The sequence below is a fragment of the Trachemys scripta genome, chromosome 1 (assembly GCF_013100865.1).
Source record: "Trachemys scripta elegans isolate TJP31775 chromosome 1, CAS_Tse_1.0, whole genome shotgun sequence".
Classification (NCBI taxonomy): Eukaryota; Metazoa; Chordata; order Testudines; family Emydidae; genus Trachemys; species Trachemys scripta.
In genome coordinates, this window is record NC_048298.1 from 61,507,556 (window position 1) to 61,579,644 (window position 72,089).

Consider the following 72,089-nt stretch of genomic DNA (forward strand, 5'->3'; position numbering starts at 1 on the left):
TAAAAGAATTGATATGAACTGAATTTTTCTGGGTTTTATACTTGTGTAGTCTTTTAATAAGTCAGTGAAATCTAAATTTTTTGCAATAGTACTTTCAATTGTCCAGACAAATGATTTTGAGAAATGGTGGTCCTCAAATAATTTTTTAGTAATTTCAGTTTTGAGAAACTGCACTCACCAGAAACCACTGATACTGGTAATATTAAAAGAATGCGTAATGCTATAAAAGTGTTTGGAGTGAAAAAATCATTTCTTGCTATAAATTCTAATACTTTTAGAGGAGAAGTTTTAGGACTTATTAGCTCAGATAAAGCTATTAATTCATCATGCAATTCTACTGCATCAATGTCAGCAGAGTTATCAGTACTGAGCGCTAAATGTAGGTCTTGGCAGAGCTTCATGAGATCTTCTTTGGAAAACTGATTTTTAATATTTCCAATATCATATAAAGATTCAAAAGTTTCACAATGATCATGCAACTGACAAAATCTTTCTTCAGTGGAAGTTATAGCTACATCCAAAATACAATAGAAACATTCAACTTTAAACCTTTCGTTTGGATCGAGAATAGGATCATCATGACCTCATAACAAAACTGTCTTGTTTTTTCCCGAGGACGAATGAATTGTTGAGGTGCAAACGTCGGTTCAAAATCAAGATTCTCTGCTTTTGTTGTTGCTTCTTTGACAGTTTCTTCAAATCCTTCATCTGAACGGTATTTTTTTAAATATTCCAACGTTTTATTCAAAATCGTCTTTGCCTCGGATATGTCTATGGCTATATTCTGCATAACTTTGCTGGTCAAATTAATTTGATTTAGAATATTATGCCAAATAACCGTGCAACATGAAAATTAAAACTGCATCATTTTCTGAGCCAATGTTTCAGCTTCATGTTGAAATGAAGGATCATACCACAAGACCTGGCTTATTTTGAATAGTGCATTGTAAATCTCTCCTGATGAATATCAGAATGGTCTAATAGCGTCTATCCTGCTTTCCCATCTAGTTTGACTTAGAGGTTTAAGTGTGAGTTTTTGTTCAAGATGCTTTTTCAAGACTGATTTGGCGGCATCACTAACAACCAGATTGAGCGAATGCGCATGGCAAGGAATGAAAAAAGCTCGATTGTTTAAATTCAATATTCTTTGCTGTACACCCTCATGTCGTCCTCGCATGTTTGAGCCATTATCGAACCCTTGGCCATGCATATTTTCTAAAGGTATTCCATAGTGTTCCAATCTCTGTAGAATTACATCTGTGAGGGCTTTCCCAGTAGTTTCGTTCACTGGTATAAATTCTAGAAAGTGTTCACAAATTTTCACTTCTGCATTTTCATCAATTTTCAGAAATCGTAAAACTATTGACATTTGCTCAGTTTTGCTCAGATCTTGAGTACAATCAATTATAATTGAGTAATATTTGGCATATTTCAAATTCGATAAAATTTCATTACGCACTCCATTAGAAATTAATTCTATTATCTCATTTTGTGTATTTTTACCCAAATAATGGGTGTGAATCTCTCCATCTTTCACTCTTCATACATGCTCAGACATAACATTATCAAATTTTGCCAATAACTCAACCAATTTTAAGAAATTTCCATTGTTAGTCTCATATAAAATATCTGAGGATCCACCGAATGCGAGGCACCATTTGGCTAGGAAATTAATGATTGCCAGTAAACGTTCCAACACAGCTTGCCAACGTAGAATTTCCAAATTTAGTTGACATTGCTGTACCGCATCGATTGTTGTACCGGAATGTAATCTGTTTGACAGCTCAATCCAATTTGTCAATGAGCGTAAATGATTTTTTAATATTTCATGTTCTTTCAAATGCTGATGCAAATTTCGCCAGTCATTAAAACCTGCAGTTGCCAGAAGAATGTCCGAGTTACAGAACAGTTTGCAGCAAAAACAAAAAACTACATCTTTGGTCTGTGAATACACTAACCAAGATCTATTAATTTGTTCCCCATTTTTCATAAATCGACGATCCAACTCATTAAATGGATATTCAAATGTAGGATCTAGTTTTGAAGGACTTTTTTTCACAATAATCATTTGCATTGCATCAGTAATTATTGTCGGCCATGTACTTGGATCCGATCCTATGTCAGTCTCTCCACCTTCCAATAATTGTTCTTCAGTTTTAGATTTGGATAACAGTTCTTCGTTTCTGGACTCTTCAGCTGAAGTAGTAAATCTTTGGATGGATTGTGATTGTTCGTCTTTATCAGTTAGCAAAGATAATCTTTGGTCAGATTGTTGTTCATCTTTATCAATTGATAAAGGTAATCTTTGGTTCGACTGGTCTTCATCAGTTGATGAATAATCACCTTCAATGCATTGCTTAGAGCTTTCTCCTTGATTGTCGACTTTTTTAAAATACTTTTTTGAAGTACGAGAGTTTTTCTAATTCTTTTTGCTGTTTCTCTATTTGTTGCCGGTAGGCAGCACCAAAAAGTCGCTTTCGTTTTTGTCCCAGCATTTTAGCCCTATAACCACTGGCACCAACATGAAACGGAAATTAGCGAGAATGGCGCCGATAGGGCAGCACAGTACACACATGTAATCGTGATTTGAGTGACCGTGTCACAACATGACCCGATATTTTTCAGGTCACGCTCCTATTGCACTACTATACTTGCCATAGGTAAGGCGCTAGTCATTGGGGCGAAAGAGCTTCCCACGAGCTCAGATACACACTGGACCCAGCCCTGCTGGCGTTTTCCCAGTGCTGATGCCGCCCAGCTGGGATCCCAAGGGGCATGCAATGGAGAGAGCTCTGGGGCTGGAGGAGCCAAGGAAGAGGTGCTGGGCTTGCTGGACAGATGCTGCCCCTCTCTGCCAGGTCACTCACCCCCTGCAGGAGGGGAGGCAGAAGGAGACTCCAGGCACCGGCGTGCTGTGCGGGGCTGGGGAGGGAGGCGACAGCCTCTAGGGCTCCAGCAAGCAGAAGCTTCCCAGGGGTCCCGGGGACCCTCCCGCCCAGCCCGACTCTTACCTTGATGCGGATCTGTCCCGAGGTGGATTCATCTCCCATCGCCGCTGCTCCCGCAGCCGGGGGTTGGGGCTGCTGCTGGATCCCAGCCCCACTCATCCTCAGTCTTTGCCTTGGCCCCAGCACGAGTTCGGTTTAGCCCGGGCTGCCGCTCCGCTCCCTTCTCCCCTCCCCTGGCAGGAGGTGGAGCAGAGGGGAAGAGGAGGAGGAGGCAAAGGCGGGGACAAGCTGAGGAGGAGTGGCCCGCCTGGGCCCCATGTTCCGCCCGTCCTCTGCAGCCAGGGCAGAGCCGCGCTACCGGCTCCCGCAGCAGCCACCCCTCCCGCCCTCCCCCCCCAGGTGGGAGCCGGTAGCGTGGCCCTGCCCCGGCTGCAGAGGACGGGCGGAACATGGGGCCCAGGTGGGCCGCTCCTCCTCAGCTTGTCCCTGCTGCCCCCCCGGCAGCGGCCCACCCGGGCCCCATGTTCCACCCGTCCTCTGCAGCTGGGGCAGGGCCGTGCTACCGGCTCCAGCCTTGGGGGCGGGGGAGTGCCTGCTGCCCGCGGGAGAGCGGCAGAGACACGCTCCCCACTTAGCCAGGACCCAAGCCCCGGGCTAGGGACTGGAGGACTGGGCGCTGCAGCACCCTTCACACCCCTAGTTCCCATGCTATGACATATATTAATAGTTATATCAACCAATGAAAATGCACCTTTCTTTAGAAACTAACTGAAGTAAAAATAGAAAAGTTGATTAAAATCGATGATTTAAACCAGGCTTTCCTCTTGGTGAGCTAAACCATGATTTAAATTGCCTTGCTTTAAAAATCAGTCCACCCTGATTCCAAGCTACCAGTGGCAAGCCAGCCCTGTGTGCTTCAGAGGTTTTCAAGCTTATGGTGACAGAGCAACACATCTATGAGTGGAGTGAGCTGGTGTCCCACAGAAGAGGGCCCAAAGAATACATCCTTTCCTGAAATGTGACTACCTATCTGGAATTCCTACCACCAGAAAAGTTTGCTGCTATCAGAGTCAAAATTTATGGTGGAATCAACAGGATGCTGCGTTAGTGACCACCTGGATTACTGACTCTCTACAGCTTACAATACAGCGTGCTCTGACTACACCTACCTACAAACTATATGCAAATGCACACGATAATAGAGATTCTCAAAGAACTGCACAGCCAGCCCCCATTCATCCAGCACATTTCTAGACTGCATACAAACCTCAGCCATATTTTGGACATTGATTTTGTTGCCCATACACAACACTGAAACTAGCCGAGAGGTTAAGCAGCCTAGTAGCCATGAGAAAACCCTCAAGTAAACTGAGGATCTGCATTGATCCAAAATCACTGACTAGAGCATTGGACAACCTACCTTATGAGAGTACACTCAAAGAGCTTGGCTTCTTTAGCCTAACCAAAAGAAGGCTGAGGGGAGAAATGATTGCTCTCTATCAATACATCAGAGGGATAAATATCAGAGAGGGAGAGGAATTATTTAAGTGCCAATGTGGACACGAGAACAAATGGCTATAAACTGGCCATGAACAAGTTTAGGCTTGAAATTAGATGAAGGTTTCTAACCATCAGAAGAGTGAAGTTCTGGAACAGCTTTCCAAGGGGAACAGGAGCAAAATACCTAACTGGCTTCAAGACTGATTTTGATAAATTTATGGAAGGGGTGGTACAATGCGACTGCCTACAATGGCATATAGCTGATCTGTGACTGTAAGCAGCAAATATCTCCAACGGTGATGGGACACTAGGTGGGGAGAACTCTGAGTTACTACAGATAATTTTTTCCCAGGTATCTGGCTGGTGGGTCTTGCTCACATGCTCAGGGTCTAACTGATATTTGGGTCAGGAAGAAATTTTCTTCGTGTCAGATTGGCAGAGACCTGCGGGGGTTTTTGTCTTCCTCTGCAGCATGGTGCATGATTCACTTGCAGATTTAAACTAGTGTAAATGGTGGATTCTCTGTAACTTGAAGGCTTTAAATCCTGATTTAAGGACTTCAGTAACTCACCAGAGGTTAGGGGTCTATTACAGGAGTGGCTGGGTGAGGTTCTGTGGCCTACAGTGTGCAGGCAGCCAGACTAGATCATCATGACAGTCCAGTCTATGAGTCTAAGTCACTCCCCAATACCAGTGATTGAGGCCCTACTACCTGATTTATGCAGAACAAAAGTATTCCTTGTTTGTGATGTCAAGAATAAGTTCTGGCATATTGAGCTAGATGAGCCATCCAGTCACCTGACAATATTTGCCACACCTTCTGGCAGGTATCGCTGGGTACAAATACCTAAGGGCATCTGCCCAGCCCCAGAGGTGCTCTGGTGCAAACGGAATCAGGCACTAGAGAAACTCCCAGGCAACAAGACTGTAGCTGATGACATTATTATTGTAGGAGAAGGCAAGATTAAGGAAGTTGCAATCCAGAACCATGATACCAAACTGTGACAACTATTCCACAGGTGCCAGGAGTGAATCTTAGGCTGAATGCAGAAAAGCAGAAGATTGTAAGGGAACTGAGATCCCCTATGCGACGCTGTAGAAAAAGAAAGATTACCATGTTTTCACTAATGTATCACCACGGATGTATCACCACTGCTGCACAATTGAGATAAATCTTATACAATGTATGCCTTGTAAGGTATCACTGGAAAAGTTATAATCTGCTAAATATTATTATCCTGTTTAAATGTGTGTATCATCTTTGTATATGAAGTTGTGACACTTTGCTGTATGCTTTTTACTAAACATATTATGTTCCTGGGTAACACCCACAAGATATATTTACATCAAGACTAGCCAGCTATATGTCAATGGGCCATTAAGAAGAATCAACTTATCCAATGGGCCTCTCCTGAGGATGCCTCAGAAAGCATTTGGTCAATGGAGGCCCAGTGACTCAGCAGGGCACGTAGAGCATGTGATCCCTGACTCCATGTTTGAGACAGTAACTTTCCATGCACATGGACAGGGAGGTATAAATTGGAGACTGTGATATCATCTCCCGGCCTCTTTCCTGCTCCACATCTCTGGACTGTGATTTCTAACAAAGGTAGCTTTGAACAATGGACTGAGGACTCCAATCTTTTGGATGTACTGAGAGACTTGTTACAAACTAGCAGATTTAACATCACTGCTATTATCCTGATCGGCTGACTCTGAAATCAACTGTAATGTATATGATTTGCTTTAATCATTTAACAACTCTCTTCTTTTCTTTTTTTTTTTAACTAATAAATCTTTAGTTAGTTTATTAAAGATTGGCTACAGCATGGTATTTGGTGAGAGCTGGAAGTACATATTGACCCGAGGTGAGTGTCTGGTTCTTTGGAACTGAAAGAACCAAATATATGTGATTTCTGCTTTTAATAGTCATTTATCACAGAAGTCTGGTTTGTCTGAGTGGTGTGTGAGGGACTAGGGGGCCTGAAGGGGACTGTCTGTGGCTACATAATAACTAGTATAGTATTTTGGAAGCACACATTTGTTACTGGTTTGGTGAAATATTGTGATAGAATATACCACCAGTTTGGGGCACATGCCCTGTATTTTGGCAATCTGACCTGAGATTGGCGCTCTTAGCTGTGTCCCACAGTAGGCAGCATCACACTCGACATTGGATGTCTTTTGACTTCTGAAGGATTCCAGTCAAACTCTGACAAACTGAGAGGCAATAAAGAAATGGCCAGACCGTAGGTGGGGTGATCTAATGGTCAGAACAGGAGTTTGATATAGTGGTCGGAGCAGAATCAGAGGGCAGACCCAGAGTCATAGTCAGGAGACAAGCTAATGGTCAGAGTCAGGAGTCAGGAGTTCAGAGGAAGGTACGGACTAGGGCTGGAGAGGGTGAAGGCATGGATTGGAGCAAAGCCAGTACAGGAGGCAGGCCTGGTGCAGCTGTGGGCATGGAATGCATTGAGCAGCTACAAGGCTTAAATGGTGATCTCTTGGGCCTTCCGTCCAATCAGGAAACACAGTCACTTAGTGAGGGTTTATTCGCCCCCGCTGAGCTCATTGGGTTGCTAGCCCACAGTTAGCTGAGGTCCTGACACAGACCAAAGGATGTGAAGGGAGTCCAGCAATCTCCAGGGACGCCCAATCATCTTCCCAAAATCTGCACACGTATCAGAAACCTCTGAACCCTGGAGACTGTTAACACACAATGAGGCATTTTAAAAGTAAAGAAAATAATAAGTGAAGCACCAGGCCTAAAGTACCACAGAGCATCTAGAGCTACAGGGCAATGCCTCAGAAGAAGGCTTAGCAGCAGCACTGATACACCTAGCATTCTCTAGTAGCGCCCTGACAGACACAGAAAGAGGATATGCTCAAATAGAAGAGGAGCTACTGACTATGCTCTTTGAATGGAAAGATTCCATCAATTCACCTCTGGGCATGCGGTGGACGTGCAGGCCGACCATGAGCCAATAGAAAGCACCCTGAAGAAGCCACTGCTGACTGCACCCAAAAAAACACAATGCATGTTATTGAGACTGTTACTGATGGGACAACAATGGAACAGGGAATGCAGATGTGGGGAGTTAGGTTGGAAGCAATTCAGCTACAAGGATAGAGCCGTGCACAGAATTTAAGAATGTTCTATTTGTTCAACTCAACCTGCAGTCAGCTTTACTCCTTGCTGATGAAACATGCTGGTAGCGTCTGAGGAGTAAGTTCTGTGAAGTACAGCAGCTGGCAACGTGAGCCACAGAACTCAGTCTGAAGGCCCCAGAAGTCTTGCATTTTGCGGACCCTAAGCTAGCCCAGCAATGGCCCTATGGAAGGAAGCATTTGAGCTGTACACAGACCAGGCCATGCAGGAGGATGTCAGCCAGCAGGAAAGTAAAACTATTATTTTACCTTACTGGGAAACAAGGCACAGAGGCCTGCATCTCTCGGAAGCTCACCACTGCCTCAAGCCTCCCAGCATCCTTAGGAGCCATGGGGACCCACAGCTCCCAAAAGCAGAACACAACTGTGGAATGACACAGAATTTTCACTGGAGACCAATCCGAAGGGGAGGGGACAGACCCCTATGCTACTGCCTTACTCACATTGGATGCTACTTGCTATTTTAGGGACTTGACATACTCCCTAATTCAGGATAGGAGAGTCTGCAGCACTTGGGATCACTACCTCAGGGAGTGGCTGCCTCAGGAAGGTGATCTGACACTGGATATTTAGACATGGGGCGTGCAGCAGAAGCCTGAAGAGAAAGGATGAAAGCTCTAGGAGGCACAGCAACCCTAGTAGTACATGCAGTGAGACAACATCAAAGGTCAATAAGTGGCCAGGATTCCACACCCATGGTGAGATACATTTACTATGGGAGATACCATGAGTCGGTAAAGAAGAAGTGCCCCGCAGTAGGACTTGCAAGAGGGGGATGGCACATCACACAGTGGGGAGACATCATAACTCTCTCCTTGAGTTTGAAAGCTTATCAGGCTCAGGCTCTCAGGACAGGAAAGCAACTAGGAACAATACCAACCTCAGTGCAAGCAACAATGTTAATAGGGAAATGCCCTGTGTGATTTCAGCTGGGTAGTGGGGTCTCCTGCAATTTGATTCTTTGGGTTAAATTGGACTGGAACACACGCATTACAAACATCAGGTACAATCTACCAATATACAATGACAGCATAATGCAGCCTGTAGGAAAATGTGATCTCATAGTAACTAACCTGAAAAATAACAGATGTTACCAACGGAAGTTTGTAATAGTGGATGGTGACCACCAAATAACTCTCTGGGGGAATTCAGCCACAGAAGCCACGGATCTGATCAGGGTGCAGTGTCAGAATTTTATAGCTGCAGCACAAGAAGCAAAAGGGGAACAGTGGAGACAATTTTAAAAGCATAGGGGGATGTTTTCAAAGGTAACAAGTGCTTCAAAGGAAAGCTTCAAAACTTCCACTCCCGCAGTGGAACTATGTGCTTCCCTCAAAAGAAAATTCCAGTGGTGCTACATAATCCAGCATGCAAGGAGCTCAAAAGTCTGTTGAGTAGGAGAATCATGCCACCTGTAGAGGCCAGTACAACCTGGGTAAACAGCATGGTGGTGGTAAAGAAGCTATCAGCTAAATTGTGCATCTGCATAGATCCAAAGCCACTGAACCAGGCATTGAAAAAATGCCACTAACCACTTCCCACAAGTGATGATATCTTGCCAGAACTTTCCAAAGCCAGAATTGTAGTTTGTGATCTGAGGAAATGAGTTTTGGCACATAAGCCCTGGATAAAGAGTCCAACGTGCTGACAACTATTGCAGCATCATTTGTTCTACACGGATGTCTGCACATGCCGATGGGCATAAGCCCAGTGCCAGAGGTCTTCCAAAGAAGACTCACCCAAGTACTGGAGAGACTCCTTGGGATGAAAATAATTGTAGATGATATCTTCATTATAGGTGAAGAGAGCAATGATACAGAAGCTGAACGAGATTGTGATAGAAAACTACAAGCTTTTCTACAGCAATACAGGAACAAGAATATAAAACTCAATGCAGAAAAAAATGTGACTCAAACAGCATGAGGTGACATACATTGGGCATCTGCACACAGCTCAGGTCCCAACAAGACCCCCAACAAGATCAAGGCAGTCAGAGAAATGCCAGCTCCACTGGATGTGAAAGGGGTACAGTGTTTCAGAGGACTGATACTTTTTCTGTCCAAGTTCTGCCCACAGCTACCTGCAATAGCAGAACCCATACATCAGCTCACAAGGCAGGATGTTGAGTGGGACTGGGCAGGTCCCCAACAGCAAGCATTTGACATGCTGAAACAAAAGATAACAGATGCCCCTATCCTGAAGTGCTACCAACCAAAGGAGCCACAGACACTCTAGTGTGATGTATCGGAGAAAGGACTGGGTGTAACTCCTTTCCAGGAGTAGTTGGTTACTGATGCCAGTAGAGCCCTGCCACAGACTGAACAGGGATACACTCAAATAGAAAAAGGTCTTCTGGCTGTGGTATTTGGAGTGGATTGATTCCATCAGTACACCAATAGCCACCCGGTAATAGTGCAATCAGACCTAGACACAATCACAGCAAAACCCCTTCTTAGTGCTCCAAAGAGATTGAAGTGCATGTTGATGTGCCTCCAGCGCTACCCAGCAGAGATCATATATTGTCCAAGATGATTATTGGTGTTAGCTGATAGCCCGAGCAGGGCATATAAACTCAGCATTAGCAATTTGGGGGATGGGGATCAGGACACTGAATTCATTAACATGCCACACTATCTCCCAGTTTCCACAGTGAAGCTGATGGAAATCAAAGAAGCTATAGAAAAATACTGTGACAGTGTACCCCATAAGGCTTTATGGGGAGGGGGTGCTTATAAATGTATGTATGACATAACTGGAATATGTTTTGTGCTGCCTGTGCCATGTAACATATCTCCGTAAGGGTTATGATCTACTATATCGATTCATCCTATTTGTACATATATATCATTTTCTACTCGAGGTTAAGAATATGGGCTGTATGCTTGCCTGATTTCTAAGTAAGCTTTGTGAGGCATTTGGTCAGCTTCTTTAGGAAGGAATTCGCCAGGTTAAGTACCTGATCAGGAGACTCTTGAGGAACAATGCATCTTGGAATGCTCCAATCCACATGAGAAGTCTTCCTGGAGACATGCAAGATGCCATGTGGACAATGGCGTCGGCCTGCAAAGACTGAGTCATGCAGGGGCATGTGACTTGCCCAGGTGACTCCAAAACTCCATCTTGGAGCTGGACTTTGCATAGCAGGGAGGAGGGGGGTCTCCACCCACAAGAGAGAGTCTATTTAAACCCAGGGGAGACCCCTCCATTTTGGTCTTCAGCTGGCTAAAGAAGGAGCCTCTCCACCGCCCCTCCCCCCCCCAGGATACTTGAAGGAGACTGAAACAAAGGACAGTAACTACAGGGGGTGTGAGTGATTGCTGGACCCAGGCTAAAAGGAGATTAGCCTGTAAAAGGGAGCACTCTGGAACTGGTGAGGAAATTATCTGTATTCAGTTTGATTAGGCATAGATTTGCGCATTTTATTTTATTTTGCTTGGTGACTTACTTTGTTCTGTCTGTTACTACTTTGAACCACTTAAATCCTACTGTCTGTATTTAATAAAATCACTTTCTATTTAGTAATTCACTCAGAGTATGTATTAATACCTGGGGGAGCAAACAACTGTGCATATCTCTCTATCAGTGTTATAGAGGGCGAACAATTTATGAGTTTGCCCTGCATAAGCTTTATGCAGGGTAAAACGGATTTATCTGGGTTTAGACCCCATTGGGAGTTGGGCATCTGAGTGCTAAAGACAAGCACACTACTGTGAGTTGTTTTCAGGTAAACTTGCAGCTTTGGGACAGGTAATTCAGACCCTGGATCTGTGTCTGGAGCCAGACAGGAGTGTCTGGCTCAGCAAGACAGGGTGCTGGAGTCCTGAGCTGGCAGGGAAAACAGAAGCAGGGGTAGTCTTTGCACATCGGGTGGCAGCTCCCAAGGGGGTTTCTGTGATCCAACCCGTCACAAATACATCCAACTACAGGCAATCAAGAAAGCAGTACTAACGGAGTGGCCAAAAGAGTCTGCTTCCTATAAAGGGTAGTTTGTTGTAGCCCATTGAGGAATGATGGATAGGACACAGAAGCAGTTAAGAGACTATCAAGCTAAGCAGGCAGTTCGCTACAACAGAGGAACAAGGATCTGAGGCTACTTCACATAGGTGAGCAGATTTGAATCCAAGCATCAAATAGCCACATAAAGCAATGGCAAAAGGCAACAGTCCAAAATGTAGTGGGAAAGAGGGCATATGAAACCAAAGACAACTGCATAGTCATGGCAGATAGCCGGCACACCCAGACAAGCAGCGCTAATGCCAGGACCAGGAGAACATTGAAAGATCCTCAGCTATCAGCCGTTCTGATGTAGGAGAATCAGAAGAAATGAGGCATATGAGCAACAGAAGACCAACAGAACATCACCCAGCAGAATGAAGACAGCAACAGGATAGAAGCAAATCCCTCACCAACAGTGAAAATCAAAACAAGACATGGGAGTCTAGTTTGAAGATCAGCACACTTGAAGGACTATGAGGCCTAACAGGAGACAATGGGATGGCCGCAATGGCTATGACCTTACGGTAGGCTGGCACAAAAGACGCAACAACAACAAAAAGCATTAAAAGGAAAGATGTGTGTAACCTGCATGAAACTTAGAGAGAGAAGCACAGGTTGCAGGAGGGAAGAGTTTGGAGGAGGCACCAAGAAGCCAGTCTGCAAGCACAGGGATTGAAACCGTAGCATTTCAGTAAATAGTTGTCTTAATAAAGAGCCAGTTTAGTTTTAGAAATATGGACCCTCTCATGTTATTACCCAGCATGTGGTACATGAAACGGGGACTGTGGTGGTTTAGCACATCAAGGAGGAGTGTCCTCCATACACACCCCTCTTTCTCACCACAGGCCTTACATTTCTAAACCACAATGATGCTATCAGAAGCAAAGTCAATAAAGACTAAAGAAGTCCTGAGGTCAGGCAACTTCTGAAGCTGTGAATGCAAGTTCACTTTTTTCCCTGTTGCTCATATAACTACCCAAACTGCAATACACTTGTCTTATATTTTATCTGACAAATTTTAAAATATTTTTGAATTGTATATCTTCTTTTTCTTTGAGTAACTGACATCAAACTCAGTTAAGAGCAGTATATAGACACTTCCAGATGCATGGCATGCTGGCTTGTTGGGTGGCAGAAGATGTGTTAGGGACAGCCTGAATAGCCTCCGTAAATGGAGTCTTCTGATGATAGTGCCAGTCCTTGTGAGAAGAAAGAAGCAAACTTCAAATAACCTCAATGTGGAGAAGATTTTACTTCTGAAGAACACCAAGACTATCCTGGTGAAATACTGGCTCCACCGAAGTCAATCGTAAAACTTCCACTGACTTCACTGTGACCAGGATTTCACCCTGTGAGTCTACTGCAAACACTTTTTATAAAAATCAGTTTAGATAAGGTGCAGTAAGTGTCTTTGTGTAGTAAGGGTTATTTCAGGTTGCTTTTCCTGTATAGGAAAATGATTTTCCTTCTGTAAAATGTATATGTAAGTTTCTCACCTCTTTTTGTATCCTCTGTTGTTATTCATAGAATCTACAGAAGGAAAGGACCTATTAGGTCATCTAGTTTTTCCTGCCAGCACAGAATTGTTCTCTATCAAACATTTATTAGGGTCTTGTTTAGACTAGTTTTACTTGTTCCAAGCAACAAGGCTTTTGCCACTTCCCATGGGAGATCATTCCACAACTTAATAGAGCTTTCTAGCAGGAAGTTTTTTCTTGATTTTCAGACTACATTTTCCTTCTTAATTTCATTCTCTGAGTTATACACCCAAATACCTATTTTTTTAGGCTATTCTATAGCGCCCATGTCATTACAGTATTCTCTCCCTCCTTGGTGCATATACCCTGCAGATCTCTGTGCACAGTTATCATGACCCTATAACCATATTTTACATATCGGACTCACTTTTTTATAGATCAGTTCCTGCAACCCTGTTACCATTTTGTCGCTGTTCTTTGAACACTCTCTAATTTGTTAATATCTTTCTGGTAATGAATCACCCAGAATAGAAATCAACATTCCCATGTGTGATCATACTAGAAAACGACTATTACCCACTTTGTCCCATTATGTGATGCTTCCTTGGATGCAGTCCAAAATTACAGTGGCCTGTTTTGCTGTCATAACTCACGCAGATTCATGTCTAATTTGCTGTCCACTATCTCCACTCTTTTGATGATCCTGCTTCTATATTTCTGCATTCCATTGAATGTGTTTCAGATTATTTCTCCCTACATATACTGACTTGTTTTTTTCCAGTTCATATTTCAATTATAATTTTAAATGTTAGAAGAAATTTGCCTTTTAATTTTCTTCAGTCTTTATAATGAACAGTCAGCTGAGAAACAAAGGATCCAAACACAACCAAACTCATAACAACATGCTATTGTGACAGCTGGGGATTGAAACAGAGCTAAATGCAACAATTTGAACCAAAGTTCTGTAGCTTGCCCCATAACAGACTCATATCCTCTGTGGATTAGGCCACAGAGAGGGTAGGGTGACCAGACAGCAAGTGTGGAAAATCAGGACGGGGGGCGGGGGGAATAATAGGAGCCTATATAAGAAAAAGACCCCAAAATTGGGACTGTCCCTATAAAACCGGGACATCTGGTAACCCTATGGGCTGGTCTACACTGGGGGCGGGGATCGATCTAAGATACGCAACTTCAGCTATGAGAATAGCGTAGCTGAAGTGAACGTATCTTAGATCGATTTACTTCACGTTCTCACAGCGCGGGATCGATGGCCACAGCTCCCGCGTCGACTCTGTTTCCGCCTCTCGCTCTGGTGGAGTTCCGGAGTCGACGGGAGCATGTTCGGGGATTGATTTATCGTGTCTAGATGAGAGGCGATAAATCGATCCCCAATAGATCGATTACTACCCGCCGATCCGGCAGGTAGTGAAGACGTACCCTAAGAGGGGGATATGTAACACACACTACTAGCAGTAGTAGCAACTTTTGAACCCAGTCCTGCTGATCTTGCTCATTTGAGTAATCTCAACTTCTTGCATGGGTAAGGACTACATATTTGCACGCATAAATTATAGGCTTGGGACGTTATTCTTAGTACATAGAAGGAACAAGGAGACAACCCTGAGCACCAAGAATTTTATACAAATAGAACAATTAGGTGTAAGTATTAAGAAAAACAACACCGTTTTAACCTCTCAAAGTAACTTTCTCTCTTGTCATGGTTAAATGGTTTTTTTGCCAGGAGTAGGCAGATAGGACAGGTATTATAAGAAACCTTTCTGAAGGTTACATTTTATGAAGTATTGTTTTGTAGTTATAGAGTGGAGAGCAATTTCTGCTGCTCCAAGTGAAAATAAAACATGAAATAAGGGTGGGAGGAAAATGAAGTATAGCTGTATCAAATTAAAATACAATTACTGAGTGACTTTGAAATAGCACTTCACAACAGTGCTCTATGAAACACAGTGGATATTTTCACTCAAGAAAAATACATAGAAGAAAGATGTAAAGAAATTATTTTCTTCGTCCATTTTACAATTAATCATTCAGAACCCCAAAATTCACTACAGCTGTTTACAATAAAAAGAAATGCAAAGTCAAATTTGGCAAATTGAAAGTACATGGGAATTGAGACAAAAGTTAGACCAACAACAACAAAAGGAAGGGAATCATTTCATCAACTGAGAAGACAGATGAGGAATGTGAATACCAGAATTTTCCCTAACTCCTGAATGTTGATGGCTCCATCATGCTTTAATAATTTTCTCCCCCTGTACATGCCCTCTTCTGAAAACTTCCCACATAGTTTAACTTCATATCAAAATGTGGTCCTTCTCTGAAATATGACTGAAAACATTTCATTGTGGGGTTCTATGTTTCATGTTTATCAATGATTTCCAAACAAAACTGTTCAGTTACCAAGTAAAAAGCAGGATTTTTAAAATTTGTTTCTTAAACATCCAGCTCAGGAAATCCAGTCTGCAATCTGAAAAGCAAGCTGGGTTCTTTCTGCTTCACCTGTTTCCAACAACAGAGATTCTGCCATTGGGATTTGGTTAACAATGATGTTGATGAAGCAAAAGCCAGAATTGCAGCCAGCTCACACTGTGTGCAAAGCCAACACAGCTAAAAGGAGTCAAGTGTAATAAGAACTTATTTTTAATCAATAAAGAAAATTGATATGACTCTGAATAAACAGTTGAGTAAGAAGGTGCCATTTATATACAACTGCTTTTCAAATAGATCCTCACATTGTCCCCAGTTCAGGAAAGCACTTAAGGTGATTAACATTAAGTTGCTTATGTCCCATTGAAGTACAATTTGATTTTCTTGAATGAGGACAAACTTAAGTGTATGCTTAGGTGCTTTCCTCATCTGGGACTATTGCTATTAAAATATTCATATTGCTGCATGATTATTTTTAATTTTTATATATTTAATACACATATACACAGACAGTGAGAGTATTTCATGGCTTCTCAACCCTGTATTTCCTAAAGGCAAACCTTAATACCACAACAATTAGCACAATATTGATATTTGTTAAAGGTACTTAAAAGACAAAAATGACTTATTAAAAGCTCCAGTTTAACAAAGCACATAAGTATATACTCAAATAGCTTTAATGGAATTTAAGAATATACTTAAGTTCTTTGCTGAATAAGGCACCAGTCCTGCAAACACTTATGGCACTGTTAAAGATAGTAAAATTAAGCTCATGCATAAGTGTTTTCAGGATTAGGACCTTGGGAAAGACTTCACATGATTAAAGTTGCATGTGCTTAAGTGCTTTTTCTGAATCAGAAGGATAATTGGGTTGCATTTTAATAACATTTAGTGGCAAGATATTTAACTTTATGAAGCATAACTGAAAATTATTTAGGAACAGAAAAACTTACTTCACTAATGAGTTGTGCAACTAGTTATTAAGGTATATGCTTCCACCTAGTGACGCATAGCAATAGCTTATACATTTTAGAAGACTGCAGAAGCAGCAAATAAATGTATAGAAAAACAACATTCATCATCTATTAATGGAAAGGACCACAGTACTTAACTACATTTTGTTACTGCCACAGTATCTACTTTGAAAATAGGGTGAAAATGTACACTCTTAATTTGTCAGCAATTATTCAAAGCATTCGTTCTGCAAACACCGTGACATCAGTGCTCAGCACTGGTATTGTGGGAATACTGAGATTTTAGTCACCTTTTTGTATCAATCACTGCACCACTAGTCTCTAGCTGTGCTGCTGCTGATCCTGCCCCTACAGTGGAGCTAACACGTGGCAGAGCAGGAGCCGCTCTATTACTATGGGAAGAGGCATTTCTGATGCCAGGCTAGTAAGAGGAGCGCTAGTGGTGACACCAGGATAACAGATACTACTAAAAATATCAGAGGCAATTTTTGTTTTTAAAGGAGAAAGCTTTAGCTTTTTATTTCTCAGTAATGCAAACACATGCGTATCTGCTCCAGCCTGCCCTGTACTAGAAACAACAGCAGTTTTAGAGCCCAATCCTCCTCCCCTTACTCTGGTAAGCAATCCCACCAAAGCCAACATGACTTCTTATATGAGTAAGAACTACACACTTGCACATGAAAAAGTTACCAACAAGAGTCCTTAGTCTCTATGGTAATTAAAGGCTGTGAGGTGCTGAGCATTCTGCCCTGATCCAGCCAAGCACTTAAGTACTTGCTTAATTTTAAGCACGATTAGTCCCATTGAAGTAAAAAAACTTAAAGTCAAGGAAGTACTTAAGTACTTTGCTGAATTGGGGACCAAAATATTCCTTATACTCACTTATGGTTTACTGAGCCAAAATGATCACCTATAGTAACCTCCCATTATTGTTAGATCATTGGTCCGAATCCAGCCACAGTTGGAAATGAGTGAAACGTCATTACCATCTGACAGCTCTTTGGTGTCCCATGTAATTTAGTTGGTTGTACTGGCAGCAGTGTTGGCAATCCCAGGAGAGCCCAAGGAAATGAAGGGAGCGTCAAAATGAACTGCACTATCATCTCTACAGCTGACCTCTCCAAGTATACTGTAGAGCAATGTGAGGAAAGCTTGCATTGCTGGCTTTGTGGGTAAACAGAGGGCTCCAGTCTTTAGCAGCTCCATCCAGCATCTTTCAGGATCACAAATGACATGAAGGTGCAGAACTACTCCTCAGTATCAGAGCCAAGGGTCATTATAAGATCCTGGATCTACAGAAACAAACAATTCATATCAGTTAATCAACTATCTCTTGTAGAAAATAAAAACTATTTTCCAATTCCTTTTTCGTTTCTTAGGTTTTATTATGCTCTAATTTTGCCTACATAAATTAAAACACAGTTTTAAAAAATGATTTGTGTAATGGTAAAATATGTGAATTTTTAGATTACAGTTCTTTTAATATAAATAATAAATCATAATATAATATGCACTGAGAGACATTATGGTTTTACACAAATTAAAATTATAATCTAAAACTGAAATATTTTATCATACATTAAAAATCATAAAACATATTTTCTTCCTTTCCTATTCCTGTTAATTTCTCTCTTCCCCTGCTTATGTATTATTTTATGCTGGGACTTGGTTTGTATAAATGACACTATATATAACAGAATTATTTTGTACTGATTTAGCTTCCTTTAGTGAAGTTACTGCTGTTCATCAGCGGGAGAACTCAGAACTCAGACTGAATTTTAAAATGATTCAATTGATCAAAAGTACAGTCACCTTCCACTGAATAATAAACATTTTGTCATGAAAAGAATTAATACAATAGAAAAATATCTATTTGCAAAAGAAAATTAATTCTTCATGTGTATAGTTAATACTGTACAGTATTGACACTCAGAGCATATAAATTGTAGCCTACCTATTTTAAAATGTTTCATAGTATTTCCTCAGAATTTTCAAGCTTTTGAAAACTGTGGACAAAAATTCCTCTTAGTTGAAACTCTCTATATAAATTCCTGCTCTAGCACTGATTTGGCAATCAAGGTTGTTACCATATGACAGATGGCTAGAGTCAAATACAAAATTGGTTTTAATAGTTTCGTTTGCTTTTGCTTTCTTGATATTAGATTTGTAAATCACAATAGTGATTTATGCAGAGTGGTACCTTTTTGATATTAAAACAGAAAAAACAATTGTAATAGAACCAATACATTAATTAAAAGCTTACATCACATGACCATATTCTTTTTGCCTCTAGTTTTAAGGAAGATTCAACTTCACTGAAGTGTATGAATGAATCCTAAAGCAATTGCAGTCTCCTTGATTTACACTGTAATCCAATACAAACCCTTTTTCAAAATGTATCCAGATTTATTAGCAATGACCAGATGGGATCATAATATAACCTCAGGGAAGAAAACTAATGGGTTTCCCATCAAGTCATATTTGGATATGATCCAATCACCATTAACATATCCAGATTCATTAGGAGCCTCTGAATCCAAGCACAATTTAACTGAGAAGTTACTGAGAAAGATAATTTTGGAAATTATTTAATTTCTTTCCCATAGCAAATTCACATTGCATCTAAAGTTGACGTAGCTCACCATATGAACATCTGAGTGTTCTTTGTTTGCCATGCAACAATCACTGGGGTTAGCAAGGCTGGCCAGAAGCTGTATTCCTTAGTTTGCTTCTTGCACTTGTGAGGTCTTCAACAGAAACAAGGAAAACCCAAAACTCAAGTCTTCAAAGGAAATGTAGGGAAAAGAGGAAATCATCTCAAATACTTTGTTTCAAATATATTTGCACGTTTTAAATCATCCTATGTACTCAAATCTGCAAAAGTTTTGGGTCTAAAAAAGATTTTGCATGTGTTTTATTTACATCTTTTCATGAAATCTTTAAACAAATCTGGGGTTGCATTTAGGGTTTAATCCTTGCACTTATAAAAGCCAGTGGCAAAATTCCTGTTGATTTAAATGGTACAGGATCAGACCCTGAAGTGGATACCTGTCCCACAGTGCCTATATGTCCAATTACTTTGTAACTGTACATATGCATGTAAATGAATTGTGTGTGCCTGTTATTATTTTATCTTTCTGTGTGTAAGTATATTTCTCCATGTTAAACAAAATTAGTTTTCTTTTATTAAAGTTAGAAAACAGTTCCTCCGTTCTGAACACTAGTTCATAAATTAATAGAACTGTACAATGGTGTAATTGTTTTGTGGATTGTTACTATTTTTAGAAGTAAAATCTTGTTCTTGAAGATTTGAATGAAAGGGACATATTTTTGTACATTTAAAATAGTTTTTATCTTTACCTTTATATTCCCTTATGTATAATACATTCGTGGGAAATTAAAAATGAAATTACTTTTCCCAATTAGCATCAATAATAGAGTAAGGAATGTGTGCAGCTGTAGCAACAGTGTTTGCTAGATTCCTGCTATTTCAATAATAGTCCTGGAAGCACAAAAGTTTTGTTTTCTGTGGGTTCTTGAAAAATGTGTTTTTACTATAGAATTAGTAGTCTGGTTAGAATTCATTTTTAAACAACAAATGTCCTTTCCTAATGACTAATGATACCTTAAGAATTTTAAAAATCCAATTTACTTTTCATCATCTATGCTGCTGATTTAAGTTATTGCATATATCTACATTTGGACAATGAAAACAGCCCAGATATTTTTACTTACGTTTCTGGTCAGTTTCACTTTCTGGTTTTCCTGCCAGAATATCTGAGCTGCAATCACCACATGGGACTTTTAAAATCCAAACAAGACAAGCAAACAAAACAACCCTCTTTTCAGTGATTTTTTTTTTTTTTTTTTCATTTCATGGGAACATTTGAAATGATTGATATTAGAGTCTGGCAAAAACTTTTCTTTAAAAAACAGAATACTACATTTTGGGACATGCTTCTTTTACATTCTTCAGTGATGGAATGATATGTTTTTTTAAAAAAGGCAGTGTGGGAAAATCTTAAGAATTTGGAAGGCATTCCTAATAAATAATAATTTTAAGATATTTTAAAATTTGAGCATGAAATACCAATGACTAGTGTGATTTAAGTGTGTTCTGCTATAGTTATAATTATGAAAATAGTAGCAAAGCTAAACAAACAAAACAAATATTGTAAAACTTTTTATTCTTTTAGATAAGTGACTTTTATAAAGTTAAAAAATGTTGATTGAAAATTAGTGGTATATTTAAACTAAAAAAGTTTAATTTTCTTTAATATTAGAAATGTGATTTTTTCCCTTGAAACAAAATTATTTTAAAAGAATTTGACTAGTTCATTTTTGCAGCATATTAAGAAAGTCGGATCAGAATTTTCCTCTGTTCCCAAAACTGTATCTGATACTCATGGTGCCATCTACTGGACAATATCATTAAAGCAAACAGTGCTCACCAAAATAAGGATCAGTGTTTTTATTTACTCACAGGACTGGTACAACACAGGGTACAGCAGTCCAGACTTTCTTAGACTGGCTCCTGATTAAATCATTTTTTGGAGTGAGAATGTAGTTCATTCTTCATGGCGTCTTTACTCAGAATGTCAATAAATATTCTAACTGGTGCCAATTGTGACATGTTTTCTAGGAACTAAACTGAGACGAGACCACCTACTCATTCTACTTAGGCCACTGAGCAGCCATCAGACACTAATGATTGTCACTAGGATGAATTTGAATCAGTCTCCTAGAGATGAAAAAAAACACCATCTCTCATTACCAATCACTCAGGCCGTCCAGTCCCTTTCTCTAGACAGTTTGTTTTTGTTTTTGTTTGTGTTTTTAGTGGTGGGAGGATAACAGGAAGACAGATTAGAGGGAATCTCTCATTTCCTCTCCCTCCCACAACCCCGGGGGTTGCAACTCAACTTCCAGCCACGGAGGGATTGACCCCATTTCCTCAGGAGCATGTCAGTGCTGTATGGAGTATTGGTCAGGGAAGCTTGCTCAGGAGTTACACAAGGCTGATAAATGTACTACCTCCAAACAGCCTTCAAAGGGGAGCAATGGGGGCAAAAGACATATCTGGCTTCAAGACTAAGCTTGATAAGTTTATGGAGGGGATGGTATGATGGGATAGCCTAATTTTGGCAATTAATTGATCTTTGACTATTAGCGGTAAATATGCCCAATGGCCTGTGATGGGATGTTAGATGGGGTGGGATCTGAGTTACTACAGAGAATTCTTTCCTGGGTGTCTGGCTGGTGAGTCTTGCCCACATGCTCAGGGTTTAGCTGATCACCATATCTGGGGTCGGGAAGGAATTTTCCTCCAGGGCAGATTGGCAGACGCCCTAGGGGTTTTTCGCCTTCCTCTGCAGCGTGGGGCATGGGTCACTTGCTGGAGGATTCTCTGCACCTTGAAGTCTTTAAACCAAGATTTGAGGACTTCAATAGCTCAGACATAGGTTAGGGGTTTGATACAGGAGTGGGTGGGTGAGATTCTGTGGCCTGCATTGTGCAGGAGGTCAGACTAGACGCTCATAATGGCCCCTTCTGACCTTGAAGTCTATGATTCTACCTTCCAGGTAGCAAGGGACATGCAAAGGAGATGAACTCTGATCCCCTGCATTTCAGCAACATGCACAGATTGTCAGCCTGGCCCTAATGTCTAGTTCTTCAGTTTGTCTACACAAAATTCCAGACAGTCTGCCAAATAATTTTTAAAAAGTGATGCAATTAGACTTCTCAAATGTTGGACAATCTGAGCCTGCAGGGCTCAGATTTTTGTTTTTTAAAACAAGCAAAACAATAAAATTAAAAATCCTCAAGCAGTTTTCCCCTTGGGGACAGAAAAAGAGAAGGAAAGACCCACGATTGACAAATACTAATCACATTGCTTAATGCATTGTTGGACGATGCTCAGGTTTCACATTTAAGGACATGGATTAAGAACCAGAGTAGAATACACTAGATTAAGCATATCTAAATTTCGGGTGTTTTCACAAGATGTCTTACACAAACACAAGAATGTTTAGGCTGTTTCGGAGAGGAAGCACGGCCCAGTGTTTAGAACACTAGCCTAAGACTTGGCAAACTTTTAGTACAATTTCCAGCAGCGCCATAGACTTCCTGTGAGACCTTGGGCATTATGTACTTCAGTTTCCGCCACTATAAAATTAGGGATAACAGTACCTCTCTACCTCCAGTGGTGGTGTGAGGATAAATTATAGTAGAGCATTTGCTCTGTTATAGTTAAGGTTGAACATCACTTTCTGCATCAACTGTTGTAAATTTTCTAAAATATGCATGCTTACTTGGATCGTCTTGAAAATTTGCTGTTTCATGAGGGAGTAGGGTAGGGGTGGGCAAACTTTTTGGCCTGAGGGCCGCATCGGGTTTCGGAAATTGTATGGAGAGCAAGTTAGGGGAGGGAGTCATGGCCCGGCCCCCACCTCCGATCTACCCTCCCCGGGTCTCCTGCCCCATCCAACCCCCCATTCCCTGATGGCCCCCCCAGGACCTCTGCCTCATCCACACACCCCGTTTCCTGTCCCCTGACCGCCCCCAGATCCTCGCCGCCCCATCCAACCCCTCCTGTCATTCCTGACGGGCCCCCTGGGACCCTTGCCCCATCCAATTACCCCTTATCCCTGTCCCCTTACTGCCCCGGAACCCCTGCCCCTGACTGTCCCCTGTCACCCCATCCAACTCCCCCTCCTTCCTGACTGCCCCCCCGAGACCCCTGCCCCATTCAACCCTCTATTCCCCCCCGACCGCCCCGACCCCTATCCACACCCCATCTCCTGACCACAATCCCGAACTCCCCTACCCTCTATCCAACGCCCCCTGCTCCCTGCCCCCTTACCGCACTGCCTGGAGCACCGGTGGCTGGCGGCGCTACAACTGTGCCGCCCGGCTGGAGCCAGCCACGCTGTCGCCACCGCACAGCACAGAGCACCGGGTCAGGCTGGGCTCTGCAGCTGCACTGCCCCAGAAGTTCACAGCTCCACCGCCCAGAGCATTGCGCCGGCGGCAGAGCGAGCAAGCTGAGGCTGAGGCGGGGTGGGAGGGGATAAGGGGAGGGGCCGGGGGCGACAGGACGGTCCCGCGGGCCATCGTTTGCCCACCCCTGGTGTAGGATAATGTTAGCGGTCCACATTTGGGTCATTTAAGCACAGGGTTAAGATACAGCCCCCACCGCAAAACTCCCAGCATTTTACAGAATCACCTGGTTCTTTAACTGATCTTTTGGACATAGCTAGAGCTCAAACTATGGTTCCAATTCTCTCCAAACAAATCCCAGTCACTCAGGATTTTCTTAGCTAGTGCACTTCACCAAATGCTCCTTTGGGGAAGCAATATTGAAAAAGTTAAGGGTAAAGTTTGTAACTCCAGGTCAAAATTACATCTAAAAGATGACATGCACATATGGAGCAAAACTAGAGTTCTGTCCTTAGTTCTATCTACAAACCTATATAACTATACCCCCCTAAATTTAACACACTTTATTCTGTTCAAAAAATTAGGAAATTTAAATGAAAGGTTAAGGTAATGCAAACATAAACTTATGAAGAAGCATGAAATATAGTTAAAGTACATGTTACTCCTTCACTGCAATCTTAACTCTAACCCCTGGGGCTGGCAATAGCTCAGTAAGGGTGGTGCCATAACCAGAAGTAGAGTGACAACGAGACATGCCATTGTTTGCTGGAATTTAAAAGGAACACCACAATTATCTGCATGCACGTAGCTGCTTTCATCACATTAGGTGTAGGCGTATTGAATGGAGGGATTAGTTGGAACAGGCTGGAACAGCTGTCACTGTGATTTGAGGTCAGGTGCACATGTACTTTGAGACATCAAGCGTGTCCCATTTCAGCACTGAGTTCTGTAGGTCACGTCAGTAGTGATGAACGGGAGTGTTCTTGTGATGAGGACTGTCAGCAATCTAGTGAAGGAGCCATAACATTTAACAAGTCTGGGGTGGTTTGCATGGAGTACGCTCAGTGTTTTGAGTGAAGGCCAGGAGTAGATAGCTCCTGTTGCTATACCTAACTTAAATGCAAGCTTCACCTTAGCAAAGAGGATCTAGATATTGTTCTACAGTGCTCATATGCACTGTTCCCCAAGCGTTCTGTACATCTGTAAAAGTAAAATACTAGTATGGGTTTTATTGGCTAGTTGGTGCATCACCCATAGGGCAGAATTAAAGTTGCATTGCAGGGATGGTGCTTACCTTAACTATGTATTTCCTGATTTTCAGAGTGTAGCTGAACTTGATGTTCTGGAAGGGCACAAGTGATGACCAGGCAGCCTGTTACCTATCAGCTCTGTGCTCTTGCGGAACCAGGGCGCAGTGTCCAGCCTGTCTGACTCATGAAAGACCTCCCTGCCCCCAGCCTCTGCTTGAACCAAAGCCAATCAGAAGGAACACTTACAAAAGGCGGTGGAAGACATACCCAACCCCCCCTGGACAAGGGTGACAGGATTAAGGAAACTCCCCTAGCCTCATTTGCATTGAAGATGGGACAGGGAGGCATCTCCATTAGAATACAAAATGGAGAACAGAGATTCCAACTGCACTGACTCTGGGACCAGAAAAGCAGGGAAGCACTGCATCATGGGGGATCTCTGCTCCAGATGTTAATGAACCCACGCCTTCACACACCCAGCTCAGTAGTTATCAGACCAATTCTAGTAATAAATTCTTTATTGGTATACAAAATACTGAAGCTGCTTAACTACATTGTGAGCTCCCTAGAAGGAACACCACCCATAGCCCCAAATGATCAGTTCTTATTGTCTAGCCTGAACAAAACTTTGGTATACTCCCTTGAGCCACCAGTTTACCCATAAACAAATCTAGTGTTCTCCCTTGAACCATTGTTCTTTCCCTATAAAAACCTCTACCCATGCTGAAGTAAGTGTTCTGATGCCTGTATCCAAAATTTGCATCAGTTCCATTGGGACTTCATTTTCTCCTGAGTGATCATGCTGGGGGCTCTGCCTGTTTCCAGCACTCTGGACCCTCAGTTACCATCACCTCCTGGGAACCCTGATCTATTCAAGTTTTGCGGAGTGCTGAGAATCCAACCCTCTCTCCCGAGGTATAGCCTTCTGACCCTGACTTGTGTGATCAGTCATAGTTTTCTAAACCTGACTTTTATAATCAAATTTAAGTCAGATTTAATATTATAACTGTTTTGTTTGTTTGGCTCCCCCTTGTATGGTTACTAGCTGGCAATAACAACTTTCATGGTGAAGCTGGTTGCTTCTCTCTCTCTCTCCCTCTCATAGATGTTTTTTGACTTCCCACTCACTCTGCAGTAACACTCCTTGAACCTAAGCTAAAGACTCCTGCAGCACCCAAAAATCCTGTGGGGTTTGCTCATCAGGTGGGTTACTACCAGAACAATTGTAATATGAAAGTGGGGATAGGGACATGCTGAATCTGGGGCATATAAGGGTGGCAGCTTGGAAGTGCTGCTCAACCCAGCCTGCTGAGTCCAGGGGCATATAAGGGTGGCATATTGAAAGTGCTGTTCGACCCAGCCTGCTCAGGCGTACTCTATTCTGGTGCAGTGCCCCTGGCATATGAGGGCGACAGCTTGGAGGTGCTGTTCAATCCAACCTGCTGAGTCCAAAGGCATATCAGGGTGACAGCTTAGAAGTGCTGCTCGACCCAGACTACTGAGTCCAGAGACATATAAGGGGTCAGCTTGAGAGTGCTGATTGACCAGGTCCTCTCAGACACACTCTGTTAATGTGTGTGTGTTCGTCTGATTCTGGGGCTGGAAGAACCCAGCCCTGGGGAACCTAGGTCCTGCAGGATAGCTCCATTGGGCGGGAACTTGCAGAAGGGAACAGAGCTCTGTATGAGAACACAAGTGACACAAGCAGTACATGGATAGAGTTACAGAACACACACACCCGAGCAGAGTAACCCTAATAAATGAGCGTACCGCAAAATAACAGGCAAATCTGATAACAAACCTTAACTGTGTTAATGTGGTTTTTGTCTGTGAATAAATTAACAATTGAGATGCACTCTTATGATGGTGACACGGACCATATAAATACTCAAAATTGCACTTAGTGCTGAAAGAAAAGCACCATGAGTATTTGATTTCCAACACATCGTTGCCATTTTCTTCATAAGAGTCTGCAAATCTCATACATTGCATAGACTATTGATTTTTGTTAGGAAAACCTGAAAGACACTAACTTGATAGCCAGTAACCAGTGTCATGGAAAGAGGAGATTCTTGTACAAAAATGAGCCTCCTGCTATAATGCTTTCTTCAAGTACTGTCTCCAATGCCGATGCTAAAGAGAACATTAAATGGAATATTTTAGAGAAAGGTGAAGGAGGCAAGGATTCCAGGAAGAATTCTTTCAGTCCCACCTTTCTGTTTCTATATCATTTCAGGAAAAATTATACAATCCTACAGGAAATGGTTTACCTTGAACAAAAGTTCCTATGAAACATCCTTAGTTACAAAGAGACTACTACAGTTAAGATTGTGAGCAACTTCCCATAATAAACCCCATTTTTAATGTCACACACACCTGCATAGAAAGTGGATCAGACAAAGCCTTTGTGAGACATGACGGTTTGAAAAGTCATAGTTGTAACATTTTCCATACTGTCAAATCTCAAAAGAGGTTTGGATTAGACACTTCTAATTTGTTTTACTTAGGGGGTCTCCTAAAAGATACCTTTAAATATTTTCAGAAAGCCCTGGTGTTTCTCTCTCTCTTCCTTAGGTACTTTGAATAAACCCACCTCCAACTAAATTACTAGAAGTAAAATCAACACTTGGCCACGAGGGCTATGGGACAGATTTTCAAAGGTATTTTCATACCTAGGCACCTAATGGGGTTTTCCAAAGCACCTAAGCAAGTCAGGCACCTAAATCTACTTAATTTCAATGAGACACACCTAACCTGTTTAGGTGCTTCTGAAAATCCCACTGGGTGCCTATCTGCATCTTTAGGCACCTAAATACTTCCTAAAATCTGACCCTATGCCCTTCCCCTAGCCCTGCAGTAGTGGGAGTGAGACAAAGTCACTAATTTCAACCCAGAGAATGTGGTATTTTTTTTTAGAGTAATAAAATATTTACCATTCAATATATCATTCAGCAATGAGGTGTTTAACCACATTAGAGATGGAAAGATCTATTAGGTAGACCATTTATTCACCACCTCTCCCCAGCCAAGAAAGAATTAAGTGATACTTAAATGAAAAAGTGAACTGAAAATAACATTTCAAAATTCCCCATCTGCTGGAACTAAAACATGAATTCAGTTCATTACTACCTAAAATATTCCCCTACTCTTTTTTGGTTCCCTGAAATTGTTGCTATAGCACTTATTATGCTGCAGTACCATGGCTACAGTAGCAGGAAATTCCAGTGGAACTGATGCACAGAAGGTTCAGATAAATTATTTTTTTAAAACCCTATTTGAAGTTCTTCATCTTTATCTTTTCATTGTGCTATTATAGAACAGAAACAACCTCCTAAACACTTCAAAGCTCACAGTGTTGAAAATTAAGGAAAATTATAAAAATGCAATCATAGGATTACCTAATAAACTATCACTTGGTTAACATGAGAGATCCTCACTACTCGTCAATTACAATGAAAGTATTTTTTTTCCAATCAGACCATCTACTTATCAAAATGTTCCTCTGCATTTCTCAAACAGAGATATTTAAGATACACCCTACTTTGTGTTTTCTCCCAGACTGCCCTTCATGCTTACGAAGAGTTTTCCATAAGCAGCCACAAAATTATCCTCCTCCTCCTTCAAAACTCTTCTTTCCCATGATGTCTACAAAAAGCTTAGTAACCACGAGACTGCTGTTGTACAGACTGTTGCCTAACATGTTGTCCAACACTATCTCAATGATTTCTTGTATCCCCTTGTCTAGCTATATCCATCTGTTGTCTTGTCTTACACTTAGACTTGGCTTGTAAGCCCTTTCAGGCAGGGACTCTCTTTTTGTTCTGTTTGTACAGAGCCTGGGGGGTCATAGCCAATATGGTAACAGAAACAAGAAAAATAATTTATAACAAAGATGCAAGAGCTGAAATTTTTCCATCATTATAACACATTATAAATCTTGTGCTGCAACAACCTCCACTTGATTACAATTCACAGAATCATAGAATATCAGGGTTGGAAGGGACCTCAGAAGGTCATCTAGTCCAACCCCCTGCTCAAAGCAGGACCAATCCCACCTAAATCATCCCAGCCAGGGCTTTGTCAAGTCTGACCTTAAAAACCTCTAAGGAAGGAGATTCCACCACCTCCCTAGGTAGCCCATTCCAGTGCTTCACCAGCCTCCTAGTGAAAAAGTTTTTCCTAATATCCAACCTAAACCTCCCCCACTGCAACTTGAGACCTTACTCCTTGTTCCGTCATCTGGTACCATTGAGAACAGTCTAGATCCATCCTCTTTGGAACCCCCTTTCAGGTAGTTGAAAGCAGCTATCAAATCCCCCCTCATTCTTCTCTTCTGCAGACTAAACAATCCCAGTTCCCTCAGCCTCTCCTCATAAGTCATGTGCTCCAGACCCCTAATCATTTTTGTTGCCCTCCGCTGGATTCTTTCCAATTTTTCCACATCCTTCTTGTAGTGTGGGGCCCAAAACTGGACACAGTACTCCAGATGAGGCCTCACCAATGTCGAATAGAGGGGAATGATCACGTCCCTCGATCTGCTGGCAATGCCCCTACTTATACAGCCCAAAGTGCCGTTAGCCTTCTTGGCAACAAGGGCACACTGTTGACTCATATCCAGCTTCTCGTCCACTGTAACCCCTACGTCCTTTTCTGCAGAACTACTTCCTAGCCATTCGGTCCCTAGTCTGTAACAGTGCATGGGATTCTTCCATCCTAAGTGCAGGACTCTGCACTTGTCCTTGTTGAACCTCATCAGGTTTCTTTTGGCCCAATCCTCTAATTTGTTTAGGTCCCTCTGTATCCTATCCCTACCCTCCAGCGAATCTACCACTCCTCCCAGTTTAGTGTCATCTGCAAACTTGCTGAGGGTGAAATCCACGCTATCCTCCAGATCATTAATGAAGATATTGAACAAAACCGGCCACAGGACCGACCCCTTGGGCACTCCACTTGAAACCGGCTGCCAACTAGACATGGAGCCGTTGATCACTACCCGTTGAGCCCGACAATCTAGCCAGTTTTCTATCCACCTTATAGTCCATTCATCCAGCCCATACCTCTTTAACTTGCTGGCAAGAATACTGTGGGAGACTGTATCAAAAGCTTTGCTAAAGTCAAGGAATAACACATCCACTGCTTTCCCCTCATCCATAGAGTCAGTTATCTCCTCATAGAAGGCAATTAGATTAGTCAGGCATGACTTGCCCTTGGTGAATCCATGCTGATGCTCTTTGCGGATGCTCTTCAGACTAAGACAATTTTCCTGTGGCACCACTGAACCTCTGAAAAACACTCAATCCTTCAGCTCATGCCCACCTGTGGTGATAGCAACAGAGGCTCAGATAGAATATGGGGGAAGAGGTTAAAGGGAGAGTGCCAGGGCACAGCTGGCAAGGTAAATGAAGCAGCTGGAACATGCCCCCACTTCTGGTCCTGTCAGAGCAGGAAAGAAACTGACAAAGCACTTTATAAAACCTAGTGCAGTTGGCAATCATTGATTCCTCTCCCACAAGTACGGTATGTATATTGGAGCTTGAAATTACCCTGATTTTGGTATCTACTTTCTTTTTTGCTGAAGAGCAAACAAACATGACACAACTCTAGGCTCCATCTGCTGGTCCTAGAAACAGCCAAATTCGGTCTTCAATTACACTTGAGAAACCCTAAAACCTCAACAGGGGCGAACACATACAGGACAGAATGTGGGCCACTGAACGAAAATAGTAAAGAAATACAAAGTGACTTATTTCTTTTAATTTCTCAGTAAACAGGTAATTCTCTTGTTTAAAAAAAGTTACGGGATATTCTCTTCCTTATTGGCCATTTAAAGATAGTTCAAATCTAAAGGACATTCCATATTTAATATTCAAATAGTTTAATTAAATGTATTTTCTGTTTTGCAGTATGACAGCTATAATGAAATCAGCAGATGGATATTTTCAAAGTACAAACGCCAAATATATATTAACTGTACAATATTGGGTAAGTTTATACCTTAATCTACTTATGTAACCAGATCAAATTTGAAGTCTTATTATAGGAAAGACACACAAATTCACAATATTCAAATAGATTTTATGCATACATTTCCCCAGTTGTCTCTTAGTAACTTATATGCACTTACTGTTCTGACCTGTGGGACCTTTTCACCTGATTTCACTTGAGAACTGAAAGGGAAAAGAAATCCCTCCTCCCACAACTCATTAATAAAAAAAAAAAAAATTCTCTTGGAACCTGGAAAAATTTCTTATGTAATAATAGGGCTGCCAAAAGGGGGGAGCAAGTGGGGCAATTTGCCCCAGGTCCTGGGCCCCACAGGGGCCCCCCACGAGTATGTTGGAGGCTCCCCCCACCTCCGTCTTCCCCCATCGTCTCAAGTGGTAAGGGGGCGGGGCTGCGAGCTGCAGCCACAGGAGCTCAGGCCCCGCTGGAAACATCACGCCGCTGCAGCGCTGGACAAGGCGCGCTGAGGCTCCGGGAGAGTGGGTAAGCGGCATGGTAAAGGGCAGGAGCCGGGCACCCCCCCAACCCCATCCCCCACAGCCCTGACGCCCAGCTCCGAGCCCAGCCCCTCTGAGCCGGGCACCCCCCGTTGCCCTGACCCCCAGCTCTGAGCCCAGCACCTCTGAGCCGGGCACCCCCCCGAGCCCATCCCCCACACAGCCCTGACCCTCAGCTCTGAGCCCAGCCCCTCTGAGCCAGACACCCCCCTGACCCCATTCCCCCCCACAGCCCTGACCCCCAGTTCCAAGCCCAGCCCCTCTGAGCCAGACACTCCCCCTGACTCCATCTCCCCACAGCCCTGAGTCCAGTCCCTGTGAGCCGGGCACCCCCTAACCCAGAGCCCAGCTCCCCACCCAGCCCTGGGCAACAGCAGCACCACCCCCAGGCAGCGACAGCCCATTGGCACTAACCATCACCATGACCCAGCAACAGCCCATTATGTAATTGCAAATGTATACATCCCATTAAAGCATTTAATGTTTTTAATAATGTATTTAGTGTTTTTTCAAATTATTACAAATTAATTTTTGAATGTATTTCACTAGTTATTTTTTACATTTCCAAATACATGTTACTATAGTATTGCAACTTTTTTTAATGGATGGGACCCCCAAAATTGCTTTGCCCCAAGCCCCCTGAATCCTCTGGGCGGCCCAGTGTAACAACAACACCAAGCTGACCAACATTTGTTTGTTTTTAATATAGTCCCTTAAACTGGTATCTTTTTATTCTAAAAAGCATAAATCTTATTTCCTTTGTGTTGCAGTTACCACCTATTACACATACCGCCATGTAACCATTGGGCAATCAGAATACTTAGGTCCCAGTTCTGGAATACACTTTACATGGGTGGGGATCTGTGGGTAAAAGATCCTTAAGTGGGCAACATATTGCATGAGTGGGATCTTAATTATATTCATTTTTGAAACAAGAGCCTTTCTTGTAAAGATATAGGGTAACATGCTCATATCTGTCATTATGTACTATTGTTGATTAATATGCAACGGGTAACTGGATGCAGTTAAATAGCATTTGCTATGTAATCACATGATACTTGGGATCTTGTGTCTACTCCGTAAAGTAGGATACATGAATACCAAATTAAGGAGATAGTTGTCTACTTTAAAAAAAAAAAAATCACACGTGTATTGCCAACATGTTTATTTACCTATATTACAACTGTTCAGAAAAATGTTTAAAGTATAGTTTATATTTATTTTATTTTTATTTATGCCTTTGCATTCTTTCAGATGGACAATGAAAATCCATTAAGTCTATTTTACTTTCAGTTTCTCAGTAGGATAATGTTTGGGTTGCAAACAGAAGGTTTCTTTGTTTAAAAATAACCATTTCTATTTGAGTTTTTAAAAATAATTAATAGCAACATTTTTATTGGTCTTGGGTTTTCAATGTTTCAATTTGAACCAAATTTCAGTTTATAATGTCTATATAAAGTCACACAATATGTTTTCATAATTTAATACTTCAATATTAAAACAAACATATCAGAACTCAAAAAAAAAAAAAGCTCTACGGGAAAATTAGAGGGACACTGTCAATTTACAGAACATGTTTCTGTTAAAATATTTTACCTCCTACGGTGCATAGGTGGTTCCATGGTTTCTACAGTTGTTCCTGTGTTCAAGACCAACACAGCAACAAGTGAGAAAAATATTTAAAAATGCATAACCACAAATATTGGTCAGAGGACTCAAAGGCAGGTGAAACACTTAATTTAAAAGAAAATGAGTTAACTAGATATAAAATTGATGTCCCTTTCATCAATTTCTGATCTAATAGAGTCTCCAGACTTAATGATAATTTACACTTGGTAGCTGGACCCAGCCTGAGGTGGCCTCCGTTTTCTACATAGTCTCTTTCCCATCCTTCAAACTTCTTCGAAGCTACCATGCTAATCCCTTGGCCACCTTGGATTTGTTTTTTCCTTTAGCCCGTTTTGCCTTAAGCTTCTTCCTCTGTCTGGGATTCATCCATACTGGGTACTGTCCATGTTGGTCTAAAAGATTCTTTTTGTTTCTTTTAATCTGTGTGTCCATCTTCACTTCGTCTGAAAAAAGAAAGCATTTACAAAAGTCAATAAAAACATCTGAATCAGCTTCATACAGGATACTTAGAAGCACTAGATTTACAAACAGTAACCGAAATAATCTCTCTCCAAACATGCCACAATTTTTTTAGTCTCGGTATTGACAGTATCAGGAGTTTCCATAAGAGATTTGTTTGTGCCTCCAAAAAAATGCAACACAGGGTGATCCCTTCTAAATAATGCGGTTTGCCACGGCAAAGGAGCGGGTCTGGAGTGTGCATTTGGTCAGATGCTCTTCCCCAAGCCAAGTATCTGTTGCTGAGAGCAGGCGATAGTTGCTCGATGTGGGAGGGCGTGTGCAAACCCATGGAACTTAGGAGCAGGAGCTGGTAATGGAGTCTGTTGTTAGGAGAGAGGAACAACATGGACTATGCTATTACAGTTAAGAGCTACTATTGATTATAGATATTGTCTTTTCTCTAGTGTTGATGGGTGAAATGAAGGGTCACTAGTACCAACTAGAATGAAAAACAAGTTTTAAAACAAGTTTTAAAAAAAGCAATTCCCCTCCCCACCCCCCTTGCTACTCCATTCCAGGCTTGAAAACCAGAAAGGTGGTTGTGGGGAGGGGCATGAGGGAGGAAGTGTTTGCAGGGAATCCACGAAATAAAGGCCAATGGGAGGGTGGCACACACAGGGAGTTAGTGGGAGGAATGGAGGGATGCAAGTAGCCCCATGGGTGTGCTCTGAGCTCAGCCAACAGAATCCATGAAGTGTCTGACCCACCGCATAGATTCACAGCTGTATGTTTCAGAACCTAGGTTGTTTCTTCCTCTGGAGACCAATAAATAGCGCTGCAAAATTAAAATCAAACTCACCACCTTGATCTTTGACTTTCTCGGGGGTGACGACTGTTGCTATTTCTTTAACCTCCTCCATTACAATATCAGCATTTGCTTTCAGAATGTTTTTTAATCGGCTGAGTTCCTTCGGCGCATTCTTCTTCCTTTTCTCAGCTCGCATCTTTCTCTTCCATTTACTCCTTAAACTCTTGGCCATTTTTCGTTTTAGCTGAGATGAGGGAGAGGTGCCCAAAAAACAACAAACTTAGCTTCCAAAATTGGACACTTCACATTTAAACCAACCACTTCCCCTCGCCCCCCAACAAACCCCGGACCCCGAGTGGGCGCGGAGAAGCCCGGCCCCTAGCCCTGTGCTGAGATGTGGGTGGGCTCCAAGCAGCCCCACTCACTCGCTGGACACAGCCGTGAACTGGCCCCGCCCCCGAGCCGCGTGTAGCCCACGTGCCCCGGGTTTCCCAGGTAAGAGCGGGCGCGGCCCGTGGGCTGGAGCGCGGCTCGAGCGGGGGGAGTCGCTACAGGGGAAAGGTCTCCGCCCAGACCCGCCCCGCGACACACTCACAGGCGGCCGCGCATACCCCTCCCCCCGTTCGGGAAGGCCCCGGCGGAGCACGCCACCGCCGGGCTCGGACGCTTCACTGGGCAGGGGCCGCACGTAGGCACCTCCCGGCCGGGGCCGCGCGCTCCATAATCCACTCACCGAGAGTCGCACGGAGCCGGCTCCCCCACGCGCCCAACTGCCAGTTGCTCAACAGCACTTGCCTTCCGGTGTCTGTGCGGCCGCGTGCGCAGCCCTGCGGGGCGGGGTACTGGTGGAACCCGTGCACGTATAGAGCCACATTCAGGGGGCGGGGCTTGTGAGCTGCTGAGTTAACCTGTTCAGAGCGGGGGCGGCTGTAGCAAACGTCTCCTGAAAAAGGGAGTGCGCGTGGGTCCAGGCACGTGGCGACCAGCGCGAAGCTGGGGTCCCTAGCTGGCACGGGATCAATCTTGGCTGGGCCATGGCTCCTCTCTGCAGTCAGTCTCCCAGGGAGCTGCTGTGCAGCAACAGCAGCCCTGCGGCCAGACCCCTGCTGGTCTTGGAGCGGAACAGCTACAGAAACTGAGGCATTACCCAGTATTCTAGTCTCCAGAGCAGGGGTTCTCAAACTGGGGATTGGGACCTCTCAGGGGGTTGCGAGCTTATTACATGAGGGGTCATGAGCTGTCAACCGCCACCTCAAACTCCGCTTTGCTGCCAGTATTTATAATGGTGTTAAATATGTAAAAAGTGTTTTTAATTTATAAGGGGGGGGTCACACTCAGAGGTTGCTACGTGAAAGGGGTCACCAGTAAAAAAGTGTGAGAGCCACTGCTCTAGAGTCTAGACAGTGGGTCACTGTTTGCAAGGCACTGCTGCTTTGCCCAGGAGTACAGAGACAGATCTGAGCTGTTGAATTAGACACTAGTTTACTTAGAGGAAAATGCTTTATCTAGTAAAAAGCCCCCTGACGCAGGGTGAAAATACCTAGGAGAACTTGGTCCTTCAACAGTTAATAAACGTACACATTAGCTATACTGGAGGATGGCTAAGTTAGTCTTCCTGGCTTTTGTTTCACGATTGATCATATTCTGATACTAAATAATGTGTTCAACACATCCAACATTTTATTTGCTGATAAAACCCGAGGAAAATAAGGTACTATTTTCTAGATAAAACTAACAGTAAACACACACAATGTAAATAACCCCAAAGACTGAGACATCTGACCTTGTTACTAAACATTTAAAATTTTATTATATTTCTTAATACAGCTCAAATATAAGAGCAAGTAGAACATTAATTTACAGTCCTCCTTGACCAACATCTCAGCCAGCCAAATGCATACCTGGTCTTAAACTATCCCAGTTCTTTATTGCTAAAAACAACTTTCACTTTGCCTCCCCTTACTGGCATTCCAAAATTTCACCAGCCTGGAAAAGAGAACCCACATTTCAACAGTACCCAGGTCTCCCAAGTTACAAGTACTGCTGCTAAGCAATGGTTTACATTTTTAGTTCTCTCAGATATGTGATTTTTGGAGCTCTCCAATTCATACAGCTAGATGAACAGATTTTAGGATTACGATTTTCCAATCTTAATGCATGCAAACATTTATAATTCAATGGTGAGTCAACATTTTTATACGCGCAAAACCACATTCCATCTTTCAATGATATTTATGTTAATCAACAGCTGAAAGATAGGCAATAAATAATTGAGCAATCTAACTCTCTATATTGTTCTGTTTATACTTGACCTTGGTAATAAAATAATCTCATAGCTCTAAACCAGAGTAGATTAAAATATTTTAAAGGAAGTGTAGTTATGTTTTACTAGTTAATAATTCCAAGGCTTTCAAATCAAGAGCCCACTAATATACATTTTTAGAATGACAAAATTTTAGCTTATGTAAAATATCACTATACACTAACAAAATGAAGAGGCTTGATTTTATACTATCCAGACAGACTTATGATTCCAAAGGAACCATCCAGAACAATTATAGGATAGCAGAAATAAAATGATGGGATTTTCTGACTGTTCATGTTAGGGCTATCAGAAGTTGACAAGCATTTTCATCAAAAGCTACCTTGGTCACAAATAAAGCCTTTACAAAAGTAACTGAAATGGCTGCAGTGTGCAATTAAAGTAAAATATATATTTTGAGCAGAAACTCAGTTACATAAAACCCTTTCATTTCTAAGAAAAAGATTCAGTAACCATGGAATGGAAAAACAGGAAAATTCAGTCTCAAAATATACTGCAGTTTGTATATAATCAAAACCAACCTTATTTAGACACAACCCTCTATAAACCAAATTTAACTATTTGAGGAGGAGTTTCACTACAGATCGCCTACAATTATTTTTTATTTAATGCTTCTAGTAGGCGCAGCAGGTGCAAGAACAGATTGATGATATCTAAGTAGAGATTAATGGCAGCCAATATATACTCTTCAGGGGACAGTCTGTGCATCAGCAAATGAGTGTCATAGATGATAAATCCGCAGAACAGCAGCGCTCCCGCAGCAGCAAACAACAGCTCTATTGTCTCACTATAGAAAAACAGCTATAACCAAATGATAACGTGAGAAGGGAAAACATTTGTAAGTTCAAATTTCTTATACAAAGGCACTTTAGTATGAAAACAAAATTACAACTAGACAATTGTAAATATTTTGCCCTTGTACAGGAATATACATATTGCTAAAAGCCAGTAGTAGAAGAGGAAATTCCAAACTTTTGTTTTCCTCACTCAAATTAACACCCCCACCCTTGAGGTCTTAGGTCAGTGTCGCCATTCTTCTGGGAGATGTGAATTAGATATGATTTACTTCAAAACTCAGTATATTTACACATATACTACTGATTCAGTAAGACTACTCATGGTAGTGAAGTTAAGCATATGCATAAGTATTTGCAGGATAAGGGCCTAAATGAGCTGGGGGGTTGCTACTGGGTGACGCAAAGTACTGCCCAGAGGCTAAGCACACTGCTTTTGCAGTATTCCAAACGCAAGGAGTAAGACAATGACAAACTGAACATGTATTTTCTGCAAAAAAGTGCAGGCTGTATGCTAGAGCCAGCTTATCAAAAACCAGACAAATTCCTACCAGGCCTTCAATGTTATCTATCCCAGGGGTTCTCAAACTTCCATTGCACCACAACCCCCTTCTGACAACAAAGTTACTACATGACCCCAGGAGGAGGACGAAGACTGAGCCCCGCCACCCTCTGGGTGGGGGTAGAGTTTGGGCTTCTGCCCTGGGTCCCAGCAAGTCTAATGCTGTCCCTGGTGACCCCGTTAAAATGGGATCCCAACCCACTTTGGGGTCCCGACCCCCAGTTTGAGAACAGCTGGTCTATCCCTATCATTCCAAATTTGTGTCATTAGAAGCAATGCCTCAGAGGAAGCTCTACTTTCAGGACAGTAATAGTGAAGGACAATGAAGAGAAAAAAAAAAAAGTGGCCATTCTGCCTGCATCCCGTCAACCCAGAAATATAGTTTGATTAAGTTCTTTCCCAATCAAACATACTCCCAATTTTACAGTGCCAAAAAAAAAAAAAAAAAAAAACAGCATCCTACTGAAGTCAATTTGAAAAATGTGGTCAAAAGGTTACAACATAACCTGTGCCAATAACGTTCATAGATTGCATCAGCAAATACCCACCGCTTTTAATCTTACAATATAAATGAAAGATTTCTACAAAATGGTGACTGAGCAGTACATTTTAAGTTTAATTACAGATAATTCATCACTATATTAACTTGTAGTCAATTCCCTTTAGAGTTAGCCAATTGGAGACACATACATGATACATTGGCTTATTATAGATCAAGGATAAAATTATCAACAGGACCCAAGTGGCTTAGGAGCCCAGGTCTTATTGAAAGTCAAAGTGTATTGAAAATCAGACTGATGATCCTAAGTCACTTTGGTGCTTTTGATAATTCTATTCCAAGACTTGTATAGATTTTACTCTCTGAGTTCTCAAGCATGTCCTATTCTAACAATTGTACTCTTTTAAAAATTATATATATATAATTAGGTGCTAAGTATTTTGTTTTAGTTACTAATTATGTCAAACAATCACTTCTAGCCCTGAACACAATATATCTTACCCTCAGGAGACTGGAGAGGATGAAAATCCACAAGCAAGCAAACAGCCTGGAAAAAAAAGACATTTGTGTGTTAGCTATATTACTATTATTTCAAAATTTTCTTCAAATTTTTCCATCCCACAGAAAAACACCTTGAATAGTCTAACATTTATTCGCATATATATGTGAATACACACAAACACCCCTTCACACCCACCCACCTCTAAGATGCCAACCCTAACATTAAATCTCTCTGTTGCAGGTAGCAATGAAAACTGCTGTTGATGATTTGCTATTTGAAAGTTCCCTAATATTTCAGTGGAAAATACAAATAAATAGTTTGCTAGTGTAATACTAAGATTATAGTTTTAAAATTGTTAACATAAATAACAAAACTGCAAAATACACTATTTGCCAAAGGAGGGGCCTATATAAAAACAAAAATTAAAACTCAGAACACCCATAAGATTCCCTTAAATCAATTACACAACTCAGCTTTCTGTAGACCTGACTTTTATTCCTGTATCTGTAATACTTGTGCTTTTAAGATAGTCTAATAAGGGAACCTACCCTGCTCCAAATTTGCTGAAATCTCTCTTGGACTGCAAAGTATACACAGTCAACCCAAGAAACACAGCAGTAGTCAGAATAAAAGCTTGTAAGACAACTGATACATCATAGAAAGTCACTGTAAACAGAAAAAAGTAAATTATCATTTAAAAAATAGTACACTATGCATATAATAGAACAAGATTTTTGATTTAATAAATGCTTAAACATCATGATGAGTGTTTTATATTTATAGACTGTCAATGTGAGAGCTGGTTAGATTTGACCTAACAATCTTGAGACTCATACGTACAATACGCATGTAACATATGCTTCTACGTTTGCTGGTTCTTAACATTTCTGGTATAGGGTTAGCTTTCTTAAATGGGCATGTCAAATCTTTTGTACCTGTGCTAAAAAACATTGTCAGACTTGTGCAAGGAAAGCCCGATCCAAGAGCAGAGAGGGAAGAGAGAGTACTAATCCCATTCCTGCAATGGGAAAGTGGCATCTTTTCTTCTGCTCTTTAACAGTCAAGTCATAGGGGTACAAAGCAAATGTAGAACTTCTATTTTTTCTATTTAACAGGAAGAAAGAATGACAATCTGATTTCCTCCCGCTGCTCCCGTGACTTTGCTACACGTGTTGAAATCGTGTGCAAATCCAAAATAAGAGCTCCATCACCAGCCAGGCCACATTTGGCAGTTTTAATCAGCAATGGGTGCAACGTGTCCGATTCCTTTCCCTATTTCTGTCTGAAATCAACAGGCAGTATTAGAATGACTAACGTTTACCTGTAATAGCAACAGTCAACGCTTCCAAAAGGGTCTATGAGAAGAAATAGAAAAAAAAAGCATAAACTAAAGATATTCGTATGAAAACACTGTACACATTCGCCAGTTTGTAGTTTAAGTATTTTGCTACATAATCTTTTACTATATGTAGAATGTACCGTGTGCTATAGAAACATGTTAGTTTGTTAAAAAACTTTCAGTTTTAAAAAATAAAACTCTCAGTAAGACAAAAAATGGAAAATACAGTATGTCTTGCTATCCAGTAGAGAGCATAATTGTTAGGCTGTAAAATAAAAATTACATGTATCTCCTTCTCCAGTTATGCTACATGACAATTTTAAGTAATGTGCCTAACAAATTTCCCTTAAATAACAATAAAAAGGTAGGTAGGTTTATCAGAACTGTTATTATAACTGAACTGTTTTCAGTTTCTCTGTCTGTATATTTTTCAGTATTAAAATACTTTCTTAGAGGGAATTTTAGGACTATGAGGTGGAAGTATGTACTTGTGTCCTTAACTTCTTTCCCTTGACCAATTAGCTTGAAATAAAAATCCACTACTGTTGTATTGGCACAAGACTGAAACAAAACTTGGAATTTTCCTTCGTTTTAATATTCATTAAAGAAACATGAGGGGGAAAAACAGTTTTCGGAACAGTACCTTGGCTGTTTTTATCCTGTTTACTCTTGGGAGAATTCTGTGGTACTGCATGCCTGCAGAAAATGCCCCCCCCCCCCCATTCCTTTGCATCCCTGCAGAAAATGACAGGGAAGCAAAGGGAAGCCAAGGGCGGGGGTGTGGGGATGACCATGGGCGCAGTTTTGGGGGGGGGGCATTGCTCCCCCCAAACAGAGGTGAGGTATCGGTGGCACTCCCCCCCTCCCAATTTCTGCAAGCGCAGAGCTGTCCAGCTGAAGGAGGCTGTGCCTGGGCTCCAATGATTCTGCAGCTGAATGCTGCCTCCTGGGTCCTAGTGCCAGTCATGCAATCCTATGTGCTGGGAGCCTTCCTGTTTTCTATGCAACAGTGAGTGTCCACAGTGGGGCTGGGTAAGTGGCGGGTGGGGGAAATGAGGGAAGGAGGCGGGGGGGAGGGGAAGAGGCAGTGTGGAAGGAAGGAGGGGTGGAACAGGGCAGGGGGAGGAGGATGGAGGAGTAGCAGTGGGGGAGGAAGAGATGGGGAAGAAAAGAGGAAAGGGGAATCGTGCGGGGAAGCAGGAGCCCAGCATGCGGCATCCTCTCAGCAGCAACTGGGGCTCCCCCATTAAGCAGGCCCATTGAACCCTCACCTCGACGAGCCCCAGCCCCCTACACCTGAACTCCCTGATGAGCCCCCCACCAGATCCCCACCGCACTGAGCCCCAACCAGCTGCACTTGGACCCCACCCAGCCCCACTTCCTCAGCACCCAGACCCCCCCTCCCCCGCCAAACCCCATCTCCCCAAACCCAGGCTCCCTCTCCCCCCGCTGAGCCCCAACCACCTTCACCTGGATCCCCTGCAGAATCCCATTGCCCCTGCACCTGGAACCCCCCCCAACGAGCCCTGTGCATCCAGATCTGCCAGTGAGCCACCCGCACCCAGACTGCCGCACACAGAAACCTCTCACCCCACACCTGGATCCCGCCCCCACTAAGGCCCTCCACACTTGGATCCTGCTGGGCTGAGCCTGCCTACCCACACCTGGTATTTCTGGGGCCAGCCCAGCCCCTTGCCACTGCATCAGGGTCGGGTGCAGCCTCACTGCCAAGTCCATGTACTGGAGGAGGTGGGGTCTTCGGGGTGATTCCCACCTCAGTGCAGCCAGTGACCTGTGCTCCCCACTGCCATGCTGGAGCCACATTTATTTACTGACCAATAAAATTTGCAGAATTTTAAAATATTGCTTGCATAATTTTTAATTTTTTGGCACAGAATTTCCTCGGGAATACCTGTTCTGAGCCCTCACTTTCTTTAAATCTATTATGTCCCAAACTTACAGTTTTGTCCTATCCTTTTTGCAGTGTGTAATGTTTAAACTGTTGAGGAAAACTATTGGAATGCAACATTCCATACTGTACTTGGATGCAACTTTGACGAAAACTATTTTAAACAACTGGAATAAACCCTGAAAGTTTTCTGCATCACAAGTTCAGAAACAGATAAATATAAATCTACATTCCAATTAAGATAACTGATCCCCTGCATGGTTTTTGGAGAAAACATCTTTGTGTCTTATAAGACAGGAGAACCTGGTAGCTATCTTCAGATTTGAAGAATACAATTTACTCCACTTCTTCCAAGATGTCAAAGCCAGAGGAATGCTAGTGGTGCAACCAACGCGCCTCTTTTTGGCAGACTGAACTGTCCCATTACTTGGGACAAGAATTCCTTAGGCTGTCAGAGGGTGACTGTGATAACTACAAAATTCTACATTGGGCTGACTGGTAGTTATATACTCTCATGCATGGGAATAAAAATTTGAGATTAGCTCATTCATATGTTCTTTGGATTGGAAAGATGCTCAAAACTCTTAATATCAAGAAGGAGAAAATAGATTTTAATCTTCTACAGTAGAAGCCACTACTGGTTCCTATCAGCAACTGTGCTTGATCTCTGTTATCAACTATTTAACGGTTTAGTACGTATGGTAACATAGAAATTTCCTTGAGTCCCATGTTTCCTATTCAGCATCTTATAGCCAAAAAAGGCCTTAAAGTCAAGGGAGATATTAAAAAAGAAAGAAAACAAAACAAAAAAAAAAGAAACGAAAACTTTGCTGAAGCCTATTTAAAGCCCCAAGACAATGTATTCTTTCCATAAGGAAGCTTGCAGAAGACTGAATGGAGGATATCAGGGAACAAGGTGTGGCCGAAGCATACAAAAATTCAAACTGGCTAAGAATTTTATACTATACTTCGCAAAAAGGTACAATGAAATAAATTAGCAACCACTGGTTTGTTTTAAAAAGCTGTTTGCAATTAACATTTTCATTAAGCATTACTCTTGTAAAGAATGAAGTTATAAGGATACTTACAAATCCGAAGAGTAGGTATAAATTAACAGGATGCTGATGTCTATACAGGGTTAGTGCTAAAATCATAACCAAAGATCCAAGCACAGATACCAAAAGCAAAGCAGGGCTGTAAAGTTTGACACAGGAAAGTCAGAGTTAAATAAAAGTAGTAACACTACTTCTCAGGTTTTCTTAAGAAGCTAATACTTACAACATATGTCTACAGTAACACTAAATTGAGGGGCGTGAGAGTTCCTTATACCAAAAGATACAGGCTGTTCAGAGATCTATTAGCTGGATCTAAAACAGTGATCTATTATGCTTGTGTTTGGACAGGAAAAAATAAGCCTATTACATATGCAAAATGTAAGAAGATATTGTTGTTAACTGTAAATAAAAAAAATCCATAATACTTCTACACATGGGTTCTGATTGTGCAAACACATACGAGTAATTTTATGCTCTAATCACACAGAATTCAACATAAACATTAACTAGTAATTCGCTGCTGAAATGAAATGCATAAAGTAGTTCCCCAAGCAAAACATAAAAAGTTTCTGAATTAGATGGGGGGTTTCCAGCTATGACCATGTCTACACTACAGAGCTTATAGCACTGTAGCGCTGCTAGTGCAGATGCTCTAAGCTGATGAAAGAGAGCTCTCCTGCCGACACAGCACTATCTACACCTGCGCTTAGGTCAGTATAACTTATGTCGCTCAGGAGTGTGTTGCTCATTCACACCCCTGAACAACAGAAGTTATACCGACCTAAGCTGTAGTGTAGACATGGTTTATAAATATAATCAAGTAAATATTTTATACACAACAGAGGGTCCTGTGGCACCTTTAAGACTAACAGAAGTATTGGAGCATAAGCTTTCGTGGGTGAATGCCCACTTCATCAGACTTCTCAGGAAATCAGTGGTGTCACGGAGATAGCTGGGAGTGCTGGTGGCGTAGGGTCTGAGTAGGGAGTCCACATATCCAGACAGTCCTTCAATGGGAGTGCCAATGCCCGAGATGATGGGGCATCCAGGATTTCCAGGCTTGTGGATCTTGGGTAGTAGATAGAATAACCCCGGTCGGGGCTCTAAGGGTATGTTGATTTGTTCCTGTGTTAGTGTAGGGAGTGTCCTGAGTAGATGGTGCAGTTTCTTAGTGTATTCCTCAGTGGGATCTGAGGAAAGTGGCTTGTAGAATTTGGTATTGGAGAGTAGTCTGGCAGCCTCCTTCCGGTAGTCAGACCTGTTCATGATGACAACAGCACCTCCTTTGTCAGCCTCTTTGATGATAATGTCAGGGTGTGGATGGCATTGCGTTCTGCACGACTTAGGTTATGAGGCAAGCGACGTTGTTTTTCCACAATTTCTGCCTGTGCACGTTGGCGGAAGCATTCTATGTATAGGTCCAGACGGTCATTTCGACCCTCAGGAGGAGTCCATGTGCAGTAGTTCTTCCTGTCTGATGAAGTGGGCATTCACCCACGAAAGCTTATGCTCCAATACTTCTGTTAGTCTTAAAGGTGCCACAGGACCCTCTGTTGCTTTTTTACAGATTCAGAATAACACAGCTACCCCTCTGATATTTTATACGGTATCTATTATATAGCATTTTGTGATGCTGTTTTATTGAAATTGGAGAGAAAAGAAAAGTTAAGGCAAAATTACAAGAGCGTATGTGGCACAGTGCCTGAGAGGGAAAGTTCTAGATAGAATCATACAGATGGAAAAACAACTCAAATAGGATCAGTTGTGGTGAAGGGACACTAGTAGAAACAGTAAGGAACATTGGAGAGCAGTGGATACAATTTCTGAGGCAGAAAGAATCAGGTATGTGAAGAATTTCAGGGTAATTCTCAGTGAGTCAGCAATGGCCAGGAAGCCAGAAACGGTGATTGAGGATGGAGCACGATATGGTCCAGCTTCCTGGGACACAAAAGTGACAGTTTGACTATAGAGCATCCAAATGCTGAGTCAAAAAGCAGGGATTTAGGAAGACCATAAGAAAGAAAACGGCATTAGGTGAGATATGAAATGATTAAGGCATGTATCTCAGCAGAGAGAGGATCAGGATATATAAGAAGATAGGAAAGAGAAATATGGGAAGAAAGTAAACAAGATCTAGTCAAATTCTAAGATTTCTAGAGAGAAATACAATGAAAGAGAATTATAGAACCAAAGACAAAGAAGGTGTTTTACTCAGAATATATCTGGGAGATGTAAAAATATTAATATCATTAAATATCCTTTCTCCCTTCCCTCCCACAAATTCCGAAGTGACCATTGCACTAGCTACATTTTACTTTTTGAAAAGATTTCCCATTTCATTTAAGAACTTTACCTTTCATGCACAAACGTCTGAACTGGAGTAGAGTAGAGAAAAATCGCAGACGTCACTGTGGTCAAAAGAACTTGAATTGAAAGAATACTGTAGACTTTTCGTAGAAAAGCTGGGATAAAGAAACAAAAATGACATGACACCTTTGAATACTCATTGCTGAATCACATTTTAAGACTTAAAATAGACAGCAAATTCAATCTGAGTTTGCAATGTGACATGGAAGCAACAGAAACTGATATAATTATTGAACTGCATAAAAACATGTCACAGAACAAAGCAGTAACAGTCCTTTCACCATACAGCTCTGATGCACCTGCACAGTATGTGGAGATATAACTAGGTGCAACGGGAAAGAAAGAAAATTTAGGCTATTAGATGATAAAACAGTCTCCCAAGATGGTAAAAGACCCTTACTTGGGATACTACATAAAAAAAGACCGCTGAAAAATCCTGTATTGGCAGACACACAGTCCCAAATGATTTAAGTGTATTGAATATGTTTATAAACAGACCCACACATTTAGAGCAAAAAAAGTCTCTTCACCTTGTCACCATCTGAATTCTTAAGATCAAGAAAAAATATCTGTTTTTCTACACCTATAGTAGCTATTTTCCCTTCATTCAAAACCTCCAGTCTCCCTAACTTTTTTAAAAGTTATTCTAGTTCTAGAAGCCAAATTTGACATTTATGTTTCGTCCATAGCAATGCTTGAAGTTCAAACTGAATACTAGAGACTAAATCACCTAGTGAGAAAAAAAGTCAAATCTGAATAGAAGAGTTCACAGCCTCTTTCCTGTGTTCTGATAAGAGACAGTACCTCAAGTAAAGAGGGTGAAATTCACCCTTGTGCAGAATGCCAGTGCAAGGCCTGTGTCCTGCTTAAACTGGATGTAAGTGGTGCACTGACTTTCCGCTGATTCTGCATAAAGATAAATTATATCCAGAAAGTTAAGAGAGTAACATATCAATTAAAGCTATAACCATCAAGTGATGGATTAAGCAGATGGGACAGCAGGAAATTCCTCTTACATGAATCTTAGAATTATCTTTGAATCCACTTTTGATAATAAAACAGGTTGACCTTCCCCTGGACTGTACTCATCCTGGGTAAGTGCTTGGTGAATTACCCTAGATTGGGTACTAGGAGAAAGAATAGCCACCCGGTGTTTTTAGACCTACTGAAGGGAGCTGGGTTACAATGTCTGCCCCTCGGATTGCAGCACTCGGAGCGTACGCAGGAAAAAACAGAAAGTGAAACACTGGCAAAGCCAAGCAGACTAGGGCCGGTCCGCCCCAGCTGAGAGCGAAAGCAGCAGCCGGGGGTTGTGGGGCAGCGAACCCAGAGTGTCACCGCCTTGGCTACCGGGGGACCGCGGGGTAAAGGCCCCGCGGGGGAGGGGAGGGGAGGGCAGGGGGGAGTCCAAGCTAAAGGGGGCCCCGGCAGGCCCCGCAGGGGGAGCCCCACGCGCTAACGGGGGGCTCCGGCCCGAGTCCGGGTCTCACCCATGCGGATGTGGACACTGGCCGAGGCCACGTTGCTGCCGTAGTTGAAGTCATCCTCGATGGAGGACCGGGGGTACCGCGGATCCGCCGCCGCCTCCATCGCCACCGTCACCAGGCCGGGCGCCTCCGTCCGTCCGACTGTGGCTGCAGCAAAGCAACCGACGTTCGCTCCGCGGGCTTCCGGGTGAGACAATCAAACTCCGAGACACCGAGCCAGCCACAGAACCGCCGAGAGCATCGATCGCGGGGCATCCTGGCTCCCTGCGGAGCGCGCCTGCCAGGGATGAAGGCGGAGCGAGCGGCTCCTGGCGGGGCAGGCGGGTCTGGGACGTCAGCGCCCGGGCAACCCGCGGGCGCCCCGAAGGAGAACGACACCCACGTTGCTCCCGTCGCTGCGAATACTAGTTCTTGCCTCCGTGGCTGCGGGCAGCGCCCGACCGCACGTTGGCGGTTCCCGTTTAGCCGGGCGGGGTATTTCCTCCACACTAATTTAACCCTAAAATCCTTTATTAAATCTAGAGCCAAATGGTGTTTATACAGTTGCGCTAAGCCTGCCCCAAAAGCCTAACTAACAGGCAGGCTACTACACCCAAACGGTAACAAAACATTTATAAGCATTTGATCAAGATATTTACAGGGATGCTTAGACCCATATCAGTCCGCGCCAACATGGTCAGGCAGGTATTAGCAATGAACCCTTTAAAAGTTTACTTTTTTATACCCTTGAACAAACAAGCAAAGCCATTGCCAGTCACTGACTTCAGCTAAAAACTAATTTAAGACAGTTCACCCTTCTTTTGACTCTGAATCCATATAAGATTTTCAACCTCCTTTCTCTCTAAAGCCTTTCTTCCCTATCTCTTCCCCTCCTTACTGACAAACAGTTTTTCCTTTGCACCTGGGTTCACATAGGCCCTAATTTTTTTAAATAACACTGGTATGTGGGGTGGGAAGAGCCATGTGGACTTATTTTAAGACAAATTCTCTTTGTCTTACTTAAAACCATCTGCAGTCAACCCTATATCATCAGTAAGAGGCCTTCTTTTTAAAACTTCCCCTTATTACATTAGTTCTTCTTTGAACCAGACATCCTCCCAATTTCATTCCTTCTGGCCTTATGACTCATTACCTTCAAAAGGGCCGGCTCCAGGCACCAGCCTGGCAAGCAGGTGCTTGGGGCGGCTGCTCCGGAGAGGGGCGGCACGTCCAGGTATTCGGCGGCAATTCGGCAGACGGTCCCTCGCTCCCGCTGGGAGCAAAGGACCTCCCGCCGAATTGCCGCCGCAGATCGCGATCGCGGCTTTTTTTTTTTTTTTTTTTTTGGCTGCTTGGGGCGGCCAAAACCCTGGAGCCGGCCCTGACTTTCAAGGTCTTTCTTGCTAGTTAGGGCCTTTCATTACAACACATATTTCTTTAGCCTAACTTTAATTCTCTAATTATATATTTATTCAATACCTCATCTGGTAATTACACCTCCAGCTGCATTGCAAACCTACCTGTCTGTAGCATCAATGGGAGTTGAGGGTGCTCAGAACCTCCAGGGGTTGCTCAGCACCTGGCAGGGTTAAGCCCTAATTCACCATTTCTATTAAATAAAGTTCCTTTGTGATATAGCAACACTGAATTTGATTTATAATAGATTTTCTTTAGCATGTGGATAAATACGTACCATGAGAATCTACGATGTATTTCACATTAACAGCTGAATATAAAGTGAATATTAAAAAAAAAGGGGTGGGGGTTTATAAATATATGTAGAATTAGTATTTGTAGGAAAAGTTATTCACTATATTGACACAGGTCTGTTCCACTCACTGGGATGGTTTTGTGAGGCTTTAGATTTGTTCTCGTCTCCTGGAAGCCTGTTTTTTCTGTTTTAAAGCCTGAAATGTCTAAGGGGACATGTGAAGGTTGAAAAAGCAGCTTCTCTAAAAGGGTTTGCCTCAAAATTATTATGTGGTAGTACATCACTTTCCTCATTGAGTCAAAGTAAACAACAACTATGTTCTGTAGAAGTTTTCAGAAATTATTAATAGAGGTAAAGGTGGCCTTTGGCTCTAGAATTTGCTCCTGGTGTATACCCCTCTAAGCCTGAGTTGTGCCACTTTAAGGGTACAATATAAAGCAGATCTTTGTTGAGGCTTTCTCCTAATAATGGGATTCATCCTGTAAGATACTTAGTACCCTCAGTTACATTCAGTGGAAATTTAAGGTGTTCAGCATAATTAGTATGCCAAAGATGCTGATATACTGTAGTGTTAGACACCTTAGAAATGCTGTAATAAATACATGTAATACATACAAATTAAATAAAATAATGTTTAAAAATTAGAAACAAATGAAATTGTAAAAAAAAAAAATTAACCCCAGTGGCTTCTAATTGTGTACGTCTCCCATGAGAATCTAAATATACCAATTCTACCATGCTGTGATGAAATGATTCTAAGCAAATTTTTCAGTTATTCAGTTGAGTTGGTTCAAGTTCCTACATGGCACTCTCAGAGGAGAAAATCTTATTTTAAAATTAACATTACTTTCTACTCTGCAAAATTATTATAGTTCTATTAATGTCATTTTGGATTTTTAGACACTGTGGAGCAAAACCATTCAGCTTCATTCCTGGATTCTTTCAGCCTCAGAATTAGTGAGGACTGGACACTTTCACAATTGGAAAGCTAGTCCAAAGTACACTTACAAACATATACATTACATTGTAACTACAAAATTTAATGATGTTCTTATGAGACAGGAAGTGAGCACAAAGAAACTCAAAGACAGATGTGCCATCTGCTGCTCTAATATCCTTGATCGTGATTGTGACAATCCACAAATCAGGGGACGAGAGTTTATCTTCTTTAATACTTAGAACTTCATGAAACAAACAGACTGCTGGTCTGGCCTTTGGCAATCAGATTACCAGGCCAGCCTTTAATTTTTCTAGGATGAAGTACTTCTCTGAATGTCTCCTTTAGCTGTACATACACCTTAGCTTTACTTAATGAGAGTACATTTCTATTCATCTTATGTCCTGTCTACACTACAATATTTGTCATTGTATATAACCAATGAACTGTAACTGGGTTGACTTCACACTTTGTTCTTGAACACACATTGTTGTGAACATATATTTCATACTGTTGTTCAACCTTGCTGGCAAGCAAGACTGTAGTTCAAAATAGGTCTGTTGCCTGCATAAAAAATTGGGACGGGGTGAGGGATAATAGGTGCCTATATAAGAAAAAGCCCCCAAAATCGTGACTGTCCCTATAAAATCGAGACATCTGGTCACCCTACGGCAGCAGCAGCAGCAGCACTACCAGCTGGGGGACAAATTTTTATCTATTGGAAGCAAAGAGGGGCGCCCCTCATCCTTACTCTCTTGTTCAAATAATGGTCCTTCTGTGAGAAAAATATATTTTAAATCAGTTTAAAATACATAGTTGGTTACATATGGTATATTTTAATGACTCAGTGAATAAAATCTAACACTCATAGATGAACAAACATTTAATATTTATTAATACCTGCCAACCAAATCATTGTAATGCAAAATGGGCCCTTTTCAGGTGTGGTTTCTTGATTCCTGGTTGAAATAAATAATCTTTCACAACTCTTCAGCAATTATTTTGAAGCACTAGGCCATGTCACAAGACTGCAATAATTTTGTGGAGAGTATCACTTTTTTGGTTAGCAGAAAATTACTGCTGTGACAGAATTTTGGTTAATCTTCCCTAAGGAGCCTCTCAAGAGAGTGACAAAATTGACAGCGAAAATGTTAACATAATTAGTCTAGTAAATGTAAGCAGAGGAAAGTCTAGCATTTCATATCCAAATGTTCTTTTCTCTTCTTTAGGAATATCCTTAAATTCTTCACATGGACAGAGGCAGCTCGTGGATGGATTTCAAGACATCAATTCCAAAGTATTCCCTAGGTAACGCTACTGTGTCTGAAGTCCCAAAGTAATCTGATATATTGCAGGACTGAAATTTCTGAGGCCTGGTCTACACTACACAGTTAGATCAACATAAGGCAGCTTATGTCAACCTAATTATGCCAGTGTCTACACTACAGCATTGCTCCTGCTGATGTAAGTGCCCCACTACACCGCATAATTACTCCACCTCCACGAGAGGCATAAGGCTTATGTCGGTGGTAGGGCAATGCAGTGTGTGTGTAGACACTGCATTCCTTATATCGGCTGTCTTGTCAATTTCATGGCAGGAGCTGTGAAACTGACAAGAAAGCCCAGCTGCTAGAGCCCAGTTGCCCCCCCCCGATCCCCTGGAGGCTGAGCAGCCATGGACCTGCTGCCAGCTGGGAGCTGAAGCCCGGGTGGTCTCGGACACCACTGTTGGTTAGGAGGCGGAGTGCTCTCCTCAACCCCTCCAAGAGCCAGACAGCCTTGTCAATTTCATGGCTCACTGAGCCATGAAATTGACAAGGCTGCCCGGCTCCCAGGGGAGAGCAGGTTGGGGGCTGGGGATAGGGTGACCAGATGAGGGAAAGAAAAAATCGGGACACATGGGGGGAAAAGCAAAAAAAAAAAAAAAAAAAGCGCTGCCGGCGGATATTGGGACAATTTGTGATAAATATCGGGATGGTCCCGATTTTATCGGGACATCTGGTCACCCTAGCTGGGGAAGCTGGACCCCATTCCCTGGGGATGAGAAGCCCCCCCCCACTCCTGGTGAGGACATACACCCCCAACCCAAGGAGGGTAGTGTGGAGATACACCACTGCGGTAATTACTGCAGTGGATGTAAATTGACCTAATATAGGTTGATTTAGGTTTGTAGTGTAGACATACCCTGACTCTGTATGGCTGGGCTCCAGTCCCAATGAATCCAACAAGCAAAGGAAGTCAAACTCAGATGCCCTGCCCAGTACCTCTGGGATAGCTACTCAGATAAAAGCAGACTATCCACAAACAAACCATACTATGTAGGGCTTATTTCCCAGATCTGCCCAAGTAGACTCCACAAGCTTTTGGGGGCAATGGGGTAAGGGTCAGTTATCCAAATTTAGGTTGTTTGAGCTATGGGTTTCTGAGATGCAGGCCCGCTAAAACTCATGTAACATCAAAATTTTGCAGCTGTTTTAATGCTTTTTGTAGTCGCTTACAGCTCAAGCTATGGCTCTGATCCTTCCCAAGCTGATGTCACTTGTTTGGTTTTAATCTTACTAATGGCTGACATGCATTGCCCCTTTGGGGAAACAATATTTTTAAAGTTATTCTGGCAAAAAGTTGCATCTCCAGTGTGGCTTGAGCTGTGGTGATATGCCAGAAAAAGTCATTCGCACTTGTGCAGTGGGATCAGAACTCTATTAGCCTGCCAGAGAATTTGTGAGGAATCTCACATAAGAGTAAATGGGAGTCTCACATCGGAGCAGAAGGTGGCATGGTGTTGCCACTTAACCCAAGCTGCACTCTTGTCCTGTGAGTCTGAGTCCTGTCTTGAGTGACTGTGTGTTGTGCATGTTACTCACTCTCTGCCAGCATTCTGCTTCAGCTGATGGACTGCATCTGCAAAGCTCCTAGCTTGAGATGACATTTCAAAGTGCTGCAAAATCCACAGGCATACTCAGAATGTTTTGAAAATTGCTGTACCTGATCAGTGTCAGGGAAAAAGTTAGCAGTGCAAGTCTGGGGTTATACAGACCCTCTTCTCTCTGCCTTAGCCCAGGAAGTGGTGCAACAAGTCTGGGGCTCTGAAACACCTCTCACTTGTTGCCTCCACCTGGCAGCTCATTACAGCCCATTGGTTACCATCTTCCTTCCTCCCCCTAGTTCCCTGCAGCTCTCCTGGGGCCATGGAGGGGTCAGGTGGAGAGCAGAATTCATAGCTCAGGTGTGACTACAGTTTTTGTACTTGTTTAACCAATGGTGCAAGTATGGTGGTACAGTACGCTGTACAGTAAGATATTTATAGCCAGTACGGTATACCAGAGAGATACAGGAGGAGCCTGCCCCTTTTCACGCAGCTGCATCTCCTGAGTCCTCCTGTCTGGGGTCTGTACAGCAGCCACACCGGAGGACTCTCCCGGGAACCACAGCAGGGAAAGGAGCAGAACGTGGGGCTGCCAGGCAGCCCATGCCGGCAGCTCCTCCATACCATCCCCAGGTTGGTTCCCAACCCTTCCTTGCAGCTGCATCTCCTGAGTCCTCCTGCCTGGGGTCTGTACAGCAGAAGTCTCTGGCGCAGTGGCAGGAGGACAGACCTGCCCCCCCAGGTAACATGGGATGGATGTGGTTCATGGGGAGAGGGAGAGTGTGTGTGTGTGGGGGGGTCACGTGGGGAGGTCACATGCCCCCCCCCCGCTTTGTTTCCCTCCCATGAGTGCAGCGTACCAGCAAGAAATTATTTCTACTTGCGCCACTGGGTTTAATTATGTTAGTGGGCTGACTTTTTTTACTGAAATAGTTATACTGGTACAATCCCTACTATGGATGCAGTAATGTCTATAAGGGTGCTGTATTCCACTCCCTCCTGTAAGAAATAACCTATACATAAGCTTATAAGACACATAACTGTATCAATGCCAGGGGTATTGCAGCATTTTAACTATACTGGTATAGTTAAAGTGGTTCAACTTATGAATGTATTTCCTACCTAGCCCCTTGATAATGCCCCTCTCACTATTACCACTTTCTTAAAAAACAAGGGAAATTCAGTGCCCCAAAACATCATTCACACAGACTTGAGGTTGAATGGAAATGCCTTGTCCACTTCCAGAATGTGAAATGCACCAATACTTAAACCTCAGAAAACCAGGAAATACAGAATTAAGGTAATTTCTATCATCTCTTCCCCCACCCCATCCCCAGCACTGTCTCCTTTCAGCAATGCCTTAACAAGGCCCAGAGGGAGATCATAGGACTATACCATTCCTGAGCCCAGTATGCAAAGCTAACATGGAGAGTGTGGGGGAAACGCTCAGGCAGTCTTCCCTAGGTCAACGGTAGAGCTTAGGTCAGACTTAGCAAAGATGAGCACTACATACACCCAACCACTTAGCCTACTCTAGGCAAACCACCAAAGACTTGCTAGAACGTTAACATTTATACGTCCTGCTCCTAAGGATTTATTGAGCCATCATCTTCAGTTAGTCCCGACTAAGCCTTTGGTACAGTGTCATGTGTGACACTGTAAGGAGGAAATTTTGTTAACCCAGTAACATGCTGAGACTACTGCCCACCGCGGGAATACCAACTGTTATGCTTATTGCTGAAAGCAGCTAAAAGGCGGCCTTTCTGAAACCTTAGCACAACTAACAGGCCAGACAGGGAGGGAGGAAATGAGTGACCACAAGGAGTAAACATGACCCTGTGCCCTTCTGACTTGAGCTTTTTCCAGAGCATGCGGTTTTTCAAGATGGAAAGTCTGGCAATAGTTAACCGTTTGCCAGACTTCCCATGTGAAATACAGCTGGTTAACTGATGGGAAACTACATACTACAGGCTGGAAAACTCCACACTTAGCTTCTGCTCAGCAGTTTTTTTGGATGAACAAGCTATATAATCACAAATGGGGTATAAAAAGAGGAAGAAATCTGAGCTCAGTGGAAACTTGAACACTTGCATGCTTGAACACTTGGACACCTCTCAAGTTCCCCTGCAGACTGAAGGCTGGCCACTGGATGTCTCACTCGAGACCTCCTCCAGACCTTGAGTAAATATGAATCTGGGATTTTGGGGGTATTGTACCAACCTGTTGCAGATGTGTGTAAGTGCTTGAGACTAAATAAAGTAAAGCTTTAAGTGAAAGCACTCTTGATTTGTACTGCTTGTGCCAGCCATCTATCGGTCAGATGACTGTGTCCCCATTGATTTATTTCCTGCCACCACCTCACCAAGAGTAAAAATTACCTAGAGCTTTGGGTTCAGAAACCCTGAGTAGTGATACCAGACTGCTAGAACTCCCTAGGGCAGTGGTTCCCAAACTTGTTCCACTGCTTGTGCAGGGAAAGCCCCTGGCAGGCCGGCCAGTTCGTTTACCTGCCGCGTCCCAGGTTTGGCTGATCGCGGCTCCCAGTGTCCGAGGTTCGCTGCTCCAGGCCAATGGGAGTTGCTGGAAGTGGCGGCCAGTACGTCCCTCAGCCCGCGCCACTTCCAGCAGCTCCCACTGGCCTGGAGCAGCGAACCGTGATCATGGGGAGCCGCGATCAGCCGGATCTGCGGATGCGGCAGGTAAACAAACCGGCTGGCCCGCCAGGGGCTTTCCCTGCACAAGCGGCAGCCCTAGTTTGAGAACCACTGCCCTAGGGCAATAAGGCAGTACCAAGGCAGAAAGGGCACATGGCACTGTGTGAATGCCACTGCTGAAGTGGGTTTCTTCTGGGCACTGAGAGCATCAATAGAGTGTTAGAAAGGAGTGAATCACTCTTATATTCCCTATCTTCTTGACATACCTAGTGGAATATCAGCTTTTGGAGATGACAACAGCAGTCATTCTAGCAGCCCTGAAACTCTACAGAGGGTTTTAAAAATTCTTTTTCATATATTCTCAGATGTTGGTGCCAAGAGGCCTGTTATGATCATCTACCTGAATCTCCTGCATATCATAGTCCAGGAAAAAAGGGATCCCTGATTCCTGTAGCTGCACCTCCCTTCAAATGGCAGTGCAAACTCTGGAGACTTGCTGCAACTAATCCCTGGATCAAACCAGCTACACCTAGCACAGAGGAAGTCAGTAGGAACATATGAAGAGGAATGATTGGTATAACATTGTGTGGGATACAGCCCTTCATGGGAAATGGCAGATTTTGTTAGGAATAGGTCAGGTTTGGTCATCCCTGTGCCTATTGCCAACTCCAGGAAGGCAGAATGAAGGTTGTCTGGGAGATGTTGCCTTAACTCTTTATTTCCTGTTTTTCAGAGGTGTAAGTATGGGTGCATTTCCTGTTCCAGAAGGATTCAAGGGACTGCTAGTCAACCTTAACTTTATGTTAATGAAGGTTTTGGGCAATTACTTTTTGAAGGGGCAAATCTTGGGTCCATTGTGGTCCATGACTGGTGCTCCACACACTGTTACCTCCTTGCTCAGCAGCTGCACAAATTCTGACTATAGATCTGCTTTGAAGCTATTTCTTGCTTTCTTCTTCATTGGCCTAACCATCTGGAGATCTGTCAGGCCACTGAGGAAACCCTATATGTGAGAGCAAGGGGCCCTTGGAAGAAAGCATCAAGATTTGGCCTGAGGTGAATGTAGTGCTGGTGAAAGTGACCAGATTAACAGCACTCGTCACTGAAGTTCTATTTATGAAAAGAAGAGTTAGCTGTACAGAAAGACAGTGCCAATGTAAACCAGACCAAACCTATATGCCTTAACGCTTTTTAGAGGGATCATTGCTAGGGTGAGAGATTAGTAGTGTGAACACTAGTGTGACATTGCACTTCTATAAAAAGATGTTTGTAAGTGTGGATATGATGTAACTGGAATATGCTTTATACGAAAGGTCTCTTGTAAGGTATCATTACAAAGCTTATAATCTACTGAGTGTATCATTCTTGTATCTGAAACTAGGAATATGAAATATAACTCTGAGGTCCTATTGTAATTATGAAAAGTGTGGGTCATTAATGGTGATTTGGAATCTTGATGGCTCCCATTAATCATGACAATTGGTTGTAAATGGCTCTGTTTACTTGTAAGATTTCCTGTATACGTGTGTGTCAGCGAGTGGGTAATGAAGTCTCACAGGACTTTAACCTGGTGCTTTTCCATTTAGAAGGGGGGGTGGGAACCCAGAGAGAGAGACAAAGGATTTCCGCCTTGTGCCAAAGCTATTAAAGGGGTGGAACAGAACAAATGCGCTCCCAGTCATGTGGAATCCCCTGCTTTTCACCTAAGATGCCTGCTGGAATTAACAAGGTCTGTACCAGGGAAAGGATTGGGCCCAGACTAGGAAGGAGTCTAGTCTGTGAAAGAAGCCTATTGGCACATCTCTGAGGGTGAGATCTAACTGTATTCAGTTTCTTAAATGTATTAGGCTTAGACTTGCGTGTTTTTGCTTTATTTTACTTAGTAACTTACTTTGTTCTGTCTGTTATTACTTGGAACCACTTATGTCATAAACAGACAGTTAAGGGTTAATTCCTCTTTTACCTGTAAAGGGTTAAGAAGTTCACATAGCCTAGCTGACACCTGACCAGGGGAATCAATGGGGGGACAAGATGTTTTCAAAGAGGGAGGAGGGGAAAAAGTCCTTTGTCTGTTCAGTAAGTCTGTGCAGGAGTGAAGGATCCAGAAATCAGCCATCTAACATTTCTTAAAAGTAGTAAGTGTTTAGAGAAGGAATGTATTAGATTATGTTTATTTTCTTTTGTGACTTTCTTTTTGCATAGAGGGAGAATCAAATTGGGTTTCTTTTGTTTAACTTTAAGATTTTGCCCAGAGGGACACCCTCTGTGTTTTGAATCTGTTGTCTGTGAGAGTAGCTTGCATGCTAATCTCACAGAAGTATTCCTTTCACCCTTTTTCTTTAATTAAAAGTCTCCTTTTAAGAACCTGATTGATTTTTCCTTGTTTAGATCCAAGGGTTTTTTGGATCTGGGCTCACCAGGAATTGGTGGGAGGTGAATCAATCTCAATCCTGCCAGGAAAAGGGGGATAAAGACTGGGGAAATATTTGGGGGGGAAGACAGAGTTTCTAAATGACTTTCCCATAAATGTTTGTTTAAACTATTTGGTGGTGGCAGCTACTAGATCTTAGCTGGTAAATAAGCTTAGGGGTTATCTCATGCAGGTCCCCACATCTGAACCGTAAAGTTCAGAGTGGGGGTGACACCTTGACAACTTAAATCCTACTTTTTAATCTTAATAAACTCATTTTTGTTTATTATTATTGATTAATACCTGGGGGAGCAAACAGCTGTGCATATCTCTCTTTCAGTGTTATAGAAGGCAGACAATTTATGAGTTTACCCTGTATAAGCTTTATACAGAGTAAAATGGATTTATTTGGGGTTTGGATCCCATTGGGAGCTAGGTGTCTGGGTGCTGAAAATAGGTTACCTGCTAAATGGTTTTCAGTTAAAGCCTGCAGCTTTGGGGGCATGGTTCAGACCCAGGGTCTGTGTTGCAGCAGGCTTGCATGTCTGGCTCAACAAGGCAGGGTTCTGGAGTCCCAAGCCATCAGGGAAAGCAGGCTCAGAGGTAGTTTCAGCACACCAGGTGACAGTCCCAAGGGGGTCTCTGTGACCGAACCCATCACAACTAGTTCTTAGCCTCTGTCTTGAGACTGCTATTTAGGGCTAATTGTAGTAGCGGTTTTGAAAATGTGGATACCTATAGACAAGAAATTTCTGTAGGCCAATGAACAGCTTTTGATGGAACGAGTATGTGCTTTAAGTAATATTTTTAAGTGGGCTGCACTGTGCTATACTCTGCAGAAGAATTACTGTACTACACAAATGTGAACTGTGATGTTCTAGTGATGTGCTGGGAAGGATTATTGAACAGAATTATTTTTTTTTCTCCGTCAGGATGTAGCTGATGACAGGGTGGACAATGTAATGCCTATGCCTGAATCTTAGTACCTGGGTAAGAATATTTAAGTGTTCTTTGATTATAGTTTTTAACAGCACTAATGTAGGGTCTGCTTTTCCTCCTTAACCCCAAATATATTTGATTCTCATTCACATGCAAATTCTTTCTGTAAATAGATTGCTGCTGGGAATGTAGCTTGAGAAGCTGCAAGCTTTCCTGAAACTTATGCTTCCCACGATGATAGTAAATTATGAAATTCATGTTAAAGGCCTACTAGCTCTCTCAGAATATAAATGTGAACTATTTATTCAGAGAGGTTTACAAAGAGGCTTACTGTCATCTTGCATTTGTGGGATTTGTTACATCTATACAGAGTAGAAAACAAATATAAAATGGTGCTAGAACTTTTTTATCTTTATCGCTATCTTGATCCATCAACAATCTAAAAGAACAGCACGTAGATCAGAAATGTTATCACAGATAGTATTTTAAAGTACAGATTAATTTTAACACCATTTGGCTAGGCTGTGGTACAGTTCAGTTCCTCTCAATATGAGAAAATCCATCAATCTAAATGCCTACCATGATTTAGCTACTATATTATGATGCATCTTGCTCCCCATCCCACTAGTACCATTCTCCTACAAAGCTACAATGACAGACAGAGTTTTTGTTGTTTCAGTCATCAAGCCATTATCAAAATGTGGCTGGGCATTCACCCAGCAAAACTGCTTCCTCAAAAGCTCTGCATCAGCAAGCTCCAAAATAAGTTTTATGACAATAGATGAAGTGGTCAGATCTTTCAAAAATAATTATTGGTGATGAATGATAAGTAATACATTTTAAAATTAATTAATGCATTTTTAAATAGCAAAGCATCATTACTATAGCATAGAGTCCTTAGCAGAAGAATTAGCCTCCCTTGATTTGATGGGGGTCAACTAAGCCCATCACTCTGTGGGACAAGTTGGAAAACCGCTTAGCAATAGCTCACATGAGATTTCACTGGTCCTCAGCTGAATTGGAGAAACATATCTACTACACTTGGAGTAATGTAAAAACAGTACAGTAATAATTAGGGCTGTTGATTAATTGCAGTTAACTCACATGATTAACTAAAAAAATTGTCCTTCAAGGAACATATGAATCTGTAGCACATCTGGCATGTAAATATCTTGCAACGCTGGCTACGGTTACAACAGTGCCTTGCGAACGCCTGTTCTCACTTTCAGGTGACATTGTAAACAAGAAGCGTGCAGCATTATATCCTGCAAATGTAAATAAACTTGTCTGAGTGACTGGCTGAACAAGAAGTAGGACTGAGTGAACTTGTAGGCTTTAAAGTTTTACATTGTTTTATTTTTGAGTGCAATTATTTTTTGTACATAATTCTACATTTGTAAGTTCAACTTTCATTATAAAGAGATTGCACAACAGTACTTGTATTAGGTGAATTGAAAAATACTGTTTCTTTTGTTTTTTTACAATGTAAATATTTGTAATAAAAATAAATATAAAGTGAGCACTGTACACTTTGTGTTCTGTGTTGTAATGGAAATCAATATACTTGAAAATGTAGAAAACATCCAAAAATATTTAAATAAATGGTATTCTATTATTGTTTAACAGCGTGATTAATCCCGATTAATTTTTTTAATCGCTTGACAGCCCTAGTAATAATGCTTTGCTATTTAAACCACAATATTCAGCAGTAATAGTTCTTTAAAAAGATGCATTACCCTCAATTCATATACTGTCATAACATTTTTCTTGGGATTTGCTAATGCAGAGCTTTTGAGGAAGCAGTTTTTGCTGTGTGAGTACTTGTCACATTTGACAGCATGTCTTATAGCAATGTTTCTCAACCTTTTTGAAACCAGGGACTGGCTTGTAGCCTAAACGGTCCTGAGAGGAAAAAAATGAATAGTGTTTCATTGTTATTCTTGCTGTTTTTTCAATATTGCCAGGCATTTCTTTTTTGTACTATCTGCATGTAAGGCATTTCTTTCTTGCTCACCAACACAGGGCCACTACTCCTGTTCTGTTTATTGGTTAAAGTCCAGTTCAACCTGTTATGGGATATGAAAATGTTAACACGATTTTTAAACAGTGTTTCAAATGAAGGGTACCAATAGTTTTCTCTACAACTGTATACCTCACTTTGTGCACTAGAGATAATTCAACTGATTTTTAAAAATAATAAAAAAAATCAGATGGATTCACTCACCATACTGTTAATGAGATGTTTGTGCCTGTCTTGTAGACACAAGTCTTTCAATTTGGGGATGAATGTTTGAAAAGCACTCTCGGAGCATCTTTCCAATGCAGCCAGTTGCAGTATTTTCTTTTTGTTGCAGTCATAGCTGAAAACCAGTTTCACGGAGGTACGTGCAATGGAACAGGAGCAAAGTTTTGACAGGAGTTCATGGAGTTGTGGGTATTCACTATACTGAGGACATCATTAAGCTCTGGAGACAATTTCTTGGTTGCCAAGACCTCTCAGTGAATAAAGCAGTTGTTTGAGCAGTCGGTGCAATTTCCATCTCTCTTGCCACTACACCTGAATGTCTGCCTGTCGTTGAGGCCACTCCGTCAGTGCAAATTCCAACACAGTGATTCCACTGAAGTCTATGTCCTCTCACATACTCCTGTAGGACCTGGAAGATTTCAGTACCTGTTGTGTTTTGTGGCAGTTCTTCACAGAGCAGATCTTTGTGAAATGTGCCTACATACGCATAGCTTAATAAGAACTGCTGCGTTAGAAATGTCTGACTCATCCAACTGAATTGCAAAGCAGCTTGACACTCTCACCCTTTCTATCAACTGAGCTTCGATATCTTCTGCAATATCAGTGATTCCATGTGAGACAGTATCATTTGACAGTGGAATGCAACTAACTTTTTTGGCAGTTGCATCAGGCATCTATTACTGAAGACATGATTAATTCTTCACCAACTGTAAATATATATTTGTATTTAGCTATGTATAGGGAGAGCAGATATGATGTTTTTAACATACCTTCATTTGATGTTACGGCAGTGTACAGTAGTTTCTTTTGCTCCGACACTACAGCTTGCTTCTGTTGGAAGAATTCCATTGGCTTTACTTTTAAATTCGGATGTTTGGTTTCAAGGTGTTGAATCATTTTTGAAGGTTTCATAGCATCATTGCTCAAAGTCATGCCACACACACAGGTCTGGGCATTCTACGTCCTCACTTGCAACAAACTCCTACTTAATGTAAGATGAATACTTTTTTTGACTGAAGGCTCAATGTTTCCTTTTCTTTTCCCGCCCTTATCTCATTCTGAGGGATGGTCTACACTACACAGTTAGGTTGACATAAGGCAGCTTATGTCAACCTAATGATGTCACTGTCTACACTACAGCCTTCCTCCCGCCGATGTCAGTGCCCTACCGCACCGACATAATAACTCCACCTCCATGAGAGGCGTAAGGCTTAAGTTGGTGTAGTTAGGGTGACACAATGTCTGTGTAGACACTGGATCCCTTACATTGGCCATCTTGTCAATAAAATTAACAAGGCTGCCGGGCTCCCAGCAGGTAGCGCGGGGTGGAGGGGCTGAGAGACTGGGCAGCTGGACCCTGCTGCCCGGGGGTGAGGAGCCCCAGGGCAGCTTCCCCCATGCTTCTGGTGGGGAACAGGGAGTGGCAGGGAGCAGCCTGCCAGGAGCCTGTGGGACAGGCAAGCTTCTGGTCGGGAGCTGCCAGCGGAGCTGAGAGACGGGGCTCTCAACTCCCCACACTGCCTCTCTTAGGTCGGTGGAAGTGCTCCTGGTGAGGACACACACCACTGACCGAGGAGGGTAGTGTGGACATGCACCACTGCAGTAATTACTGTGGTGGCTCTAAGTCGACCTAATATAAGTCAACTTAGGTTTGTAGTGTAGACATACCCTGAGTCACTCGCATCTCAGTTTTTCTGAATTTTTGTTAATTTAAAGAAATAGATCCAGAGCTAACTGCTTTGAGAATAACATTGTCTGGTTTAGCTAAGTAAAAATTTTACTGGAACTTAAATTTCGCTTACCGCTTTCTGCAAACTACTTCCTTCCCCTTCCAACAATTGCATCCAAACGTGCTTTGCATATCAGCACCATGGCAACTGATGTCAACCCAGTTGGTTTATTTATTTATTTTTTTATCAGAAACAATTGAATAAATACAGTGATTTAAAATGCAAGTACAAAAAAGTTTACGTTTTAAATATTAATATTCTGTGTCAGGGTCATCTCAGGGACCAGCAAGGAGGCTAACACAGACCAACAGTGGTCCACAGACCGGTCACTGAGAAACCATTTATAACCCCTAAGGAGATAACATAGATTCCTGGGACTCTGTCTGCTGGCAGCTCAGGGAGAGGCGCACTGTCCCTGGTAGGGAGGGGGGGGGCCAAGGCAGACTCAGAGTCAGCCCAGCAACTAATAGGGAGTGACAGGCCCTCCCAGAAGCCATTTTGTAGTCAGTCTGGAGCCAGTCAGGAAAAGGGCAGGACTGGTTGTGGGGGGGGGCTGGTGAGTCCCAGGCCTGCATGCAGGGTTCACCCTGAGTAGGGCCGGCTTTATGACCTGCGGGGCCCGATTGGAATACTTGGCAGCGGTCTGGGGCTTCAGCAGCACTTCGGCGGCTGAGGGTCCGCTCTGGGTTTTCCACTGCACCAAAGAACCCCCCGCTGCCGCAATGCCACCGAAGACCCCCGAAGCAGACCCCCTGCCGCCGAAATGCTGCCAAAGACCCCCAGAGTGGGGCCCCCTTAGGCGCGGGCCCAATTCGGCGCAGGGCCCAATTCCGGGGAATTGGGTGAATCGGCTTAAAGCCGGCCCTGCCCCTGAGAACAGGCCTCTAGGGACTGCCAGGGCTGGTGCTACCATTAAGGCAAACTAGGTGGTTGCCTAGGGCACCAAGATTTGGGGGTGCCAAAAAGCGGTTCCCCCAATTTTTTTTTTACTGTGTTCCTGGGCTGGGCTGCCGGTGGCGCGCTGATATGTGTGGCTCAGACTCCCTCTCCCAGCGCAGCGGCCGCTCCATGCAATTATTGTCATTGCTGGCGGGGGCGGCGTGCTCAGGGACGGGGCGTAGCAGAGGTGAGCTGGGGTGGGGAGACCTGCTGCAGCTCCCCCCCTGCCCTGAGGCACACCCCCTCCACGACAGCTCCCCACCCCGCCGGCCTGGGGAGCCATGCAGCAGCTCCCCACCCCTGCTCATCTCTGCTATGCTCCCTCCCCGAGCGCGCGGTCGCCGCTCCACTTCTCCCGCCTCCCAGGCTTGTGGCGCCAATCAGCTGTTTGGCGCTGCAAGCCTGGGAAGGAAGGAGAATTAGAGTGGGGGCGGTGAGCTGGGGGAGGAGGTGGAGCAGAGGTGAGCTGGGGTGGGGAGCTGCCACACAGCTCCCCGGGGGGGGAAAGGTACCAAGCGGGGGGGGGGGGGGCCTCAGGGCTGAGGTGGGGCACAAGGTGAAAGTTTCGCCTAGGGCGCGAAACTTCCTTGCACCGGCCCTGCTGACAGCAGATACCTCAGCTGGGTTTTTTCCTTCCCCACTGATGATTCCCAATTTGTAGCCTTTGCTGGGAAATTTCCCCAGCCAGGCTGAGTTCGCCCTCCAGCTCCCTAGGTGAGACCAGTCACCACATGGTCAGCTCTGCTCTGTCTGCTAGTCCGGGGAAGCTGCCTGCGCAGTGTGTGACTGGAGGCTGGCCTACGAGACTACAGTTTGGATGTTAGTGTAGTTGTATAACCTACAGCTTGAGCCCTGCACCCCTTTGTGGTGAGGGGAAATCCTGGGACCGATGCAGCCTGATTCCTGCCTGAGGAGGATCCCTGCCAGGAGAAAGCAGCCCCTCTGCAGTGACTGAGGAGTCCAGCATCATCTTCGAACCTGAGGATCATTCATGGAGTTTGTGAATGCACCATCTTTTAGTTAGTTAGTCAGGGAATTTGTTTTGGGGACCCCCTACTCCCTGAACTGTGTCCTCAAGCCAGGGAGTGAGGGTTTGAGGATTTTATAACCTGCTGCATATTAAACCTGTGGAGGGATTTACCACCTCCTCCCACTTGTGAGTCCTTTGGGCTGTACTGAACCCAGTCAGCCACACTGCTAAATCACTGCAGAGAAGAATTTTGTGGTTATAGGTCATCAAGGGCCCCAGCAAAGTACGCGTACCAATGGGACACTAATTTTACATTTGCTACATCAAGTCGCGGGTATTTTCAGTATGGGCACCGGTGACCCTAAATAGTGTTTCACCCTGTTATGTTGTATTTGTCTCCTGTTTAATATAATTATGTTGAATAAATTTTTGTGTTTGTGTTATTTCTTGGAAGTCTCCAACTATCTGGTAAGTAAGTGGGGATTACTCTGTAGTTAGAATTTTCTGCCTAAGCTGCCCTGGTGACCCTGCCAGGAAGAGCGAGTGGGGTGGAGGCACCACCAAATAATTTCATAGGAAAAAAAGAGAGAAGATACACCCTGCTGAGTGGGTGGCAGGATCCAAAAAAACCCAGACCTGTCCATCAAAACCTGTAAGCGGATTGGCATTAAAGGAGGTAACCAGGTGGAGAGGGGCGCTACACATATCATATACTGTAAAGGAGCTTTAAAGAGGTCAGAAGTGGGACCTCAGTATTATCCCCTAATTTAGGGGGCTCCTTTTGTGTGGAGCTGCTGGAGCAGCCCTATGCTGCTCCATTTCCAGCCCCTGGATTAGGAGTTGTGTAAGGGCAAAACTGGGTGGGGAGTGGAAGGAAAGTTGTGTGGCCTGAAGTCAGTGTGCTCCAGCTCTACTCTGCTTCCTAGAGCCCCTGAGGGATTCTGGGGAAGAGTGGAAGTTAGAGTATCCCTGAGGCTGCTCTAATTGATGCTGGAGGCCATGTATGCCCCCAAATAGTTCCAGAATATAAATGGCTTAAAGCCCCTTTTAGGCCCTTAAGCACTGTTCCTGCACTCAACACGGCATGTGGGTAAGCAAAAATTCACAGCCAGTAGCAGCAGCACTGATCCTAGAATATGGGTAATTGTTTAGAATTGTAGTATATCTGGAGAGATGGATAGTCCCAAGGAACCTCACATTTCTGTCTGCGCAGTAGTGTTAGACACTGACGAGCATGATATGACATTTCTGTCTCATTCTGCTGTCACCTGTCATTTGTGTTTCTGTGGACACCAGCAGTGAGAACTCGAGGAAAACGGGAATAACCACAGGTATCTTAATTCTAGAAGTGATTGACACACAATGTTCCTGTTCCGAGGGAAAAGCAAAAACATCACAGAGGAAGAGAAGATATCAAAGACGATGATTGGAACAGGAGAGTTCTCTAAAGTATACAAATTATATTACTGAAACAGGTATGGAATAAAACAGGTGCTCCAGTATGGAAGCAAGATTGTTTAGTTGCTAATGTTTCAATGCATATTTCTGATCCTTTTCTCCCCCCTACCCTTTTGGAACAATGTTTAGCTTTCTTGGACAATGTATGTCTTAGATATTACATGAATACACTACAGCTTTCCAAAATAATTTTTGGGTCCTGAGGATATTTATAAGATATGATACCAATTACTCTATCTAGCAGTCATCTTCCTTGCCTACAACTGCGAGCTGTAGGAATTTTGTGGCACTTAACATAACAGTCTTGCACTGGCCGAAGCACTGTTATGGCAGAGTATTCCTGCAGTTAGCACTAGATAATATCCCACCAATGTATATTCAGTGCAAATGTAAAGATACATAAGAAAGAAGATTTTGAAATAAAATAATTTTGCCAATGCAATATATTTTTTTTAAAGTTTTGGAAAGTCAGTTCATTTTAATCTGCTTGAGTGATATATGGCCTGTAATAGCAATGGGGCCTGAGTATTATTCCCATGTGCTCCCCCTTCTCTATGTCCCAAACAAAAGGTTTTACTCTTTTCTCATAATTCCACTTGATCACAGAATTCACTTCCAGCCTTGTTCTTTTGCTGACACACAAAAATATATAACCCTGGAGAGTCCTCCAATTTAGAATTCCAGACATTTCAATAAGGAATGGTTTGATTGCCTTGGAAACAGCATATATTTGAACCATACCATTTTAAAAGAATCTCTGTTCCTGTCCATATTCAGATTTAGGTTTGTTTGTTTGTTTGTTTTTAAAGACTTTTCCTGGAGTTTTAAGTGAACAGAAATATTTATTAATGGCATCAGATTAAAAGATGTATTTTTCTCCTGATGTGCATACATAAATGCCATTAGTCTAGTTCAGTGGTTCCCGAACTGGGATTTGCGAAATGTTACAGGGGGTTCTCGGGGAAAAAATTCCCTAATGGTGAACAGAGCTGTCCCTAGGGACCTTGGGCAGCACGGGCCAACAGCCCGGAGCCTCTGGACTTCCAAGAGCTAAGCAGATCAAAGCAAGCATATCTATCACACTGAGAAGATTTAAACTTCAAGACTCCTTATAAGAAATGAAAAGGGAGGTGGATATTTTTTGCTGTTTTTAAAATTAAATAGGCAGCTAGTATTTTTAAAATTATTATGAAGAACAAGTTTAACAAGCTTTGTTGTAACGTGCATTGTTTGCTCAAGACCTGAATGCTTGTGTAGGAGGAACTCTGAGTTGGCTTCTTAAATACCTTTATGCTGTTTCACATCTGATACTCCTTGATGAAACATAGGAGCCTAGTTTTATAACAGGCTTATTCAAAGTGATACAAGCTATGAAAGTGAGATCTTGGAAGAGTTTTCATAATGTAATAAAATACTGTAATGATTAATAATTAATAATAGTGTGTAATCATGTCATAAAAACAAATTCTATATTTCCAAGATCACTGCTTTTATTAATTTATACTCAGGTAAAGGAGAAAATCCCTGGAAATATTCATTTTTAGTGAAAGGGGTTCACAGGTTGTTAAAGTTTGGGAACCACTGGTCTAGTTATACATGCAAATCAAGAAAGAGACTGTTGGTCTAATTCAGTGATGAAATAAGCAGATGCACCTAAGCTGAAGTCAAAGGACTTATGCCATTGTATTTAACTGTGTATATGTACAGTATTTGGGTATAGCTGTTGGGAAGTTTTCCCCTAAATGTATATTTAATGATGTTGATGTTTATGTTTGAATTAGTATATTTGCTGTAATGATTAGTATTTGCTGTAAATGAATTAATTATGGAACAGAAATCAATGGAGTCTATGATTCAAGATGTTGTGGTGCCATAATAACTCGGAGTCCACGTTGTTGCTCTTTCTTGTCAGAACTTTTGCACCTTTTTAAACTAGTGGCGGGAAAAGAGCAACAGACTCATAGGGGGCAGTTAGAACAAACTCAGACCACTAGGTTCGCGCCACTGAGCCTATAAAAGGGGCTGTGTGTCTGAGCATTCTTACTGTCCATCAGAGCGGCAGCCAGGTTATCACATTGATTTGCGTGGACGTCGAGGATCTCCTCAGGGACTTCGGACCCACACCATCAGCCAAGAAGACATCACTTACCATCACTCATGAACTATAACATCTACCTATATCCTGATTCCAGCACAGAGGTGGGCAAACTACGGCCCGCGGGCCCCTCCTGCCTGGCCCCTGAGCTCCTGGCCTGGGAGGCTAGTCCCTGGCCCCTCCACCACTGTTCCCCCTTCTTCGCAGCCTCAGCGCACCGAGCTGCCAGTGCAATGCTCTGGGCAGTGCAGCTGCAGAGCCGCGGCCTGACCCGGTGCTCTGTGCTGTGCGGTGGCGTGGCTGCCACCAGCCGCCAGTGCTCCAGGCAGTGCGGTAAGGGGGCAGGGAGCGGGGGGGAGGGGTTTGGATAGAGAGCAGGGGAGTTCAGGGTGGTGGTCAGGGGGTGGGGGTGTGGATTGGGGTCAGGGCGGTCAAAGGGTGGGGAATGGGGGGTTGAATGGGTGCAGGGATCCCATGGGGGTAGCCAGGAAGGAGAGGGGGGTTGGATGGGGCAGCGGGGGGCAGTCAGGGGCAGGAGTTCCAGGGGCAGTCAGGGAGAAGGGGTGGTTGGATGGGGCAGGGGTCCGGGCGGGCATTCAGGAATGAGAGGGGTTAGATGGGGCAGTGGGGGGCAGTCAGGGGTGGGGTTCCAGGGGCCGTCAGGGGACAGCGAGCAGGAGGGGTGGATGGGGAAGGGGTCCTGAGGGGGCCATCAGGGAATAGTGGGGTTGGATAGGGCAGGAGTCCCGGGGGGGCCGTCAGGGGGCAAGAAGCAGGGGGGGATAGGGAGTGGGCCATGCCTGGCTGTTTGGGGAGGCAAGCCTCCCCTAACCGGCCCTCCATACAATTTCCGAAACCTGATGCGGCCCTCAGGCCAAAAAGTTTGCCCGCCCCTGTTCCAGCAACATCTTTATCTGCAATCCTGGTTCCAGTAAATCTTTGCTGACGGTCCTGTGCTCCTCCCTCCCATAGCCCAAGTCAGGCTGTGAAGCTTGGTTTGAAGTCCAGGATTCGGAACCCACTCTGTCAAGCCACAAGATACACCACCATCAGCTGTTTTGTCGTACCTGAAGTTGTCGCCTCTGACTCAGTACAGTATTGGGTTAGTTTGTGTTTTCCTTTTGTTTGGTTTAACTATAGCCAAGGTTAAGTGTTGTACGGGTCTCCGGGCTTCACGTCCAATTGGCCACACTTGTATTTGTATTGGGTTGTTTATTCTAGTTATCATTCCCCATCCCTGCTATTGTCAATTTCCTGAATAAATCTTTAACTGTTTTCAAAGCATTCACATCTCTCTGTCTCTTTTCTATCATACACGAGAGGGCGGTGGGTGGACTGACAAACTGCTTCCACAGGTGATCAGATACTGTATGCCAGCCCAACTTCCTGACCCTTTTGGCTAGGCTGAATGTTAACACCTCCATGTTGGTGTGTGAATGGGATGGACTGGTGAGGAGAGGCCCTTGGGCACACTTTCTCACCCCCTCTCCCAGAGCCTCAGTAACGGACATAAGTTGTGCAAAGAGCTCATCCATTACAGGATGAACTGTACCCTATATTAACAAGTCTTAAGTACTTGTGTAGATTTAAAAAATATACATTATTTGTTTCCTGGCTAATATACAGAAGAAACATGTGAAATGTCACAAACAGTGGAAATTCTCTCTCTCAGAACTTGAAGCTTTACAAATGTGAGTAGAGTTTATACCGATTTTTCTTTCTTTTTTTTTTATGGCCATGTTGTCACGTCATTATGTAAAATTTCAGTTCCTGACAAATGCAGCCTATTAGAAAGATTACAGTGCATAAGCAATCAGTTTAACTGTGCTACTCTCCTGGCTTCATGGGTAAGAAGCTGGGTAATGGTTGGAATTTATGTTATGGAACATATAGCAATTTGTAAGAAACTGGATTCAGAGACAGTACAGTTTTTATTCTTGTCTTTACATTTTGTGAGGAGATATTTATATTCCTTCAATCGTATCCCATAACAGGAAGAGAATGATAATAAGTTTCAATGCTATTCTGAGTTATTTACTAGAATTTATGCATCTAGCTGATTTTAGTAGTGAATTTGAACTATTAAATTGCCAATGGATTTATAATTATGGCCATGCAGCTTGGCCAGCAAATCCTATGGATTTCACCCATCAACCACTTTACAAATGGTAAAGAAACAAGCTTGCAGTTAGATTACTATACAAAATTATCAATCCCCCATAGAATCATAGAAATGCAGGGCTGGAAGGAAACCCAAGAGGTCATCTAGTCCATCCTCCCTGTGCTGAGACAGGATTACATACAGCTAGACCATTCCTGACAGGTGTTTGTTTCACCTGTTCTTAAAAGCTTCCAGTGATGGCAATTCCACAACCCCCTTAGGTAACCTGTTTCAGTACTTAACTAGTCTTATAAAAGTTTCCCCAATATCTAACCTGAATCACTTTTGCTGCAAATTAAGCTTATTACTTCTTGTCCTACCCTCGGTGGACATGGAGAACAATTGAGCATTGTCTTTATAACAAGCTTTTACATATTTGAAGACTTATGTCCTCCCTCAACCTTCTCTAGACTAAAAATGGCAAGTTCTTTTAACCCTCCTTAGAGGTCATGTTTCTAAACCTCTTATCATTTTTGTTGGTATGTTTAAAGCTAAGCTTCTGTGTATGATCAGTACTCTCTGTGACCTTAATGGACATCAGATTCACACTGATGAAGAATTGTGACAAGCTGACCTGAGACAATTGCTTGCTTTACATGGGTCGCACATGCTTGGGGTGACCGTAAACATCTAACTACCAGAAGCCAGGAGTGGAAGACAGAGCCCATCACTCCAAAATTGTCCTGTTCTGTACACTCCCCCTGAAGCTCTGGAGACAAGACAGTGGGCAAGATGGACCATGCTCTGACCCAATATGGCAGCTCTTATGTACAGGTACATAGTTCCTCCCTAGGCTGCTCAATTGTTAGTCCATTCCTGAGACAGTGACTTCAGTTTCAAACACTTGGGCGGTTTCCCTTTTTTTCAGTAGTTGCATATGCAAAAACTTTTTTATGCCTTGGTTTCATCACCCAAATGTACTTGAATTGGCCGGATACTTTTCAGAGAATGGGATAGTCTGCTTGGTCTACCTTTACATGAGAAATTACATTGCTTTTTTAGTCATGGTGCTGTAAACCAAGAAAAATCCACGCTAATAAAAATTATGCATAATATTAAGGGAAAATAATATCTAGAGATAATTATTAAAATTTCATTACAGTTGTAACCAGCCAAAAGATGTCTCAGACTTTTTAGAAAACAGATTTTATAACATCCCACAGCATAAATAAATACATTGATAACATCCATCAGGGCAAAAAAAAATGTGTCTGGTAGAATTTGAAGCTTTTTGTAGTGTGCTGTTAGCCTAAGGCTCTGATCTGAGTTAATGCTTAGCACATCTACACCTAATTTAGAGCTACATACTATCCTCTTCATCATGACATGCAATGAACCAAATTGGAATAACTTACTCCAGAAAAGGCTAGGCAATAACACTGTGCCATGCTTGAAAGATCACATACCACAGTAATTTGGTGAGATGAGAATCAGGGTAGGTAGATCCATTTAAGAACAAGTAAAATTATATGGTCATCGATGGAGTTAATGCTGCTCCCAGAAGAATTATGTTAATTCATGATTTGCTTGAGCAGTGACTCTGGGAAAGGGCTTTAAGGCCCTGATTTGACAATGTGATTAAGAACATGTTTAACTTTAAGTATTGGCTTAAGTCTGGTTTTAAGCATATATGTAAATGATTTGCCAAATCAGGACTCAAAGGCCACACGTGTCTTACTAGAGTGCTGCACTGCTATATCCTCCACTCGTGCACAGCAACCCTGTGAGAACAATGAAAATAAGACCCCCACTTATGCTAGGAAAATGACGTAGCGGTGTTGAAAATTCTTTCATTGCTAGTGTAAATGGTTTTGTTCCATTTACACACAAAGTGTGATTGAGTCTCTTTTGTGCTTGGTCTCTTTTGTGTTGAAAATGGTTTTGTCCTGTGCACATTAATAGGTAAGTTACTTTCAAGGGGAGCGCAGGAGAACCCCTTGTTGAAAACTGCTGCAACCACAACAGGTTCTTTGCAAAATAGATGGGCTGTAAGAGTCTCCAGCATATCTCAGTGAAAGTCCCTCAACATTACTGACTGCTACTCCCATGCACCCACATATTTCCTATGCCTGTTTTTAAGCT

General features: G+C 42.8%; 2 protein-coding genes across 3 annotated transcripts; both read right to left on the reverse strand.

The window, feature by feature from the left end:
* Positions 1-31,780: 31,780 nt before the first annotated feature.
* Positions 31,781-35,239, reverse strand: LLPH (LLP homolog, long-term synaptic facilitation factor). Of its 2 annotated transcripts, none has more exons than XM_034770762.1 (3): positions 34,810-35,239; positions 34,131-34,320; positions 31,781-33,270 (listed from the first exon to the last, which is right to left on the reverse strand). In XM_034770762.1, exons 2-3 carry the CDS (start codon positions 34,306-34,308, stop codon positions 33,107-33,109), a joined length of 342 nt encoding a protein of 113 aa, XP_034626653.1. In that variant the 5' UTR covers positions 34,309-34,320; positions 34,810-35,239; the 3' UTR covers positions 31,781-33,106. The 2 variants fall into 2 exon arrangements, with proteins under 2 accessions (XP_034626653.1, XP_034626643.1); XM_034770752.1 differs by having other exon boundaries at positions 34,128-34,320; positions 34,810-34,932.
* A 1,118-nt stretch (positions 35,240-36,357) lies between these two features.
* TMBIM4 (transmembrane BAX inhibitor motif containing 4) lies at positions 36,358-47,123 on the reverse strand. Its single transcript, XM_034770776.1, has 7 exons — positions 46,917-47,123; positions 45,413-45,521; positions 43,093-43,198; positions 40,078-40,111; positions 39,305-39,422; positions 38,756-38,801; positions 36,358-37,200 (listed from the first exon to the last, which is right to left on the reverse strand). The coding sequence occupies exons 1-7, from the start codon at positions 47,014-47,016 to the stop codon at positions 36,994-36,996; spliced, it is 720 nt and encodes a 239-aa protein (XP_034626667.1). The 5' UTR covers positions 47,017-47,123; the 3' UTR covers positions 36,358-36,993.
* Between the last annotated feature and the right edge of the window lie 24,966 nt (positions 47,124-72,089).

Excerpts from the sequence above, each read along its gene's own strand:
- LLPH (XM_034770752.1), bottom strand. The coding sequence starts at position 34,308 with ATGGCCAAGAGTTTAAGGAGTAAATGGAAGAGAAAGATGCGAGCTGAG. Across the intron at positions 33,271-34,127 it reads GAAAGTCAAAGATCAAGGTG|ACGAAGTGAAGATGGACACA; the intron begins GTGAGTTTGATT and ends TTCTTTTTTCAG.
- TMBIM4 (XM_034770776.1), bottom strand. The coding sequence starts at position 47,016 with ATGGAGGCGGCGGCGGATCCGCGGTACCCCCGGTCCTCCATCGAGGAT. Across the intron at positions 45,522-46,916 it reads CAGTGTCCACATCCGCATGG|CTTTTCTACGAAAAGTCTAC; the intron begins GTGAGACCCGGA and ends TCTTTATCCCAG. Across the intron at positions 38,802-39,304 it reads TTCAGCAAATTTGGAGCAGG|GCTGTTTGCTTGCTTGTGGA; the intron begins GTAGGTTCCCTT and ends TTTTTTTTCCAG.